The sequence below is a fragment of the Suncus etruscus genome, chromosome 6 (assembly GCF_024139225.1).
Source record: "Suncus etruscus isolate mSunEtr1 chromosome 6, mSunEtr1.pri.cur, whole genome shotgun sequence".
In the NCBI taxonomy this organism is placed as follows: Eukaryota; Metazoa; Chordata; class Mammalia; order Eulipotyphla; family Soricidae; genus Suncus; species Suncus etruscus.
Genome location: NC_064853.1, coordinates 68967311 through 69039399, shown reverse-complemented (window position 1 = coordinate 69039399; position 72089 = coordinate 68967311).

The window sequence follows — 72089 nt, the reverse complement described above, 5'->3', positions numbered from 1 at the left end:
TGGTATGGCAAGGCTTTGTGGTTTTTTGTTTTATTTATTTATTTATTTGCATAGGTACAATAAGTACCAGGGAAGTTAGAAAAGGAATTCCCTTGGCCTAGGAGATAGAGTTTCTCCATCCTTGAAGCATACTGTCATGGGAGCAACTACAGTCTCCTTACACACTCATTATTGAACCCCAAAGTTTATTTATGGGGCCAGGAAACTTTCTACTCAGTTGTGGATAACAAAATCAGTCCTCTGTAGCTAGAGATCTTGGTATTTTAACGGGTCATAGGACAAAGTCTAGGATAAGTTTTCCATTATGGTTCTAGAAGATCTGTTCCATCATGTTTGTTGTAATCAGTCTTCTGTAATTAGTGATCTTGATTTTTGCACAGATCCTATGCCAAAGCCTAGGATAGAGTCTTTCTTATGGCTCTAGGTGTTCTGCTCAGTCTCGGTTGTCAAAGTCAAAACTCTGGGAAAAAAATGTCTTGCTTTTTGTACAAGTCCTAGGCCCAAGCCTAGGCTAGGATCTTTCTTATTTGTCCCAGGAAAAGTTCTGCCCAGTTGCAGTTGTCAAAGTCCATCTTCTGTAATTAGTGATCTTGATTTTTTTCACAGGTCAAAGGATGGAGTGTCTTCTGATTTCATCTTACCATTAGGTGATGAGATAGGACAACCTATTCTTGGATCAAGTTTTTTGCTGTTTCCTCATTGTCAGGTAGTTGTACCAACCTATCGCAAGTTAGTGCTAGAATGGTATTAGAGATTCCCCAGGGGAAGTTTGGTTCCTGGTGCTGTTGGAGAGATCTGTAATCAGATCTTTATTTGAGAACTGGGTTCAGGGTTGGATGGAATCAGGTGGGAGGTGCCCTTGTATTATAAAATGTAAGGACTCTTATCCCTAATAGATAAGAGTTTGTTTCTATATATAAGATTTCCCCCTTTTTTAGTATGCCTATACAAAAAGAAATGATGCCATACTACATTGTTGGTGCATTTGGGGGGTAAGAATGGCAGGCTATACAGTCTCTGTGCCCTGTTTTTGACCTTAGCTTTTATCCCAAGCAGGACTTTTTTTTTCTCTAAAATTTTACACCAAGCAGAACCAAAACAAGTGAAATGAACATATATATATTTACATATATATGTATATATATATTAAAAGATAAAAAAATAAAAACTGAATAAGTAAAAAAAGATGAAGAAAGCTACCTATTCCTTTGAACATAAACACACTAAAAAGTATAACAATTAAGGCATTAAACATAAAAGGAAACTTTAAATAACCCTATTAAGTTTTTTAGATATTCTTGCTGGGGGGAGGGGAGTTCCAGAGCACATTTCATCCCACACCGTCGTCTTGTTGAGTTTGAGAAGTGGTTTGCAGCAGTAAGGGATCAATAAGTGACCCCCTTGGACTGGGTGTTCTTCTGGAGCTGAATCCGGTAGCATGCATCAGTCCACATTAAGGATAATGTTGGCTATGGGCTTTTTATATATAGCCGGGACTATCTTTTTATTTATTTATTTATTTTATTTTGAATTATGAGAACAAAAGATGCAAAGAAAGAGGACAAGGTAAAGTTACAGTGGAAGGCCAATCAGCCATGACATAATTCTCAGAAGAAGTCCCCTTGCTGATATCTTAACTTTGAACTTTCAGCCAAAGAACATTAAGATAAATAAAACAGAATCCATGTACAATTACTTTGTCCCTCAAGTCCCCAGATTGTAGCACATTATAATATTTCTTAACAGCACACAAGGCGATCTAAAGCCATAAAACTTACTTAACTCCTTAAACATTAGAGGCATAGTATTTTTTACATTTCCATGTACATGCATATTAGCTTAAGTTAACCTCAAATTTTAAGTGGGTGCATTTAACCTCAAATTTTAAGTGGGTGCATTTAACCTCAAATTTTAAGTGGGTGCATTTTAAAGATTAGAGTCAAAGGAGCACAGTAAAAACGGTGTTAGAGTGGCAATTGTTGTTTGCATAGGCCCACCAAAATATGAGAGGCATGGAAAGGAATAACCTTGGCCTAAATACAAAGAGATCCTACCCCTAAAGTTTCCTGGCATAAGACCAACTCTAGGCTTCAGGCAAGTTATCGTCCAATCCAAGACATTGTCCCTAGTGCCAACACACTTTTCACAGTCTCTGTTGTTGGTATCATGTTTCTGTATTAAAGATTCTGGAATCTGCATATCCTAAATTGAAGTCATGATGTGGAGTGTCTTCTCGTTTCACCTCACCATGAAAGGGCAATGCAGGAAGCCCTGTCCTGTAAGCAGGTAGTTGTTAAGTCTTCTCATTGTTAAGGGAAGTCTCTTTTCAGCAGGAAGATGTCTGAGCAGTGGTAGGGTCTTCCGTGGTAGAGGATGGCTTCCAGGTGATGTTATAGACAAACCTCACAATTAAGGGGCAATACAGCATGCACATTTCATCCCACACTGTAGTCTTGTTGAGTTTGAGAAGTGGTTTGCAGCAGTAAGGGATCAATAAGTGATCCCCTTGGACTGGGGGTTCTTCTGGAGCTGAATCCGGTAGCATGCATCAGTCCACATTAAGGATAATGTTGGCTATGGGCTTTTTATATATACCTGGGACTATCTTGAGGAAGGTTCCTTCCAACTCTGTTTTGCTGAGTGTTTTCATCATGAATTGGTGTTGGATTTTATCAAATGCCTTCTCTGCATTGATTGATATAATCATGTGATTTTTGTCTTTCTTATTATTGATGTGGTGTATGTTATTGATGGATTTGCATATGTTGAACCATCCTTGCATCTCTGGGATGAAACCCACTTGGTATTGGTGTATAATCTTTTTGATGTATTGTTGGATTCGGTTTGCTAAGATTTTGCTGAGGACTTTTGCATCTATGTTCATTAGTGAGATTGGTCTGTAGTTTTCTTTCTTAGTGGTGTGTTTGCCAGCTTTGAGAATAAGTGTGATATTAGCCTCATAAAAGGAGTTAGGGAAGATTTCTATTTTTTCAATGTTTGGAAGAGCCTGAGGACCAAAGGTAGTAATTCTTCTCTGGGTGTTTGATAGAATTCACCAGTAAAACTATCTGAATCTGGACTTTTGTTATTGGGAAGTTTCTTAATTACTGTTTTAATTTCCTTGATGTGATGGCTTTCTACATCCCCCTTTTTAAGTCTCGGAAGGTAATTTTATTTTTTTTACTTGTCAATTTGTTCTAGGTTCTCTAACTTAACTGAGTACAGTTGCTCATAGTAAGCCCTCATAATATCTTGAATTTCTTGAAGTTCTGTTGTACTCCCTCTTCTTTTATTTGTGATCCTAATTATTTGGGTGTTCTCTCTTTTTACTTTGTGAGTCTTGCCAGTGGTTTATCTATCTTGTTTATTCTTTTGAAGAACCAGCTCCTGATCTCATTGATTTTTTGTATTGCTTTCTTTGTTTTATGTTGTTTATTTCTGCTCTTATTTTTTATTATTCTTGTCTTCTACCTGTGTTTGGGTTTCTTTGCTGCTGTTTTTCCAGATCCTTAAAGTGTTTCTTCAAACTATTGATTTTGTCACTTTCTCTTTCCTAACATAGGCCTGAATTGCTATTAACTACTGTTTTTGCTGTGTTCCACAGATTTTGACTATTTGTTTATTATTGTCACTTGTCTAAAGGAATATTTTTATTTCTTCCTTGATTTCCTCTTTGATCAAGCTGTTATTGAGTAGCACATTGTTTAATCTCCAGTTGTTGAATTTTCTCCAACTATTTGTTTTTTACATTTTTTTAAAAAAATTATCTTTATTTAAACACCATGATTACAAATATAATTGTAGTTGTATGATTACAGTCATGTAAAGAAACCCCCCTTCACCAGTGCAGGATTCCCACCACCAATTTCCCAGATCTATCTACTCCCCACCCCACCCACACCTGTACTCGAGACAAGCTTTTTCCTTCATTCATTCACATTGTTATGATAGTTTTCAGTGTAGTTCTCTAACTGCACTTATCACTCTATCAGGGGTCCTCAAACTTTTTAAACAGGGGGTCAGTTCATTGTCCCTCAGACCATTGGAGGGCCTGACTATAGTAAAAACAAAACTTATGAATGAATTCTTATGCACACTGCATATAACTTATTTTGCAATGAAGAAACAAAACAGATACAAATACAATATGTGGCCCGCGGGCCATAGTTTGAGGACCACTGCTTGTGGTGAGCTTCATGTCATTAGCTGTACCTACATAGGAAGATGGGGGAAAGTAAGGGTTGGGACTGAGGCGGCAGTAAAATATTAGAAATGAGCTTTGTAGGGCAGTATCAAGGTCACAATACAAGATGGATATTATGGATATATAGAATATATGCATACAATACTATCAATATGAAAACAAGGAGAAAAAATTTCCACTGACTGTCCCAACATAAACCAGTGCTAGAATGTCCTGTCTTCCTCCCACAGCGCATTCCCATTAGTGTAGGGAGAGGTAGGGGGAAAGCCTGTTGACCCCTATAGAGTCCACCTAGACCGGCGCCCAGGGAAGGCCTGAAGTCTAGGGGAGAAAAACCTTATACCTGGCAAGGGCTGGTCTCCAGAATCAAGGAGGAAACCGGAAGCCAGATGTCTGCCCACCCTCCTCCCCATGAACCTCCCCCCTGGAGTACGGAGGGAGGGGGGACACCTGAGGACCACTGAGTCCACCTGAACCCACTTCTGGCCATCTGAGCTGGCACCCAGGGAAGGCCTTCTCCAAATATTTTTACAGTCAATCTTACTCTCTGTTGCATTGTGATCTGATAGGATGCTTCTTATAATCCTTATATTTGTGACTTTGTGCAAATTAGATTTATACCCCAGAGGGCATGGTCTATTCTAGAGAAGATTCCAAGTGCACTTGAGAAGAATGTGCATTCTGCTTTCCCAGGGTGGAGTGCCCTGTATATATTTATTAGTCTTAATTCTTATAGTTTCTCATTTAAGGTTCTTATTCTTTGCTAGATTTCTGCCTAGTGGATCTGTCTAGTAGTGAGAATGGTGTGTTGAAGTCTCTTACTATTATTACATTTTCTTCCATATGTTTCTCTAGGTTTGTGAGCAAGCACCTTACGTATTTTGGTGGCTCTGCATTTGGTGAATAAATGTTGATCAGAGTTAGCACTTCTTGTTCTAATTTGTCCCTGATCAATAGGTAGTGACTCTTTGTCTCTGAGCACTTCCTTGATGTTGAATGCAATTTGGTTTGCTATAAGTATGGCTTTCCCAGCTTTTTTTTTTTTTTTGGTTTCTATTGGTTTAGATAATTGATTTCCATCCTTTTTGTCAAAGCCTTTGTTTACCTTGTTTTTTTAAGTGTGTTTTTGCAGGCAACAGATATCCAATTTTTTTTTTTTTTTTTTTTTTTGGTTTTTGGGTCACACCCGGCAGTGCTCAGGGGTTATTCCTGGCTCCAGGCTCAGAAATTGCTCCTGGCAGGCACAGGGGACCATATGGGATGCCGGGATTCAAACCGATGACCTCCTGCATGAAAGGCAAACGCCTTACCTCCATGCTATCTCTCCGGCCCCAGATATCCAATTTTTATTTTCTGATCCAACCCTCTACTCTGTGTCTTTTAATGGTGGAGTTTATTCTTTTAACAGTTAAGGAGATTATTGACAGAGAGGGTTGTTGTGCAATTATGTTGTTTAGCATTGTTGTTACAATTGGGTGTTTGGGTTGTGTAAATCATCTCTGAGTAGTTCATTTAGGATCGGCTTGGGTAGTACAAATAGTGCGAGTTTTTTTTTTGTCTGAGAATGTTTTTAATCCTCCCTCCCATGTGAATGAGAGTTTTGCTGGGTAGTCGACTCTAGGTTGGAAGTTTATTTTATTCAGTAATTTAAATATATTGTTCCACTGTCTTCTTGAATTGTTTCAAAAGGGAGGTCTGGTTTGATTCTTATGGTCCTTCCTTTTTACTTGAGTTTTGTTCTTTCTAATTGCTTTAAAGACGTCATCTTTTCCTTTGTTTTGTTTTTATTTTCCATTTGAATTACTATATGTCTTGTGTTGGTCTATTAGGGTCTTTTATTTGGAACTTGTTTTGCCTCTTGGATTTCCACAGGTGCCTCTTTCCAGAGGGTAGGAAAAAATTTCTGCTATTATTTCCCTCTACTGGTTCTTTTGCTTTTCCTTTTTCCTCCCCTTCTACTATTACTACAATTCATGGATTATTTATTTTGTCTTTGTTCATTAAGTGCCTTACTTTCTCTTCTAATGTTTTGTCTTTCATTTCTTTGTTGTTTCTGGTTTGTATTTTGTCTTCAAGTTCATTCATACGATTCTCTATATGTATAATTATGCTTATGGCTTGCTAGCATGTTCTTTAGTTCCCTTAGTTCTGTTTGTATGAACTCTCTCATCTTCAGATAGAACTCTTCTTTGAGTTGAATGAATTGTTTGTCTATGGATTTCTTAATTTTTTGGTTAGTGATTCTCTGAATTCCATTACTCAAACATTAAATGATGGTTTTAGGTCTTCGTCTATTGAGTTCATGCATTTTTGGAGGGCTTTAAAATCTGTTAAAATTTCTTTTTATATCCCCAGCTTTGATGTCTTCCTTAGTCTCCCTATTTTCTTTGCATAGGGTGGGTGGAGTGTTGGAATTTTAAGGTTGTTTTTTTTTTTTTAAAGTGGTCTGTGGTGGCTGGAGACCTCCTCTTCTCTTTTGCTTCTGAGTGGAATTATGGTGTTGAAGGTTGGACCTTGTCTCAGGTTCCCTCCCTGCTAACTCACCTGTGGTGCGACGAGCCCAGAGCAGTCCCCTATCGTACAGCTTCTGACCTAGCTGGGTTATGGTCTCCTCTTATATTTTTCTTAATAAGTTTCAATAAAACTATCTTGCATCACCCACACACTATTTGTCTTTGTGTCTCAGTCTTTGGCAAATGATTCCTGACCATCAAATATTTTCTTAAGGGTTTATTTTATTTATTAAAAATTCCTCTATCTCCTCTTTAAAGCACTTGCCCCCCTACTTGATTTTGGTGCTCATTGGACAGGTGGTGCTCTTTAGTTTAAGTACTCACACATTTTCTGGTTATGCTTGCTAGGACCCACACAATTAAGTAGTGATGCTCATATACATGACTGTTGGGGCTCACACATCTTGATCAACCTTAGGACATGCTTTAAGTTGTGGTGGTTTCTGGGTATTACACTCTAACTCCTGCACCTGTGCACACTTAACTGTTCAACTGAAATTTCACACTTACTTTTGGGACAGGGGTAGGGGAAAATACCAGAAATGCGAAAATCACTTTCAATTTGGAGATTGACTTAAGGTTCATAAGTTTGGCACTTTTGATACTAAGTAAATAATCAACAGACCCCTTTTTTAGGTCTGTTTTGTTCTAATTGTATTTTTATTTACTATATTTAAAAAACCCATATCACATAATTGACCATAATATATTTGTTTCCAGATAAGTGAGAACAAAGTTGTTTTAAAAAATAATAAAAGGAAAAAGAAAAGAAAAGGAACAGAAGAAAATTTTAAAAAAAAATAAGGATTACAGTGGCAGTCAAATTAGTGAGAATTATTGTATCACCAATAAAGCCATTAACTTATTGCCAGAAGGTTTAGTAAGCTCTGTGTTAGCTGATCATTCTTTTATTTCATTTGCTTCCAAACATCAAGTGACTTCAGCCACACATTGGCATTTAAATTGGCTTGTTCTTATGGGGATGATAGCATCAAGCAAATGAAGTTGAATTCAAAGCACTATACCTGATACTGTAGCTTTTGTGGAACATGTTCTCAGCTGGCCAGTCTTCTGGAAGTAGGAGAATGCAGAGGGGAGGATGCCTGTACTCACTCCACAAAAACCCTGGTGATATAAGTTCATATACTAGAATACCTGGAGTTTGGTCAAAGTGGCGTCTTTGCAAAGAATTGTAGAGGAGTGGTGAAACAGGGCCATAGGCAAAGCTATAATTATGGGTGACAAATGCAGTAGGCATGGTTTTGACAAGACAGGGGCTTGGTCTGCCCTCTCCTTCCAAGATTGCCAATTTCCAGCTGTGTAGCTTGTGTATCCATGGTTTTTCATAAATTGGTTTAGTCGTTTTTAAAGAAAAGAGGAAGTCTATGGACATGACCTGGTGCAAACATCTCTTTTTAAGGTTTTTAATGACAAAGCTTCTCTACAAGTACAGGCAGTAAATATGTAGGAGTTTTCTTAGTTATGTGTTACAGAAGGATTACAAAGAAACAAATGTATTACTTTAAAAAGTACCATGAAAATGTGTGTCAATGGCAAAACTTCATTCAGAGGAATTTTCTTGTGTTTTAATGTTTATATTTTATTCTTCTAATATAATCTTGAGTATCTTGATGCAAAGCAGATACCATGCTTTAAAGAGAACCAGCCAATTTTCATGCAGGCTTCTGATTATTAAAAAATCTATTCCCAAAGGATACTAAATAAACACTAGTGTGGATAACATTATGTGTGTAGTGTTGTGGAGAGCAAACAATATTTTTTATATCACATTATTATTTCCATCAGTTTGCATTAGATTATTGGAAAGAATGATTATGGATTTATCCTGTTTATATAACTACATAAATTTCTTGTTTTGAAACAAAATATATTTCTCTCTTAAAATAAGTAAGAACACTAGGGTAACCAATTATCCTTCCAAGAGAGTGTTTTTAATTTTTATAGCATTTTAGGAAAATCAGATATCAAATAATATGTAGGAATGTGGAGTTTATCTGATAAAATGGAGATATGTTACTTTTGTGAATTTTATAAAGTGACGACAGTGTTTTAACATAGAAAACTTCTGCTTGGAAGAAAGTCTTCTAGTTATTAAAGAACAATGATTCAATTTAAAGTAATCATATTGCTATTATTTTTATACTTTTAAAAAGAGGGCTTAGTGTTTCAATATAGCATAATTTTGAGTTAAGAATGCCATAATTTTGTAATGATTTAATTAGAAAACATTATTAATATCTAGAGAATAAAGATTATGTGTCACAATGTTCCTACTATCAATATGAATCAAATAAGAAGGGATAAGAATTAATATACTTAAAGTCAGTATACTCAAATAACGACTCTCACTATTTTATTGGTGACTGTCCTTTGTTATGAGAAAATGTGGGGCTGTATATTCAGAGTGCTTGTGATCATGCCAGAGGTGCTCAGGAGATCATATGGATCTCTGGATTATCTGTATACAATCCATGCTAGGGATAGCACACTTTAACTGTTCATTTGTCCACCTGATTTTATTTTATATAATCTCTCTTCCCCTCTGAACCCATCTTCAGTGATCTTCAAATAAAGCCTTAAGAAATGTGAAGACTGATAAAAATTTTTATAAACAACTTTGTAATTCATGGTGATTAAATAAAAAATCTTTACTTTATTCAGAATATTTATTGCTTCTTTTAGGTTTTAATGATTGGAATTGTATGGAATTTAATGTATAGCAGTTATATAGATATATGTAGTTAATAGAGGCCGGATTAATAGTGCAGTGGTATGGCATTTGTCTTGCACGCAGCTGACCCAGGATGGACCTTGGGTCTATATGTTCCCCCAAGCCAGGACTGATTTCTGAGCGCATAGCGCATAGGTCCACTGGGTGTGGACTACCCAAAACAAACAAAAACACATATATGTAGGAACTAGAATACTAATAGGTTTCAAATCTTGAGTAGTTGTTTCAATATGCTCACATGAAACAATGCTTTGATTTGTGAAATTGTAGTTAGGAGTGACAGCTTCTTTTATCCAAGTAATTAGCTGGTATCCAAAGTTAAACAATAGAGAAGTATGAGGAATGATTATAAGTTAATCAGGACTCATTTCTATGCCCAATAAGTAAGCTTACCAGGGCTATATCTCAGTACTTCTTAAGTTATTAATTCTCTACTTACTTTTGTTTTTGGATTAATTAAGTCATACATTGTTGACTTTGGAAATTGGTAATTCTAGATTGTTTTTTTCTACATAGTCTACAGTAAACCATAAAATTTTTTGGTGAATTTTTTTCAGTATGATCAAACCACAAATTATTACCTGAATGCATACAGTATAATCTGACCAGTTTGCTTCAGTCATGGCTCCTAGAGTTTGTTTCTCAGAAATAGGGGGCATCCAGGATCACCTAACAGAGAAATGTGTTCTTGATGACTAAGTGAACAACAGATTACAATTTCTCTTCTTAAAGGAAAATAAGCAAGGAAGTAGTTTTTAAATGTAAACCTTTTTTAACTTAGTGTCTAATTTTAAATTCTGTTGGAAATAACTTAAATTACATGGAACTACTATATTCCCTGGAAGGGAGGACAGGTAGTGATAGTTCTTCTTGTCAACTATATGCTTAATTCTGATAGGGCAAAAGCTTTTATATAGGAGGTATCTATTGGTATTATTTAGTTTCAAGTTTCAAGATTAGTATGTGTCTTTGAGTAATTTATCATTTTTCTTAATTTGACATGTACATTTAGACACAATTTGTCCAATGCCATATTCAGAAGTCTTTGGTTAATGCTCTTGGCTGAGATTAGATGACCTTGAGATGTGCTTCTAATAACAGTTCCCGAGCTGTGTTCTAAACTGAAAAGAAAACCACACTGCCACTCAACTACTGAATACTATTTTTTTTTAGTTTTGGTTGGTTTTTGTCACACCTGGCAGTGCTCAGGGGTTACTCTTGGCTCTACACTCAGAAATCGCTCCTGGCAGGCTTGGGAGATTTTATGGGATGCTGATATTCGAACCACCGTCCTTTTGCATGCAAAGCAAATGCCCTACCTCCATGCTATCTATCCGGCCCTGTTTATCTTATTTTTATGTGTATTGAAATTCCTTGGTTGACTGAAATAACTTAGGTCATCAAGTCTATCACCTAGTTGTCCAAGTTAGGATAACTGAGACAGATTTTTATATGAGTTCCTGGTAAGGTTGATGTTGTTGGTCTGCGGATCACACTTTGGAAGTACTGCTCAATATTATCATCCTGTGAGAACATTTAAGTAAAAGAAAATGAGAAAAAGAATGTTGGGATTACCATATTTTTTTAACATTTTAGAACAAATGATTTGAAAACATCGTTTGGTAATTTAAAAAAATTAAAGGAAATTTAGTTTTAAATAGAATCCAAGGCTCAGGGATGAGTGTCCACTATCTGATCTGACAGGGTTATCAGGGAAAGCTCTAATGCTTCCCTGGCATCAACTTGCTCCAGCGTGTGTTCATATGACACCCTAATGACTTTGTAACAGCAACAACTTGCTCTCAGAGGAGGGTTTCATTGCCACCGAAAAGTGAGATGAAATCAGAAGACGCTCAGTGTCATCCTGACTTTGACATAGGATCTATATAAAAACCAGGATCTCTGGGGTCAGAGCAGTGGTACAAGTGGTAGAGAGTCTGCCTTGCATGCATTAATCTAAGACTGACCATGGTTTGATTCCCCAGAGTCTCATATGGTCCCCCAAGCCAGGAGCAATTTCTGATTGCATAGCCAGGAGTAACTCCTGAGCATCAGCAGGTGTGGCTCCAAAACAAAACAAAACAAAACTCCTAAAAAAAAAAACAAAAAAAAAATCCAGGATTTCTAACTACAGAAAACTGACTATGAGAACTGTGATTGTGAAGAACTTTTACTGGGACTACAGAGAAAAACTGGGTTTAGACAACTTAGTATGCCCCAAGCCTGTAGTTGATCTTATGGCAGGATGCTTCCTGGGTAGGGTCTCCCTGCCAAAGGTTTTTCCTTTTATTTCCTCATATTTTGCTGTTCCTATGCAAAAAAGCAAAAACATAAAAAAAACCCTGCCACACACTTCTAAATTTTAATTTAATTTTTTATTTCTTACTTTTTAAATTGGGACTCCAACCTTTTTCATAGACCCTTGAGACTTGGATTACTTTATTTTATCACATATTTCCACATTTTTTCCCTCATAGTTCAAATTTTTTAAATAAAACTTAGAAAAAAAGTACCATGAATGGTACCAAGACCGACAGTCATATGAACATTGAGTAGAAATAAAAAAAATGATCAGACTTAAACACCAAATACAAAGCCAACCACAACAGAATTGATACCTAATCTACAACAAACTAGACACAGAGGGGACCACTTATACTAGCAGCCCAGGAGGCAAAGGAGGGTGGTATGCGATGCATGCTGGGAACAGAGGTGGAGGGAGGACAACACTGGTGGTGGGAATGCCCTGTTTCATTGTCACTATGTACCTAAAATATTACTGTGAAAGATTTGTAATTCACTTTTATCAAAAAAAATATTTAAAAAAGAATACAACAACAAAAAAACTTAGAAGAAGGGAATAAGAGGCTGAGGGCCAGAAGCCAAGTGCTTTGGGATGCATTGGTGGGGAAAAAATAAGGACAGAACTAAATATCCAAGTCAAAGTCAATAGCAATAGAATGAAGAGACTAAACTTTAATAATCTAAACTTCAAGGGCCTGATGTCCTGGCAGGCCAGAGGGCAAAGAGTAGTGGTACAGGATGGACTCTTGGTTCATTGGTGGAGTGCGTTTGACATTGGTGGTAAGAATGTCCCTAACTCACTGTATATCTGAAATTCAACTATGAAAGACTCTCTAAATCATAATTGTCTCAATAAAACAAAATTTAAAAAAGAAATTTAATTTTAGGCATCCTAATTCAATCTTATTCATTTATTCACTCAGCACCTAGCGGGGGGTTTGAGGCCACACCCAGTATTGCACAGGGACTATTTCCAACCCTGTGCTCAGATGAGATCTTGGGCATGCTCAGAGGATGATATTGCAGTGTTTGAAATATCCTGCATTGGCAGGATGCAAGCGCTATAACTCATGCACTATCTCTCTAACTCTGACAATCCTTTACTTATAAATGAACTGTATTTACATGTTACATAAAAGATAGAGAAAAGTATGACAAGCAGGATTGACATGGTATACTTTATGCTAGGGACTGTTTATTTACATAAAATTTTGCTCCTGCTTATAATCTTGTTTTACCCCTGTGTCCTCTATATGACATTAAGTGGCTGTTGGAATACCAACCATCATGTTTATATGCTTATTGATAGGAGAGGTAAGACCAGCAAGAATGCAACCACCAGAAACAGTGAACAGTGACCAGAGATTGGATTAAGTTCTGGGTAAGTGTACGTGAACCAGACCCAGCTGCCTGTAGTTATGGGAGGAGTCTTGGGGAAAAAAAATCCCCAGCTTGAGTTTACTGGAGTGTGAGACTAGTAAAAGAGTAGCCATGCTGTGCATTTCTTCCAGTAAAGGAACTGTACCAAAACACTGAGAGTTCAGTACATCAAAGTTCACATGGGAAAACTCCACAGAACCCCACCTCACCTTATGACTGAAGTTTATTTTGAAGAACAAATCAACACCTACCACCTACATAACATTTATAATGAGGACTTTAGAGAGAAAATGTTATGAATGTTCAATGAACTTAGAGAAATGATGGAACAGACAACTCAGAAGACTCAAGTGGATATGGGAATAGAAATGAGAAAACTTCAAATAGAAATATCAGGACTGAAAAATATGGTAGATGAAATGAAAATCTCACTGGAAAGTTTCACCAGCAGAGTAACTGCCACTGAGGACAGAATCCTCAGTGATATAGAAGATGAGCTACATAACACCATCATATAATAGAAGTGACTGAAAAAACTCAAAGAAAGTGAACAGATAATAGAACTCTGGGATAAACTCAGTAGAAATAACATAAGAATTATTGGGGTCCCAGGGGCACAAGAAGAGAACCTTGATGAAGAATCAACAGTCAAGGACATTATTACTGAGAAATTCCCTAAACTAAAGAGTGCATGCAACAATATACTAAATGCCTGAAGAACACCAGCTAAAAGAGACCCAAAGAAAAGCACCTAAAGGCAAATAATAGCCACAATGATGAAAACCACAGATAAGGAAAAATCCTGAAATCAGCACAATCAAAAAGGAAAGTTACACAAAGAAGTATCCTTAAAATTTATAGCAGATTTATCCCAAGCAATTCTTAAGGTCCAAAGGCAATGGTAGTATATAGGGACAAAATACAATGAAATGAATGCTTTGCTGAGGATACTTCATCCAGCCAGTATTTCTTCTAAAAGCCAGCATAGGACAAGGTTCCCCTTCTTGCCACTTCTATTCAAAGTAGTACTGGAAGTACTTGCTATACAATTAGGCAAGAAAAAGCCATAAAGAGCATCCAAATAGGAAAGGAAGAAGTCAAGCACTCACTGTTTTCAGATGACTTTATACTTTATTTAGAAAATTCTAAAGACTCTACCAAAAGTTTCTAGAGACACAGAGAGAAAAGACTAGAGAAGGACACATTTTTCTCTTAATTTTTACATTAAAATATGTGATATAGATGCCAGATCTGGCATTACTGGCAATGGATTCTGGTTCTTGCACATGAAGGGTATGTAAACTAGCATTTAAGCTATCTTCCTAGGCAGTGAGACATGCTTATACTGACTGCACAGTAAAGATCATAATGATTAGATATGTAAATTCAAATGAAAAGCCTGCCAAATAAAAAGCCTGCCAACTTTATTTCTTTAATTCCAACTTTAGTATATTTGCTGCTGAAGTTAGCACACAACTTTGTTTCTTTCTATTTATTAATTGATTTTTAAATTTTTTTGTAATAGTTAATAAATAGCTTTCTGGAAATGCATTATGGCAATGCAAAAATTATAGGAGAAAAAGCACTCTTAAAGTTTGATGATTTAGATTTTGAGATGTTACTTTAGATTATCTTCAAATATCTAAAGTTTTCCTTTTAAATTTTTGTTACACCTGGCTGTGTGCCTAAGGATTACTTCTAGCATTGTTCACGGGATCAAATGCCATGGTAGGGATCAAATCCAGGTTGGCTGCATGCAATGCAAGCTAGTTGTCTTCTGTACTCTCTCCCACCACAATATTTAAGAAATTACATAGTACTTGGCTTTGTAATAAAATGACATTAATATTGTATTTTAGCAGTGCACCTTATATCAATATAATTTATGTAAGGCATATAATATATAAAATGTTGCAAAAGCAATATTGCTGAAGTTTAAGTGAGGGACAGGGAAGGATTGAAACTTAGAATCAAATCATTCAATCTCTAGAAACAACCATTAGAATATAAAGTCTCTTCATTACAAAATAATAAAAATGTCCAAAACCTGTGACTCATAAGTATGCAAAATAGCTTATCAAAGCTACTCTAAAAATTAAATTATTTTCCAAATAAAATGTCATATCTTATGTTTGAGTACTAATGGCTATCAATTCTGTCCAACTAAGCCACTGTAATGCTAAGGAATATACCATACTTTGGCTTAAAAAAGACTTTACAGCTAATCCTGGATCTTGTGTTAACTGTTTTTTTTTTTTTTTTTTTTTTTTTTTAATTTGGGGAAGACAGATAATCTCTCATTTGTAGATTGGGGGTCTGAGCTATGTAATCTTAGGGTATTTTTCCCTTTAATCCTTAAACTTTTTAAACTTTTATGGTTCCTCTTAAAGCTCAGTTCTCCTTACTGATGATAAAAATGTTATCGTGGGACATATTGAATAAAACAAAATCCTTTGCTTTCAACATCTGGTCTGATTTCTTTCTCCTGGGCAAATAGCCTGGCTGAGTTCCAGTTCAGGTAATTACATTCTGCCCACCACGATTTTTCTTGCATTGTCAATTGGCTATGGTATTCTTCTCTGTTTTAGCTCTGTAACTGTCCCTTGATGTTGTTGTCTTCTATTCCAAAAATGAAACTCAGTCTGTGACTTCATTTGGAAAATTTTCTTGTATTTTAGAAAATGTACCTCCACCACTACAAAGGGCTTTAGACATTTCAGTCTTTTTAGGTCTTCTAAAGGGTTTGACATAAAAATGTAAGATTTCTCTTATATCAGTCTAATTTGTATAGTGATATTAGTGAGTTCCCAAAACTGTCCAATTTGAGTGAGTACACAATAAGGGTTAATATCTATTTTCATGTTTCTAAGGGGAAGAGCCCACTGCTAATAATAATAAATAGCATGTAACTTTTAAATGTTCTTATTGTATGAATTAATATGCTATTGATTTTCAAATTTTTCAGATGAGGACACTGAGGCATAGAAGGACCCTGTCTCCTGCTTCCAGTTTATTGACTATTCTTGCCCCATAAATTTTCCTTTTGAAATCTCCTGAGAGACAGAATGGCCTATCATGATGTAGCCGTAGAATGAACCATTGAGAGAAATCTAGATCCAGCATATTTGACAATCTGTCTCAAGATTTTATAATTAAATTAAAATGGTGAATGTAAGATACTATAAAGACTATTTTATAAATAATCCCCAGACATGTATATAACTTGCATAGTTCCCTTTCTGATTGGAAACCTAAGGCAATGAGAAGAGTGCTTGTCTTTGCAGCAAAAGTTGATACTATTTAAAATTAAATTTTCTTTTTATAGTGTTTAAAGACTTTTAACCATGTGTTTGGTATGAAGCTTTAAAAAATATTTTCCAACAAACGTCACAATGGTGAGGCTACAAAGAGCCTTGTTTTTATTTTCTCTGTGATACTGCTTCAGAAGACTAGTTATGTGTTTTGTAGAACATTTTTATTTTATAAAAGGGGAACTTGGCTTAAAATTACTCGAGGCTATCTAGGTCAACTCCATTCTTTTGGGCTACTGGACTAGCTGCTGGTGGACAGGTGGTGGTGGATGGATTTGAGGTAATTGCACGAGTGTCATTACTGATGCCTTTTGTGATAATATTTTCCGGCTGAGTCATCAAAACAAAAGTTCTCCAATATATTAAAATCTCAATTTTTTTCTTTTTCTTTTTTCTTTATTTTTGGTTTGTTTTTGAGGCATACCTGGCAATACTTTTGGCTTTCCATTCAGTGATTATTCCTGGTGGTCCTTGGTTCATTGTATAGGGTACCTGGTATTGAAGCCATGGGGCAAGCACCTGCCCTCGGAACCATTGCTCTGGCCTTTTCTTTTAAATGCATTAAGAATTGAAACTTTAGGGCATAATTAGAAATTTGAGAGAAGTGAATATTAACTTTTATGTTTATTTTATGTATTTTTAATGACTTTTATTGTGATCAACGTGAATTACAAGTCTTTTACAGTATAATTAAAGTACATAGTGACATTGAATCAGGGTATTCTCACCACCAGTGTTGTCCTCCCTCCAATATTGTTCCAAGCATCCCCTTCCTTTAGGCCCCCAGACTGCTAGTATAACTGGTGCCCTCTGTGTATAGCTTAATTTATTTAAATATTTTCTTATATTTTGAAAAATTACACTTTTAAACACAGTGGCTTACAAAATTGGTCACAATCCACTTGGTTTTATTCCACAGTTACAAAGGTGTTCATGATTGAATTTCAGCCATAAGAATGTCCAATACCTGTCCCTTCAACAGTGCACATTTCCTGCCACCAAAGTCCCCAGTTTCCTTCCTGTCCTTCCCTCTACTTCTCACCTGCGTGCTTAAATAGATCATCAAAAAAGCACATGAAAAAGTGTTCCACATCATTAAACACCTGCAAGATGCAAATCAAAACAACGATGAGATACCATCTCACAACACAGAGAGACTGGTACACACCAAAAAGAATAAGAACAACTAGTGTTGGTGCAAATGCACAAAAAGACTCTCATTCTTATGGTCCAATGTTCTTGGAAAATAATAAGGATATTCCTCAAAAATCTAGAAAGTGAGCTCCCATATAATCCAACAATACCATTCTGGGAATATAATGTAGGGACCCAAAACGCAATGAAGGAAAGACATCTTCACTCCACCGTTCATCATATCACTGTTCACAATAGTTAGATTCTGGAAAGGAGCCAAGTGCCCATGAACAGATGAGTCAATAGAGAAGTGAACATTATCTCAATAGGAACTTCTTTTATGCTGACGTAGGTTGTGAGGGTGGTTTGGCACAAGGACATCAGGTGCAGGACCCTGCATTTGCTCATTGACAATCTCACCTCTTGGTCCAGAGCTATCTCAGATTCTGCTACCAATGTGTTAATGAAACAAATGACTCCGGAAAACAACTCCAGCACTTCATGGGAATTGCCATTGGTAAATGTGAGTACACACACTGCAGTCGTTATCTCTCTACGGGTTAAGTTACCCCATTCAGTATTAGCTTGTGCAGACAATGGGTGGGGGCCAGCGCCACCAGAGTAATCCTTTTACCTGCTCTATCTGAAGTGACATTGGAATGAAGGGGCACTTTGCGAGGGTATCAGTTTCCTGGGGAAGTTCTACAAACAAATCTCAGATCTTCAGCTTCGTAATTGTGCTTCCACGCCAGGCCGAAGGAAGCCAGCCCTACTTGTCACTCCTGCAAACAGATGAAAGACTTACTGCATGTCTGGTGGAATTCCATTGTTGTCGTGTTTACTTATGGTCGCCCAGCATCTCCATCTAAACATGAACTGCAAAGGGACCAGTTTTCATGCCAAGCACCACATTCTGAAAACATAAACAGAGATTAACAATTATTATAAAAATTTGATAATGCAAACGAGACTTTCTGTGACTCTTGGTGAATACATTCATCTCTCACATGCCAACACCTAGGGGTTACTCAAGATTTTGTCTTTTTTTTTAATTTCTAAAAGAAACCACTTCTTCCATTTCTTACTCAAGGAACTGTGGTGACAGACATCTAAGAATTTTATTTTGTTTATAAAGAAATTTATATAAAAAAAAGCAGGTCTACAGTGAGAAAGGTGAGGCAGAAAGATGTACAGGGAAGAGACAGAAAAAGTACATTCAAATTTCTCTACATATTCAACTTAGAATACTCAGAGACAAAATAACTCCTGGGGGAAAGTTTTGTACTGATGCCCTAGACTTGGGGAATATTAGCTTTTCTGTTTGGACTGACTTTTTCACTTTCAACAATGTTTTATGGCATTAGAACCTTCTATGAATTGGTGTCCTTCCTTCAATTATTCTTTACTCCTTACACTTCAAGTTTCAAAGCACTGATTCACAGATTGGTAGACTACATTGCTCTGCAGGCTGAAGTCGGTTCCATGAATATACCTCAGTCATTCAACGCAATTAAGTTAGTCTCTGTCATAAGCCTTTATAAGCTACACAGAATACAAACCACTAAACATATACTGGTTCTACCTTTCCATCCAGCCATTGCCTCTTGCCTCTACCTCTGGTCACTACCTCTGGTCAGTGAAAATACTGTGCAGATACCACCTTATCCCATGAATCTTTCCTCAATCATTTAGGAAATATTAATTATGGTAATGCATTCTTGAGAGATATATTAACATTAGAATTATTTTGTATGGTATTTTTAAAAATAATTTTATTGTGACCAAAGTGAATTACAAATCTTTCATAGTAATATTTGAGGTACACAAATATTATTGAATAGGGGTATTCCCATCACCAGTGTTGTCCTTCCCTCCACCTCTGTTCCCAGCATCTCCCTTTCTTGCCCCCTGGACTGCTATTATAATTGGCCCCATCTGTTTATAGCTTGTTGAAGATTGGCTATTGATTCTGTTATTGTTGACTTTGGGTTTGGTGTTTACTCTGATCCTTTTTTAATTTCTACTTAATGTTCATACTACTGTTTGGCTCTGGTACCATCCATTTTCCACCCCTCAATTTATAAGGTAGAAAAAGATTATTCAAGTTATGTGGTTCTGTTTGAAAAAAAGAAAAAGAAAAAGAAAAAAGAAAAAACAACAAAAAACAAGCAAACAAAAAACCAGAATGAGTCCATCTAGAGGTTATAAATAGCAATTTAAAAAGAAGAAAGGGAATAAAAAAAAGAAAAACATAACAAAAATAACAAAAAAAACTACAAAAATACAAAAACAAAAACTACAACAAAAACAAAATAAACTTTATTGTTTTATATAGTATTTTCATAAAAAAATTCTTGAGGACTTTAGGAAACATTTCATTGATCTCCATATCTTCATTTTCTATCAATATACTTGGTATTCTAAGGCTTTTGAAGTCAACTGTTTATCATCAATATTTTTAATGTAGAGAATTTGGGAGTAAATGATGTGACATGTTATAGTGAAAATTATTTGCATAAAAATCTATCTACATATTATTTTTTGTGATTTATACCACCAGTTGATCAGCCTTTGTACTGAAGTTGTACCCTCTTGTACTGAATAACCAGAATTAGTCACTCTTGACCTGAGTAATTAATGTATCTCTATAAAACAGAGGTGTTGACTGTAGTATATGCATTTCAAATTGCACATATTTTTCTAAAATTGTATTTATTTCATATTTGATCTATATCAAAACATTTTTAAAGTAAAAATATATGTTTAATTTGCATGCTGGCTGTACTAAATTATATTTTAGTAGTTTGGGTGTTTTTCTAATTTTATAATTAGTATAAGGGAGAGTTGATGTAAAAGGGAATTATATCAAGCACATTGAATTAAGCTGCTATTTTAACACTCCTAAAATGTCTAAAACACATGGAAATAGTTAATAATTCTTCAGTTTTGGAGTAAATTAGTTCAAATGTACCTGATATTAATAAGATTTTCAGATAGAAAGCATAAATCAGAGGGTTAAAATATAAAATTAAAAAAAATTAAAAAAAGAATATAAAATTAATAACTCAACTATGTAGGAATGTAGCTCAGTAGTAGAACACATGCTTCATGTGTATGAGGTCCAAAACTAAACAAATATTTTTCTCTTTTAAAAGGGTTCAAAAATTCTTCTTTCAAGACAAGTTATTTTACTTAAACCATAAAATAAACCTTACAAATACTAAGTCTTAATCAAACACGGGAATTTGATGCTATTACAAGTGTTTTGGGTAAGAGAAATGAAAAAATGTAGTTTACGGAAAAATAGAATTTTACAATTTAAGCTACACAGTACTGTTCAAAATCTAGTCCGGTACATTCTAATATAAAGAAGCTAACATCAGCATTGGAACCAGACATAGTGTATTATATCTTTAGCTTCTCTCAGTACCTAGTCTTCCTAGATGACTTCAGATCAATTTTCCCAAAAATGTAAGCTTTTAAAAAACAGATTGTTTTTTAAGACTTCCAATTTCCACCAGAAGCTTATCTTTCAACATGTGTTGACTCTTAATAGAAAGAAAAGAGGTTTAAAATGTACCGACAATTTCATGTTTTAAAAAATCAAGAGAATCCCTTTTATTTAATTCAGTTGTTGTTTATCATGTTCATATGACTGTTAGAAGTCAGGTTACACAGCACATTCTGAATTGTCTACATTGGTTCAATGAGAAGTATTATTTAATTGCTGAGTCCTGCTTTTTTCTTATCTGTCTGGAGCTGCTGGGGCAAGGGAGTCCTGTGAAAAACAGAGGGTACTTTTGGTTTAGTGGCAGAGTTATTCCACCCTCAGGATTTTTCCAGAACAGCTTGAGAATCATCATCTAGAAAGCAATGCCTTATAATGAGGCCCTTGTTTATCTTGCTCTGACCAGTCAAGATCACCAGCAAAGTGCTCCTTGGTCTTTATGGGCTGCTCTCAAGAGCAAGTAGGGCTGGTGTCTAAACACCTGTTTTTCTGTTTATTCTTCTTTTTTCTGCTACTCCCTCTAAACATTATTACAGTAGAAGAAATGGAGATGAAGGTGAGAGAGAATCAAAAAGAGAAGAAAAAGGTAAAACACAAATTATCATTTCTCTACAGTTATACTGGGGACAGGATTATCTTGGACTTTGTGTGGACCTGGATATTTTATTTTCTAAAAGTTATAAGATTCCAACAGAGGAAAACAATTTGCTTAGCTGTTTTGTTGAATTTCAAGAAGATAAAGGAAAAGAAAGAGATTACTAGTAAAAAAAAGAAATAAAACTAGATAAAATATCAAAACAATTGAAACTAGAAAAAAATTTAAAATAATAGAGTCGGGTAGGAATGAAAGACCATGATTGTTTTTAGAGACTGAAATCTCCACCTAATATTTCCAATTATATGAAATTCAATACAGTTGCCTACTGTGTGATGGGGTAAATTGTATGCATTTGGTTAAGTATGGTGGCTAATTGGTACACCAGATCAGCTCACTTCCTTGTCTAGTCTCTCTCTCTCTTTCTCTTTCTCTCTCTTTCTCTCTCTCTCTCTTTCTTTTATAATTTTTATTGAAACCAATGTGAATTACAAGTCTTTCACAGTTATGTTTAAGCTACATAGTGACAGTGAATTAGAGCAATTCCTACCACTTGTGTTGACCACCTCCCACCTGTTTCCAGCATTCCACCTTCCCCTGTCTCCATCCTTAACCCCCTGGACTGCTAGTGTAACACGTCCGTTTTGTTTATAGCTTGTTGTAGTTTGGGTCTCTCAATTCTATTGTCATTGAATTTGGGTTGGGCACTTAGGGCTGATCTTGTTTTATTTCCATTCAATGTTCATAAGACTTCTTGCTCCTAGTTCCATCCACTTTTTCCCCCTCAATTTATGAGGCATAACAAGCTGATTCATGTTCTATGGTTCTGTTAAAAAAAAAAAAGTGCGGATGAGCCACTGTGTAGAAGCTATTAATTTAAATTTAAAAGAAGAAAGAAAAAGAAAAAACAAGTGTGTCTTTTTTTTTTTTTTGCATAGGCACAGTAATTAGGGAAATTAGAAAGGAAATTCCCTTGACCTGAGTGATACAGGGTTTCTCCAAACTTGAGACATACTATCATGGGGTCAAATATAGGCTATGGCCACTCTCATTGTAGAACCACAAGTTTTTTTTTTTATGGTATCAGAAAATGTTCTGTTCCATTGTGGTTGTCAAGTTCAGTCTTCTGTAATTAGAGATCTTGGTTTTTGCACAGGTCAAAGGATAGAGTGTCTTCTGATTTCATCTCACTGTTAGGTGATGTGGTTGGGGAATCTGCCCTTAGAACAAGTTGTTGCTGTTTCCTTATCTTCAGATGTTGTATGCACCTAGCCTGGTGCAAGTTGGTGCTATAGTGGTATTAGGTACTCCCCTTGGGATTCCTGGTGCTAGTGCAAGGAACTGCATAATTCTAAGATTGGGATCTGGGAATTGAGTTGGACAATCAATGTCCAATCTCATGTAGTCTATTTCAAGTCCCCATGACAAGTGTTCAGGGTGTGGTATGACTCTGTATAATAAAATTTATGAGTTCTTATTCCTATAGAGCTTGTTTATATAAAAAACCCATTTTAGTGTGCCTATACAAAAAGGAATGATGCCATACTATATTGTTGGTGCATTAGTGAGTAGAAATGGCAGACAATATAGTCTCTGCTCTGGTTTTGGCCTGAGCTATTTTATCCAAGGATAGACTTTTCTTCTAGAATTTTGTAATAAGCAGAACCAGAACAAGCAAAGAAAAATAAAATAAATAAATAAATAAGAATTTTAAAAAAAGGGATGGAGGAGGCTAACTTTGCTTTGGGGAATAGAAACATTAAGAGGTGTAGCTGTTTAGGAATCAACATACACAGAAATATAGACATCCCATGAAGTCTTTTGAGACAGTCTTGTGGGGGTTGAGATCCAGGGCATATTTTCGTCTCACATTGTGGTCTTCTTGAGACTGAGAAATGATTCGCAGCAGTATAGGATCGGGAATTGTCCTCGAGCTGGGAGACGTTCTGGAACTGAGTCCGGTAGCAGTTCATATTAGGGGTGTGTGTGTGTGTGTGTGTGTGTGTGTGTGTGTGTGTGTGTGTGAAAAAGGGCATCACAGAATGAGTCAGCAGGAATGGTGGTTGCAACTTCTTGCTGGGGCGAGAGGATGGTGGCTTGTTGGGGCAGGGAGTCGTTCTTAACTCATTAGGAACTGAGATTGTAAAGCGCTTAATAGGTATATATATATATATATATATATATATATATATATATATATATATATATATATATATATGTAATGGGTCAGGATTGAGGGTGTGAGAGGATAAATGAAGTTTAAATGTGGGGGTAATACATGAGGGGCTATATACAATATAGGCATGGCTGTTTACAGTATAGATTAGGCAAACATAGTGGAGTCTACCGCATACAAACTCACTTCCACTTATAAATAAATTTTAGAGATCTATTCATAGGTTTTAGTTAGAGGCTCGGCCCTTATGGAATGTGTCAGTGCTTAAGAAATAATTGGATTAAGAAAAAAAATAAATACATTTAAAAACTGGCTTGGAGATAAAAAAAAAGAGAAAAAAAAGAAAAAGAAAGAAAAGAAAGAAAAAATGGGTTGGTATCTCAGAGGGGAAAGGTTTTCCGATTTTTTGGTTTCTTCTTGGATGGCAGAGATGAATTTTGCTAAATGAAGCTTTCAGGATTAGATTATGCATAGAGCATTTTAGGATATACAGTTTTCATGACTAGAGTAATAAGCATTATGGTAGGGGCACTATAAGAGGAGTCTACCTTAAGTTATCCACCTCATCGAAATTCCTTCCTGGAAAAAGCTGACAACATAGGCATTATGATATAATAGTACCATAGCTTGGGTTTAAAAAGAAGGATGGAGAAAAGAAAAAGAGAAAAAGAATAAAAAAGAACAATAAAAAAAGAAAAAGGAATAATAGTAATTTACAAATACAAACTCTATGAGTGGGTCCTATAACACACATCTGTGGTGTGCAGTTGTCTATTTCTGTGGTCTCAATGGTCATAAGCTTTAGGTCATAGTGGAAAAAACAATCACCCAGAAATGGGTAAATTGAGGTATTTTACCAAGACATTGTCATAATGAGCTGTATATGGAGTCTAATATGATAGATCAACGAACTGCAAAATTAGGATGTCCACCCTATATCTCCAAGAACCTCTGTGGACAAAGAAGTTGAAGAGTTATTTTATACATAGTAAAATTAAAGCTAAAAACATACTGATAGTAAATATTGCAGTGGAGTCCTGGGCTTCCAATCATGTTCTGCTACTGATTGATGATGGTGGAATGACAGTGGCTGAGGTGCAATCAGCTCTCTCTCTTATGGAGTTATGGAATTCCTGGGTCTGAGTGGTATCTCTGCTTCCCCCTCTTTTTATCTGATTAGATTCTACCTTCTGAAGCTCAAAGTACAAGTACAAGCTCTTCTTTTCAAGTAGGTCTCTCCTAAATTCTGGGCTATGTAACCTGTCCTGTCTTCAGCTGAGTATTAATCTGGGTTTTGGGAAAGTTCCCTTTGCCCTCATTGACAGAATCAATGCTCACATCAGAAGAAACTGACCATATTAGAGTTCTGTTTATATCCAAAGTTATTTATAGATGTTATACATTTTGCCTATATTGTCTTTGGAACCCAAGTGTCTTTGGAACCAATTGTTCATATAACAAAACTTTTAACTCTATCATTTATTTTAGGGACCCTAATCAAACCTCCTCACTGGCTCAAGGGGAGCTCACAGGTCCAGAAAGCTTCTTAGTTTGAATATAGTTGTTCTCTTCTTTTATATGTATGTTTGCTTGCATCAATTCTGGATGCTGAATTGTGTTTTATTAATTAATTAATTAATTAATTTTTGTGATTGAGATTCATTGGTTTACAATTCAATTCTTAGTAACTTTTTTTTCATGTGCATAATTCTAGCACTTGCCCCATCATTGAGTACCCAAGAACCTCAATGGTCCTCCCTTTCTTTCCCAATCTTTCTGACTGACTTCACTCAGCATGATATCCTCTAGTTTAAGTAAAAGGACTTTCATGATAACAGAGGAGAGTTATGACCTTCCCTTTGAAGTCATCCCCTTTTTTCCAGGCAAAAATTCTCTCTCCTTATATGAGTGTCCTATTACAATGGTAGAAGACTTTTTTGTCAACAAAATGATATTTGAAAATTAAAAATGCAATGAATTTGCATTGCAGGCATTCAACTAACAAGGAATCAAAATCTCTTTCTATGTCTTGATTCTTTAATCTTCAATCTAACTCTTGTAACTAATCACCAGTAAGTTATTTTTATGTACCCTACCACAGCTCCTTCCTTAAATTCCTTTTTTCTCTGGTAATCATGGCTGTATTATCAATGGCCACTTGTATATTGTGTGTGTGTGTGTGTGTGTGTGTGTGTGTGTAACTGGAAATTCAACTAGAGGCCTCACATATGAAATGTGAGTGCTTTAAAACTGAGCACAATCTCTGGTCCATTTATAGGGTTTTTCAATTTTGTTTGACCTATTTATTAAGTTTATGTCCTTATATTGCATGCAAAACTAAATTATGTTATTTATTACTATTTTTATTCTTTTATTATCATTGTTATTTTTCAGCCTAGTTAGTTACAAATGTAATACTTATGTATTAAAGTAGAACAACCGTAATCAGGCTGCTCTCAGCAGTACTGCCAATTCATCTTTGATAGTCCGTATATATTAAGGATGACACTCCCCTCAGCTTCACAGGGGTGCAATATTGTGATGGTAAACAAGGTAATGCCTCAGGAGAGAGCAAGATAAATATTTACCATCAGAAGTGATAAGAACAAATTGCTTCCTCTGTGGATTCAACCTCTGCTGTCAACCCATTTGGAAATCAGTCAGTGGTTCAAATGCCAATGAGTACAAGCTGCCCCTTACCTTCTTTCATTTTATTTTTATTCTCCCCATCCTAGGATAGGGAAAGGATTAGCAGAGGTCTGGAAGAGATGTTATTCATATTTAAGGTTTAACTGTGATGACTGCATTTGCCTTGAAATAAATGGATAAGGATGCCAGTTCTGTGACCTGACACCCACTAGGGTTTGGGACTGCTGCTGATTCTTCCATTTCTGAAAGTCTCAATGTGTTAAGTGTGTTAAGCATTTTCTTTCCTGTAATTAAATGTAGAATTTCTTGGATTTTCATTTCTTAATCTTTATTGTGTTAAGCAGGTTATTCACTGACAAGTTCTGAAGACCAAAAAATTGTACAATTTGGTTAGATCTTTATTTTTCAAATTGAAAAATATTAAGATATGGGAGTAATGTCCTATTGAGCTCCTAGTGTACCATATGACATAGGATAAGACAAAATAGAGCATATTTAACTATGAAAATGAAACAGTGAGGGACTGATGCTATATATTCTAGAAGTAGTGACATGCATTACTGTGCCATTGAAAGAGAATAAATTAAATGCTAAAGTTAATTCCATTGATTATAAACTAAAATACATTAAAAGTTAAATTAGAAAAAAACTGACTATAATTAAGATACTTGTCAACAATATACCATTAAATATGGAGCTGGCAATGATACACACATGGTTTTAGAATTCAGAGAGGTTGGTGATTGCAATTTTCTAGAAAGAATTAATAAACAATCTGAAAATAAGTTGAAAAATAGAGTATGGAGACAAAAAGCAGAAATCAAGCTAGTAGAAATCAATGTTCCCACTCCTGTCAAGTCATATTGAGATATAATTGACATATAAAATTATATGTTTATGGGCCTAGCAAAATTCTACTGTGTAACACTGCTATTTATAAAAATACATAATTTTAAAGAGTACAATGATATACATATACATGCTTGCAAAGTGACACATAGTAAGCTAATTAACATCTATTAGCTTACATAATTGTATTATTTCTCTTTGTGCTGGGAACATTAAGATTCTCTCTTTTCACGCACTGAGTGGGAGACACTATTCACCCAATATCCAACAGATAAGGGGCTCATATCTAAAATATACAAGACACTGACAGAACTTTACAAGAACAAAACATATAATCCCATCATAAAATGGGGAGAAGAAATGAACAGACACTTTGTCAAAGAAGAAATACAAATGGCTGAAAAGCACATGAAAAAATGCTCCACATCACTAATCGTCAGGGAGATGCAAATCAAAACAACTCTGAGGTACCATTTCAACCCACAGAGATTGGCATATATAACAAAGAATGAGAACAAGCAGTGCTGGTGGGGACTGGGAGAAAAAGGAACTCTTATTCACTGCTGGTGGCAATGCTGGCTAGTCCAACGTTTATGGAAAGTGATATGGAGATTCCTCCAAAACCTGGAAATTAAGCTCCCATATGATTCAGCTATACCACTCCTAGGGATAGACCATAGAAATACAAAAATACAATACAAAATCCCTTCCTCACACCTATATTTATTGCACTGTATTTACAATAGCCAGACTCTGGAAAAAACCAAGATGCCTTTCAACAGATGAATGGCTAAAGAAGCTGTGGTACATATACACAATGGAATAGTATGCAGTCATCAGGAGAGATAAAGTCACAAAATTTTTCTATACATGGATGTACATGGAATCTATTATGTTGAGTGAAATATGTCAGAAGGAGAGAGATAGATGCTGAATATATCACTCTTCTATGAGTTTTAAGAAAAATAAAAGACATTCTTGCAATAATTTTTGGACACAAAAGAGATGAGGGCTGGAAGGTCTAGCTCACAATATGAAGCTCACCACAAAGAGTGGTGAGTGCAGTTATAGAAATTACTATACTGACAACTGCCATAACAATGTGAATGAATGAGGGAAGTAGAAAATCTGTCTAGACACATGAAAAAATGCTCCACATCACTAATCATCAGGGAGATGCAAATCAAAACAACCATGAGGTACCACCTCACACCACAGAGATTGGCACACATCACAAAGAATGAGAACAAGCAGTGTTGGCGGGGATGTGGAGAGAAAGGAACTCTTATCCACTGCTGGTGGGAATGCCGTCTAGTTCAACCTTTATGGAAAGCAATATGGAGATTCCTCCGAAAACTGAAAATCGAGCTCCCATACGACCCAGCTATACCACTCCTAGGAATGTACCCTAGGAACACAAAAATACAATACAAAAATCCCTTCCTTACACCTATATTCATTACAGCACTATTTACCATAGCAAGACTCTGGAAACAGCCAAGATACCCTTCAACAGATGAATGGCTAAAGAAACTGTGGTACATATATACTATGGAATATTATGCAGCTGTCAGGAGAGATGAAGTCATGAAATTACATGTCATGGATGTACATGGAATCTATTATGCTGAGTGAAATAAGTCAGAGAGAGAGAGAGAGAGAAAGATGCAGAATGGTCTCACTCATCTATGGGTTTTAAGAATAATGAAAGATGTTCTTGCAATAATAACTTTCAGACACAAAAGAGAAAAGAGCTGGAAGTTACAGCTCATGAAGCTCACCACAAACAGGGATGAGTTTAGTTAGAGAAATAACTAAGTTTCGAACTATCCTAAAATGAGAATTACGAGGGAAATAGAAAGCCTATCTAGAGTACGGGTGGGGGTTAGGTGGGGAGGAGGGAGTTTTGGGACATTGGTGATGGGAGTGTTGCACTGGTGATGGGTGGTGTTCTTTACATGACTGAAATCCAAACACAATCATGTATGTAATAAATTTGTTTAAATAAAAAAATAAAAAAGAAATCTGTTCCTGGCAATATTTATAATAAAGTTATATTAAAAAAAAAAGAAAATCTGTCTAGAGTACAGGTGAGAATGGGGGTGGGGAGGAGGAAGATTTGGGACACTGGTGATGGAAATGTTGCACTGGTGAAGGGATGGTGTTCTTTACATGACTGAAACCCAACTACAATCATATTTGCAATCCAGGTGTTTAAATAAAGATATTAATAAGATAAAAGATTTGCCCTCTTAGCAACTTTTTAATTTTTTAATTTTATTTATCATTTTTAATAATTTATATTTATTTAAATAACTTATTTACAAAGTTATTCATAGTTTAATTTTAGACCCATAATATTTCAACATTAATTCCACTACCATTGTCAACTTCCTCCCAGCAGTGTTCCCATACTTGTCTTCCTGGACCCCCTTACCCCAACTAGTACCCCACCTCTACTTGCCACCTTGACTGGTGCATTACAAAGTTTCAGTCGTTGCAACTAAGATCTCATACTTTTAGTGTTGTTGACTTTCTGAGTTGGTTGTAGAGCTATTCCACCCTCCTACTCCACCGCATCTCCAATATAACCAAAGCACCAACCTATGTTCCCCATTATTTTCCTTTCTCATCTTCTTCCTTCCCCACCTGATTTCCTTCCTTCTCTATCCTTTTCCTCCCTAAAATCTGGGGTCAAAAATGATTCAGGCACATCCTCTATAGTACATTAAATTTTTTAATTTTGCTTACTAAGTTTTTAGTTTGTGTCATCTGTTTGTACATAGTGACCTGTCACTATATTTTGAACTTATCCATTGCTATTTCTCACCTTTCATATCTGAACTGGTTTATTGAACAATTTCTAATTTTTCCCTCATGAGTCTAGTTAAAAGTTTATCTATGAAATAAAGCTTTGGTTCTTTGTTTATGCTTTCAAAGAAACAAATGATTTTTATTGATTATTTGAATTGCTTTCTTGATTTTTATGTTGGGTTCTGCTCTAAGTTTTTCTACTTCTCACCTCCTACATTTTGGGTTTGTTTGCTGCTCCTCCAGTTTTTTGAGATGTGTGCTTTGGTTGCTTACTTGTTCTTCTTATTTCTTAATGTAGGTCTGCTATGCTATCAATTTCTACTCTACTACATTTTTTGGCCTTTTTTTTTTGGGGGGGGGTCACACCTGGCAGTGCTCAGGGGTTAATCCTGGCTCTATGCTCAGAAATCACTCCTAGCAGGCTCGGGGACCATAGGGGATACTGGGATTTGAACCACCGTCCTTCTGCATGAAAGGCAAACACCTTCCCTCCAGGCTATCTCTTCAGCCCCTCCCTGGACATTTTTTAATTAAATATTTTGAATATGTCATTTCACACTTTTCTGGCTTGTAAATATGATCTGGATAGTCTATTGTGATTATGTTATTTTTCTTATACTTGAGGCTTTTTTCTATTGCTGTATTAAGAAAACTGTCTTTGTCTTATGATTTTACCATTTTATTTACTGTGTGCCTTTGTGTTGTTTTGTTTGAGTTTATTTTATTTGACAATTATCTGGGCAGGACTCTCTCTCGAGATATCAGGAAGGTTTTTGGTGATTATATCTTCTGCCATCTATTCTTCCCGATTTGCCTTTTTTCTTCCCTTCTGGTATTCCTATTTGAAGATTATTCCTCTTAATATAATATCTCACAAATATTACCTTCTCTTCTTTTCATTTATCTTTTCTTTATTTTGTCACTTAATTCTTAGTGCGGGTCACCATTTTGCCTTCAATATCACTAATGCAGTCTTCTGCATGGTGTTCTGGATAAATTTTGTTGTTATGGCTTGCCATTATATTTTTAAACTCCTTTAATTTCATATATATAGATGTTTGATGCTTTAGATAATTTAATTTTTTCAGTTGGTTGAATTGTTTTCTGATGATTTCCTAGTTTCAATGGCTATTGTAGGGAGTATTGCTTTAAGCTCCTCACTGATGAGGGTTGAGGCTTTGAGCTTGATGATTTAACAGGACTAGTGTCTTTGTAAAGTGGACTATTTTAATTCCTTTGTTTCTTCCTTGATTTAAAAAATTTGTGGATGCTGTGATTTGAGATTCAGGTTCCCAATTGTGTGATATCTAAACTGTTTATCTATATTTTAGCACTATGTTATTTCTATAATTAATTCTACATTAACTGTTAGTGCCCTACATGCTATTTCAGTGTTTTGTTTTGTTTTTGGGTCACACCCAGCAGCATTTAGGGGTTACTCCTGGCTCTGCACTCATAAATCGCTCCAGGCTGGGTCGGGGGACAACATGGGGTGCCCGGGTTTTAACCGCAGTCCGTTATGGGTCAGTTGCATGCAAGACAAACGCCCTACCACTGTGCCATCTCTCCAGCCCCTATTTCAGTAACATAACTCATGATCCTGTTTGCCTAGAGGTCAATTGTGGAGATATTTGAGGCAAAATATCAAAACCAGAAACATTTGACATTAATTGGGTGGAAAGGGTTATGTCATGCTGACTTACTAAATTCTATGTTGTTTTGGGTTCGAAAAGTTGGCTAAGGTCCTAGGCTTCTCAGTGCAGGGCATCCAGGGAGAAGTGTAGATTGTGTGGAGACTGTGGGATAGATGGATGGATTGATGGATGGATCAGAGCCTTGGAAACACCTAACTGACAAAAAAGGCTGGTGCCTGCATTAGAGATCCTGGAAATCTTGTGTCTGCAGGCAGAGCCTAAGGAAAAGTTCCAGGTTCTGGGCAGTCAAGGAGAAGTGGCACATATAGGGCCTGATAGCAGATTATTGAAGATGACTTTGAGGCTCCGATCTTAGAATGTTTTACTTGGCAGCTTTTCAATATTTGACACATTATGGTTAACTGCTCTTGCTATATTTTATATAACATTCTCAGTACCTATTTATTTTAAATTTGAAAGTTTAGGGGCCGGAGCGGTGGCACAGGGTGTAAGGCATCTGCCTTGTGCGCGCCAGCCTAGGAGAGACCACAGTTTGATCCCCAGCATCCCATATGGTACCCCAAGCCAGGGGCGATTTCTGAGCATATAGCCAGGAGTACCCCCTGAGCATAACTGGGTGTGTCCCAAAAACCAAAATAAATAGAATAAAATAGGAAGTTTACACCGTTTTTGACAACCATCACCTAATTCACAACCAGTGGCAACCACAACCTGATGTCAATTTTGAATAGTCTATTTTAATAGTTTTCATATATATATATATATATACATATATATGATACCATACAGTATTTGTATTTGTCTGTTTCACTAAACAAAATTCCCTATGATCTAGCCATATTATGGACAATGGCAAGATTTCCTCCTTTTCTTGAGACTGAATAATATTTCATTACTTATATAATCACACATCAATAATATATTTGGTCAGACTTGTGCTGAATATGCACCAGTGGTTCCAGAAGGCCTAATTATATAGCTTATTTGTATAGTGAGAAATAGAATATATATTCTTGTATAACTTAAATTTTAATCAATGAATTATATAATCATAATGTGCTGTATTTTGTCTTAAATATTATAAAAATTCATTACAGAATATGGGACATGTTTCTTTGATAATATATTTCCAGAAGCAGGACCTCAGGTTTTTAATTTTTTCCAGAATCTTTGTATTGTTTTCCATAGTCCCACCAGAAACTCATCTTTGAAATATTAAAATCTTTTTCAAGTTTTGAGAAAATATCAAAACTTTTTTTTTTAGGATATTATTTTTTTATTATCATTGTCACATTACAAATGTTTTTCTTTGATTTATCTATGCAGTAGCATTATCATTTTCTTTTTTTTTAATTTTTATTTTGATCATAGTGGCTTACATATTGTTGACAATAATATTTTAGGTACATATTTACATAAAATCAGGGGGGATTCCCATCACCAAATTGTCCTCCCTACACCTCCATTTCTGTCCTACCTCCCATTTCCTTTTCCCTCACCCCAGGGATGCTAGAATATGTAGTCCCCTCTGTATCCAACCCACTACTTAGTAGTCTTGCACCTGTTTGGTCTTGATGCCTCCCTTATTTCCCCCTCTAACTGGAGGCAGGACTAGCTAGTTCAAGATGCGTGGTTTTGTTTGAAAAAGAGAAAAGTGATAAACTGGGGTAAGAGTCTAATACCCCGAAAATGGGCGGAGTCCTTCTAAAGGCTCTTATCATCAATTTGGGAGATGGAGAGAAAAAGAAGGTGAAACACTTCACTAGTACCAAAAGAAGTATCAAATATCCAGTGAGGGCTCCAGCTATATCGATAAGCACCTCAAAGAACAGACAAAACAAACAAACCAACAAAAACAAAAACAAAAACAAAAACAGACAAACAAAAATCACGCCATGGTCTTGAATTGAGAAACATGGCATAGCACATAACGAAAGAGAAGAAAAGAAGAGAGAAAAAAAAGTAAGTATAATTGGGGACAACACTTTCAATAATCGCACCCAAACAGAGAAATCGACCAAAATAGATAGGTAAATCAAAAATAATAATAACAATAATAAATAAAGGTAATATATATATATTTATATAAAAAATAACCAAGGTTTTGTGCTTTTTTGTATTTGTTTTTTTCCCTCCTGCCCTGGCACAGTAAATATTGGGGTCATTCGAAAAGGAATTCACTTGGCCTAAGTGATATGGGGTTTCTCCGTCCTTGGAGCATACTGTCATGGGATCAACTCTAGACTTTGTTCAGGATCAGGGTCCTTTACTTTCCCGGTGGTGTTTTTTTTTTTTTTTTTTTTTTTTTGGTGTGTGGAAGACTTCTGCTCTGCGTTCAGAGGTCTCAGTATCTGCACAGATCCTGAGGTGGGACTTATGATGAAGTCAGTCTTTGTGGTTCTAGAGGTTCTGTTACCTCAGTGTCATTTTAATCCATCTTCTGTGGTTGATGATCTTGGTCTTTGCACTGAACCTAGGGTGGCACCTAGGATAGCGTCTTTCTTTGTGCTTCCAAAAGCTCCATTCCATTACCATTGTCTCTGCCAGACCTTTGGGACTGGGGATCATGATTATTGTGCAGGTCATAGTTCAAACCCTAAACTAGGGCTCTTTTATTGGTCCCAAGATGTATACAGTCTGGTCGTGGTTCTAGCAGCCAGTCATCTGCAAATCCCGATCTTGGTTTTTGGACCTACCAAAGGGTGCCAAGACTTCTGGTTTTGTCTTGTCGTTAGTTGGTAAGGTAGGCTAATCTGCTCTAAGGTCAAGATGTTCGCATTTTCCTCGTTGTCAGGATATCATGTTAGAGCTGGGCCTTGTTGTTGGTCCCGACGTATCAAGGCTGTCCCGGATGGAGTTTGTTTCCTGCAGCTGTTGTGAAGAGCTGTGCCGTTTCTATGTCGGGAATCAAGGGTTCAAGGCTGGATGAATGGTATCTAATCACCTGAGGTCTAAGTTGATTCCACATGACATATTTTCTAGGCAGGAGATATCCCCATATTGTAAACAACTATGAGTTCCTATCTCTAGTAGATAGGAGCTCTTTTTTTTATAAGTAAGATTTCCCCTTTACTTAGTGTGCCTTTGCAGGGGGAAGTGGTGCTACATTATAATTTCTGTGTATTTGTGGGTGGACTAATGGGATAACCGAAAGAGGTCACATACCCAAAAACGAGGAGAAAAAAAAGAAAAGAAAAAAAAGGGAATTAAAAATGTATGTGCTCACAAATATATATGTAGGACAATCATTTAAAAAAGATAAATAAATAAATTAAAAAAAAAAGATAAAAAATGAGTTAGCGAAGTTTTTAAGGGACCAAAGTGGTGCAGAGGACTACCTTACATTTGGGGGAGAGCAGGTAAAGAGGTGGTGTATTACAGGTTTTATGCCTATGTTGGATGTATAGTTTTTCCCATTGTCTTTTGGATTTTTCTTGTGGTGTGTGGGTTCCCAGGAATCTTCCTAACCCACCCCCTGACCTTCTTCAGATTGGTAAAAATTTGCAGCAGGGAGGTCTTGGAAGAGTTCTTGCGTTGGGGATACTTTTGAACCTAGGCCCGGTTTCAAGGAACAGTCCGTGGTAGGGGGAGTTGGTAGGGAGGGCCTCGCAGCATGAGTCCACCGGGGAGTTGGTTGTCTTTTCTTGCAGGAGACGAGGTGTGGGTTTATCTGGGTGTCCCCTCGCCTGGGTGGTGGGTACTGGTTCGCTGGGTAAGAGGTCGATCTTGATGCCTAATAGAATAAGGACTGAGGGTGAAGAGTTTTAATATGGTGGGAGATCTGGATGGGATTGAGGGGTAAAGGGATAGTTGGATTTCCGGAGGGGAGAAAGGGGAAGGTATATGGGAAGGGTATGAAGGGAGAGAAAAGAGAAAATACCTTAGAGAGAAAAGGGGAAGAGAAAGGTAAAAAAGTAATGAGCAGAATAGAAAAAAAAAAAAAGAAGTAGGGAGAAGAGAGGAGAGAATAGCAAAGGAATGCTGGTTTGATTGAAAGTGTTCGAAGAATAGAGCCTGTAGTTTAATTCTGTATGTCTCAGGTACTGCTTCGGTGGTCTGACTGGTCACGTGCTTCAATTCCTAAATGAAGGTATTACCTAGAGATAAAGTGTATGTTAAAGAGTTTTAAAATTTTTTTAAAAAAATTTTAGTTAAAAAGTTTATAGTTAAGAAAATTTAGGCCATTTTCAGGGAGGGACTACAGAGCATGAAAACCGGCAAGGCTTTGCAAAAGCCGGCTCCCTGTGTGTGACACCAGGCGGGGAAAATCCGCGAAAGTACACCGGCCCAGTGGGGCCCAACTGTGAAAAACTGTGAGTGTGACCTGTCTATGTCTGTCTACTGTCCTCTTGCGTGAAACTCTTGCGAGTGGGGCAAAAAGAGGCTCCAGAAAACTCACTCGCCCAGAGGCCATTTTCAGGGAGGGACTACAGAGCATGAAAACCGGCAAGACTTTGCAAAAGCTGGCTCCCTGTATGTGACACCAGGCGGGGAAAATCCAGGAAAGTACACCGGCCCAGTGGGGCCCAACTGTGAAAAACTGTGAGTTTGACCTGTATATGTCTGTCTAATGTCCTCTTGCGTGAAACTCTTGCGAGTGGGGCAAAAAGAGGCTCAGAGGAGCACGGCCGCATAGCGAAGCGGAGCAGCCGTGCACTCTTTCTAAGGAAAGAACACCATTGCAACAAGAAGGAAAAATTACACTAAGAATGGTGCTATATCACAGAAGCAAACATTTCTCTCCGGACTGTCTTCTCTGTTGCATGGTTGGGCCTAAGATTTGACCCAGTGTGAGGCTTCATCCAAGGAGGACTCCCCTCCCTTAGAGGCAAGTCAGCCCATCCAGAAAGGGAGGAGCCAGAGGAGTGTGCTGCCTGCATCATATAGCCAATGAATACCACCACAACACGTAGAAAAACCCACAATACAAGTGTGACAATGGGGAAACAACGCAGGCCAGCATTAGACATAGAGAATGAAGATGACAATTCTGAGGACCAGATAATGACCAACCACCTAATCAACCTCTCAGATAAGGACTTTAGACTAGCAATATGGAAGATGCTCAACGGACTCCAAGAAAACATGGATCGAGTTGAACAGAACACTAATAAGAACCAAGAAAATATGAAGACAGAAATCACAAAACTCCAAACTGAAATAATATGTCAACTAACAGGACTGAAAAAAGTCAGTAAACGAAGTGAATGACAAAATGGATAAGCTCTGGGACAGGGTATCAGAAGCTGAGAATAGACTTGGTGCTGTGGAAGATGAGATACATAACAATTCCATACAGCAGGAGAGATTGGACAAAAAACTTAAAGCAAATGAGCAGACAATGGAAAAATTAATCAAAGAATGGGAACAGACGAAAATAGAAGTCTATGATAAGATCAACAGAAACAACTTAAGAATCATTGGAGTCCCAGAGACCCAGGAAGAAAATTTCCAGGAAGAATCAACGGTCAAGAACATCATTAAAGAGAAACTTCCAGAGCTAAAGAATATATGTGATCAAATCCTGCATGCCCGAAGAGTACCAACCAAAAGAGACCCCAGAAAAACCACCCCAAGACACATCCTAGTCACAATGACAAATCCCACAGATAGAGACAGAATTCTGAAAACAGCAAGATCAAAAGGGGAAATCACATTCAAGCAAGCTTCCCTGAGATTATACAGCAGACCTGTCACCAGAAACACTCAATGCCAGAAAGCAGTGGTGGGATATTGTGACAAGACTGAATGAAATAAATGCTTCAACCAGAATACTATACCCAGCAAAAGTCACTTTCCGGTTTGACGGAAGAATACATGGTTTCACAGACAAAAAACAGCTCAGAAACTTCACAGACACAAAACCAGTCTTAAGAGAAAAACTGAAAGACCTAATCTAAGACAAGACTACCCAAAAGACACACCAAATTTCGAAATAAAGATGGCGTTAAATCCCAGGACAATTCTTTCTCTCAACGTCAGTGGACTAAATGCACCAGTTAAGAGACACAGAGTGGCTAAATGGATCAAAAAACTCAATCCAACCTTCTGCTGCCTACAAGAAACGCACCTGAATAGTCAGAACAAACATAGACTCAAAATAAAAGGCTGGAGAAAAATTATCCAAGCAAACAACACCCATAAAAAAGCTGGAGTGGCCATATTAATATCAGATCATGCAAACTTTATACTCAGGAAGGTTGTAAGGGACAATGATGGACATTTTATATTAATCAAGGGGTACGTAGAGCAGGAAGAATTCACTCTCCTAAACATATATGCACCGAATGAGGGGCCAGCAAAATATTTAATACAACTGTTGACAAATCTGAAAAATAATATCAACAACAACACAATAATTATGGGGGACCTTAACACGGCTTTGACAACACTGGATAGGTCAACCAGACTGAAACCCAACAAGAATATACTAGACCTGAGGAGAGAAATGGAAGAAAGAGGCCTAGTGGATATATATAGGACACTCCATCCCCAGAAAGCTGGATACACATTCTTCTCCAATGTACATGGGACATTCTCCAGGATAGACTACATGCTGGCACATAAAACATACCTCCATAAGATCAAGAGGATAGAAATTTTGCAGACTACCTTTGCTGACCACAAGGCTCTGAAATTATTTGTGAACTCCAAAGGGACTCAGAAGAAACACTTTAACACCTGGAAGTTAAACAGCCTCATGCTCAATAACCAGTGGGTCCGAGATGAAATCAAGGAGGAAATCAAAAGGTTCCTGGAAACAAATGACAATAAAGACACAAACTATCAGAACTTATGGGACACAGCAAAAGCAGTACTGAGAGGAAAATTTATAGCTTTGCAAGCACACATCAGGAAGGAAGAAGGAGCTTACCTGAGTAGCTTAGTGACACAGCTAATAGAACTAGAAAAATGCTCAACAAAAGGACCCAAGACTAGGAAGACAGAAGGAAATAACAAAGCTGAGAGCAGAAATCAATGAAGTGGAAACCCAAAAAAACAATCCGAAAGATCAATGAAAGCAGAAGTTGGTTCTTTGAAAAAATAAACAAGATTGATAGACCACTGGCAAACCTAACAAAGAAAGAGAGAGAGAGAAACTTGATAACTCGTATCAGGAATGAAAAAGGAGAGATCACTACTGATATGACAGAGATTCAAAGGGTAATCAGAAACTACTTTGAAAAACTCTACACCACTAAAAATGAAAACCTGGAAGAAATGGATAAATTCTTGGACTCTTATAATCTTCCACGGTTGAAGGAAGAGGATGTAGCATATCTAAACACCCCCATCACCATTGATGAAATTAAAACAGTAATCAAATGTCTGCCGAAAAACAAAAGCCCAGGCCCAGATGGATTCACTAATGAATTCTATCAAACTTTCCAAGAGGAACTACTGCCAATATTGGCAAGACTCTTTCATGAAATTGAACAAGCAGAAACACTTCCAAATAGCTTTTATGAAGCCAACATCACCTTGATACCTAAACCAGACAGAGATGCTACGAAAAAAGAAAATTACAGACCTATATCGCTGATGAATGCAGATGCAAAGATCCTCAACAAAATCCTGGCAAATAGGATTCAATGCCTCGTTAAGAAGATCATCCACTACGATCAAGTAGGTTTCATCCCAGGAATGCAAGGCTGGTTTAACATCCGTAAATCTATCAACATAATACACAACATCAATAACAAGAAAAATAAAAACCACATGATCATATCAATAGATGCAGAGAAAGCATTTGATAAGGTCCAACACCCAATCTTGATCAAAACTCTCAGCAAGATGGGAATGGAGGGAACCTTTCTCAATATAGTGAAAGCCATCTACCACAAGCCAGTGGCAAATATTATCCTCAATGTAGAAAAACTAAATGCCTTCCCTCTAAATTCTGGCACAAGACAAGGCTGTCCTCTCTCACCACTCCTATTCAACATAGCACTGGAAGTACTTGCTACAGTGATTAGGCAAGAAAAGGATATCAAGGGAATCCAGATAGAAAAGGAAGAAGTTAAGCTCTCAGTGTTTGCAGATGAAATGATACTCTACTTAGAAAACCCTAAAGACTCTATCAAAAAGCTTCTAGAAACAATAGACTCATATAGCAAGGTGGCAGGCTACAAAATTAACACACAAAAATCAATGGCCTTTCTATACACCAATAGTAATAAGGATGAAATGGACATTAAGAAAACAACCCCATTCACAATAGTTCCACACAAACTCAAATATCTTGGAATCAACTTGACTAAATATGTGAAGGACCTATACAAGGAAAACTATAAAACTCTGCTCCAAGAAATAAGAGAGGACACACGGAAATGGAAACACATACCCTGCTCATGGATTGGCAGGATTAACATCATCATAATGGCAATACTCCCCAAGGCATTATACAGATTTAATGCCATCCCTCTAAAGATACCCATGACATTCTTCAAAGAAGTGGATCAGACACTTTTGAAATTCATTTGGAACAATAAACACCCTCGAATAGCTAAAGCAATCATTGGGAAAAAGAATATGGGAGGAATTACTTTCCCCAACTTTAAACTGTACTACAAAGCAATAGTTATCAAAACAGCATGGTATTGGAATAAAGGCAGACCCTCAGATCAGTGAAATAGGGTTGAGTTTTCAGACAATGTTCCCCAGACATACAATCACCTAATTTTTGACAAAGGAGCAAAAAATCCTAAGTGGAGCAGGGAAAACCTCTTCAACAAGTGGTGCTGACAGAACTGGTTAGCCACTTGCAAAAATGCGAACATAGACCACCAGTTAACATCATGTACGAAGGTAAAATCCAAATGGATTAAAGACCTTGATATCAGACCTGATACCATAAGGTATATAGAACAACACGTAGGTAAAACAATCCAGGACATTACAGGCATCTTCTAGGAGGAAACTGCACTCTCCAAGCAAGTGAAAGCAGAGATTAACAGATGGGCATATATTAAGCTGAGAAGCTTCTGCACCTCAAAGGAAATAGTGCCCAGGATACAAGAGCCCCCCACTGAGTGGGAGAAACTATTCACCCAATACCCATCAGATAAGGGGCTAATCTCCAAAATATACAAGGCACTGACAGAACTTTACAAGAAAAAAACATCTAACCCCATCAAAAAATGGGGAGAAGAAATGAACAGACACTTTGACAAAGAAGAAATACACATGGCCAAAAGACACATGAAAAAATGTTCCACATCACTAATCATCAGGGAGATGCAAATCAAAACAACGATGAGATACCACCTCACACCCCAGAGAATGGCACACATCACAAAGAATGAGAATAAACAGTGTTGGCGGGGATGTGGAGAGAAAGGAACTCTTATCCACTGCTGGTGGGAATGCCGTCTAGTTCAACCTTTATGGAAAGCGATATGGAGATTCCTCCAAAAACTGAAAATCGAGCTCCCATACGATCCAGCTATATCACTCCTAGGAATATACCCTAGGAACACAAAAATACAATACAAAAATCCCTTCCTTACACCTATATTCATTGCAGCACTATTTACCATAGCAAGACTCTGGAAACAACCAAGATGCCCTTCAACAGAAGAATGGCTAAAGAAACTGTGGTACATATACACAATGGAATATTATGCAGCTGTCAGGAGAGATGAAGTCATGAAATTTTCCTATACATGGATGTACATGGAATCTATTATGCTGAGTGAAATAAGTCAGAGAGAGAGAGAAAAACGCAGAATGGTCTCACTCATCTATGGGTTTTAAGAAAATTGAAAGACACCCTTGTAATAATAATTTTCAGACACAAAAGAGAAAAGAGCTGGAAGTTCCAGCTCACCTCAGGAAGCTCACCACAAATAGTGATGAGTTTAGTTAGGGAAATAACTACATTTTGAACTGTCCCAATAACGAGAATGTATGAGGAAAATGCAGAGCCTCTCTAGAGTACAGGCGGGGGTTGGGTGGGGAGGAGGGAGATTTGGGACATTGGTGATGGGAATGTTGCACTGGTGATCGGTGGTGTTCTTTATATGACTGAAACCCAAACACAATAATGTATGTAATTAAGGTGTTTAAATAAATTAAAAAAATAAAAATAAAAAAATAGGAAAAAAACAATTTAGAATAATAGTGTTCTTTTCTTTTTTTTTTGTTTTGGGTTCTACATGATGATGCTCAGGAGCTATTCCTGGCTCTGTGCTCAGGATGACCCCTGGAAGTGCTCAGTAGACCATATGTGGTGCTATGGACTTGAACCAAAATTTATCAGACAAAAGGCCAAAATATATTACTTTCTGTACTATCTTTCAAGTCCATATGTCTATATTAAAGTTAAAACAGCTTTAAGTATGCATAAAGTTGAAAACATACAGTAAAAAATTCTTGTATCCAATTCACTGATGTTAACATTTTCCATTGCTATTGCACATATTTGAGAACTAATGTGCCAATATTAATATAGGCATACTTTATTTTATGAACTTTACTTTGAATTTAGAAAGATTATGGTTTTAAAAAATAGAAGGTTTGTATCAATTCCATATCCAGCAAGCCAGTTGCCACTTTTCAACAGCTCAGATGAAGATTAGTTGATTAGAATAATTTTAAACTATATCAAATACATTTTTGATATAATTTATTCTTTTCAGATTGATGTAACATGCTGGCATAATTTAATGTATGCTGAGACTAAAATGTATGATCATTTATGGTCATATTTAGTTTATTGTACTCAACTGGAATAGAATTTGAAATATCAAGGTGTACCTTTACATTATTAGTCAATATTTCAATTCCATCCTTTATGTCCTGTTTCTAAGATTCAGTATGAGGAACCCAATTACTTTTAGTTTTCATGTGCTTTATGATCTGTGAGAATTCTCATATTTTCCATGTGATTGCATTTCCATTGTGATTTGACAATAGAAGAGTTTTAAACAAGTAGTTTGCAGTCTTATGGTCATGTTTGAGCAATGGGTTCCAGGAGGAACATCATGGTGCTGAGTGATATTTTCATCACTATGATTACATGTATATGCTATCAACCTGACATTGAGACTGGTAACCTGTTAATGCTGTTGTTTTCCAGCTATCTCTACCATGCAGTTACTTTTGTTCTTGTTTATTCTGCCTTCTAAAACTATTTCTCAAAGGAATTTCTCACCCAAGTGTTATTTGACTCTAAATTTCCATGATGCCTCTTTTAATGAATTCTCTAGAATCCCAATTTCAGTGAGTTCCTTATGCAACAGAAATGATTTTTAAAAGTTATCTTGATCACATTCCAACCTTCGAGTGAGTCTGTCATGTTATCTGTACTCTATGGCACCTGAACATGCCAACCTAAATATGTCACTACTTTCCTTACATGGACAGCTCCACCCAGGTCTTATTGCCTGCTCTTTGCTGTCTTTAATCACCTTTAACATTTGAAAAAGTCTGTGTATTAGTTTGAGTTTTTCCAGAATCAGGTTTGGGTAGAAAATTTTGATACTTGTAGCTTATTTAAAGCAGGCCTCAGGAAACACTGAGGGAGAGATATATAGAGAGGCAGGACAGATGGGTATCACTGATGCATTGACAAGCAGGCAATGCTGGTGGTGGATGCCTGGATCCATTATCATTTGGGACTTTCTGAGAGTTTGTGTGGAACAGACCTCATATTTGGCCTATCTGAAAAATAATCAAGAAACATACAATATTTATTCTGCAACTTCAGTCTGTCATCAAGTGAAAATAATCTTGGGATAGTAAGTCCTCAAAATGTTCAGCATATGATAATACCTTGGTGATCAGTAAAAGCTCTCAGCAAATGGGATTTATAAATTTTCAATCAAAATCAAGCTGTAGGAGCAATAGCATAGTGGTAGGGCATTACCTTGCACACTGCAATCAGAGATGAACCCAGGTTCAATCCCTGGCATTCCATATGTTCTCCCAAGCCTTCCAGGATCAATGTCTGAGAGCAGAGCCAGGAGTAACCCCTGAGCACTGCTGGGTGTGCCCCACCCCTAAAAAAATTAGGCTGTATATTTAGGCTGCATGTTTAGGATGATGAGAGGATGTAATAGATCACTAAACACATCTAGACATGTCCTTGGTAATAAAATCAGGATCTTGGTTTAGTAGAAGTCAGTCTTTATTACCAATTTAAGACTTCATACTACAAAATACTTGCCCTTTTAGAAAAATTTTATCTTTAGATATCCATTGAAGTATAGTAGTAACAATAATAAATAGTGAAATACCTACATAAATATAGTTACTTTGTGGTAATAAAAGCTTTTATATGCTATTAAAAATCATTTGTATTTCACAAAAACCTTATGAGGTATTTAGCATTGATGTTATTCCCATTTTCTAGATGAGATTATCAAGACACAAAGTTACCTAGTAAGTGAGAGAGCCAAAAGTGGTTACCAATGTTCCTGATCCAAGACTGCTATGGAGGAGCTAAAAGATTATTAGAATTTTTCTGCCCATCTTGGGAAATAAGTTTGTGGCTCAAATATTATTTATTCCATTCCTGGCAATGGAGCCAAACCAAAACAGCCCTGCCAATTTCTAAGATAAATACAGTCTTTTTTTTTATTTCTAGATGTTTTTTGAAAAATACTGCAAAATGAGAGAATGGAAGTTATCTATATATAGAATATAGAACATTCTAGAGCAGCCAGATAAATTTCCTTTTATTAATCAGGTCTAATGGTGAAACAAACAAGAAAATGTGTACTTTATTCTAGAAATCAGCAGAGTAAAAATATAGTTGTGTACCTATTAAAACTAACAATGCAAAATAAAAATTTCTAGAACATTTTAGAAGTTTTGTTTTAAAATATAATATTAAAAATTTAAAGTTCATGGGCCTAGAGCAGTGGTGCAGGGCATAAGGTGTTTGCCTTGCGTGTGCTAGCCTAGTATGGAACACGGTTCGATCCTCCAGTGTCCCATATGATCCCCCAAGCCAGGGGCGATTTCTGAGCATCACTGGCCCAAAAACCAAAAAAAAAAATTTTAAGCTAAATATGCAACATTTCATCATCGTTTCAGCGATCCAGGAACAGCACTTTTTATTATCTCTTCCAAGCACAAAAAGCATTAATTTAAAAGAATATATGTACACCTATGTACAATGATGCACTTAACACAATAATCAAGATAAAGAAATAACCAAAACCCAACTACACATGAGTGGATCAAATGTATGGACTATTGTGCAGCTCTGAGAAAGGACAAAATTATGCAGTCACAAAATTTGCAACAACATGGGTGGATCTCAAGGATATCATACTTATTTAAGTTAATCAGAAGGAAAGGGACAGATATAGAATTATCTTTCTCACATGTGGGACTTAATGATACACAGGAAGTGACCAGCAAAGGTTCAAAGGCAGCATAATGAGAAAACGAGTTTGCAAAATTGATTTGGGAAGGAGATGTGTTAGGACCCTTGGGGTAGGAAGATGGTTACAAAGGATATCGCTGTAGTTCTGGGATTACATGCATTAGAAACCACAATTATCAAAATGTCTGCTCATTTCTTCTCCCTATTTTTTGATGGGATTAGATGTTTTTTTTCTTGTAAAGTTCTGTCAGTGCCCTGAATATTTTGGATATTAGCCCCTTATCTGATGGGTATTGGTTGAATAGTTTCTCCCACATGGTGGGTGGCTCTTGTATCCTGGGCACTATTTGTTTTGAAGTGCAGAAGCTTCTCAGCTTAATGGATTCCCCTTTGTTAATCTCTGCTTCCACTTGTTTGGAAAGTGCAATTTCCTCCTTGAAGATGCCTTTAGTCTCAATGTCATGGATTGTTTTACCTACGTGTTGTTCTATATACCTTATGGTATCAGGTCTGATATCAAGGTCTTTAATCCATTTGGATTTTACCTTCATACATGATGTTAACTGGGGGTCTATGTTCGCATTTTTGCAAGTGGCTAACCAGTTCTGTCAGCACCACTTGTTGAAGAGGTTTTCCCTGCTCCACTTAGGATTTTTTGCTCCTTTGTCAAAAATTAGGTGATTGTATGTCTGGGGAACATTGTCCGAGAACTCAACCCTATTTCACTGATCTGAGGGTCTGCCTTTATTCCAATACCATGCTGTTTTGATAACTATTGCTTTGTAGTACAGTTTAAAGTTGGGGAAAATAATGCCTCCCATTTTCCTTTTTCCTAGGAGTGCTTTAGCTATTCGAGGGTGTTTATTGTTCCAGATGAACTTCATAAGTGTTTGATCCACTTCTTTGCAGAATGTCATGGGTATCTTTAGAGTTTAGAGGGATTGCATTAAATCTGTATAATGCTTTGGGGAGTATTGCTATTTTTTGTTTTATTTTTTTGTGGGGTGCCACACCCGTTTGATGCTCAGCGGTTACTCCTGGCTAAGTGCTCAGAAATTGCCCCAGGCTTGGGGGAACCATATGGGATGCTGGGGGATGGAAACGCGGTCCTTCCTTGGCTAGCACTTGCAAGGCAGGAACCTTACCTCTAGCGCCAACTCACCGGCACCAAGTATTGCCATTTTAGTGATGTTAATCCTGCCAATCCATGAGCAGGAATATGTGTTTCCATTTCCGTGTGTCCTCTTTTATTTCTTGGAGCAGGGCTTTATAGTTTTCTTTGCATAGGTCCTTCACGTCTTTGGTCAAGTTGACTCCAAGATATTTGAATTTGTGTGGCACTAATATGAATGGGATTGCCTTCTTGATGTCCATCTCTTCCCTATCATTATTGGTGTATAAAAAGGCCATTGATTTCTGTGTGTTAATTTTGTAGCCTGTCACCTTGCTACATGAGTCTATTGTTTCTAGAAGCTTTCTGGTAGAGTCTTTAGGGTTTTCTAAGTAGAGTATCATGTTTGCAGACACAAACAGCGAGAGCTTGACTTCTTCCTTTCCTATCTGGATTCCCTTGATATCTTTTTCTTGCCTGATCACTATAGCAAGTACATCCAGTATTATGTTGAAGAGAAGTGGTGAAAGCAGACAACCTTGTCTTGTACCATAATTTAGAGGAAAGGCTTTTAGTTTTTCTCCATTGAGGATAATATTTGCCATTGGCTTGTGGTAGGTGGCTTTAACTAGATTGAGAAAGGCTCCTTTCATTCCCATCTTGCTGAGAGTTTTGATCAAGAATGGGTGTTGGACATTACCAAATTCTTTCTCTTTGTCTATTGATATGATCATGCCAAAAGACACATAAAAAATTGCTACTCATCACTATTCATCAGGGAAATGCAAATAAAAACAACGATGAGATACCATCTCACACCACAGAGATTGGCACACATCACAAAGAATGAGAACAATCAGTGCTGGCGGGGATGTGGAGAGAAAGGAACTCTTATCCACTGCTGGTGGGAATGCTGTCTAGTCCAACCTCTATGGAAGGCAATATGGAGATTCCTCCAAGAACTGGAAATTGAGATCCCATTCGACCCAGCTATTTCACTCTTAGGGATATAGCCTAAGAACACAAGAATAAAATACAAAAAACCCTTCCTCACACCTGTATTTATTGCAGCACTATTCACAATAGCCAGGCTCTGGAAACAACCAAGATGCCCTTCAACAGACGAATGGCTAAAAAAACTATGGTACATATACAGAATGGAATACTATGCAGCCATCAGCAGAGATGAAGTCATGAAATTTTCCTATACATGATGTACATGGAATCTATTATGCTGAGTGAAATAATTCAGAGGGAGAGAAAGAGATGCAGAATAGTTTCACTCATCTATGGTTTCTAAGAAAAATAAAAGTCATTTTTGCAACAATCCTCAGAGACAATAAGAGGAGGGCTGTAGCTTCCAGCTCACTTCATGAAGCTCACCACAAAGAGTGGTGAGTACAGTTATAGAAATAACTACACTGAGAACTACCATAATCATGTGAATGAATGAGGGAACTGGAAAGCCTGTTTAGAGTATAGGTGGGGTGGGGTGGGATGGAGGGAGATTTGGGACATTGGTGGTGGGAATGTTGCACTGATGAAGGGGGTGTTCCTTACATGACTGAAACCTAATCACATCATATTTGTAATCAAGATATTTAAATAAAGAAAAAAATCTCACTACATTTTTTGTACCTATTAATTTTAGGGTGTATCATAAATTCAAATAAAAAAGAATATAGCTTTGAAAAAAAAAGAAACCACAATTAACAGTACTATAAACCACACAATCTCAATTAAAATTAAAAATAAATAAACTAAAAGGCATCTGCATTTTATCACCATATCTGTCCAGAGATTATCATAAAGGGTAAAATATCTCCTGAAATAAACATGGAACAGTTCTACTGAACTATAGAAAAGTTGTGTATGATGTGGTGTGAGATCTCTGAATAGGCCCTCATAGCATTCATTAATGTTATATTCAATATTTTAAAAAAAACATTGTTTTTCTGAAATTTCTATTAAGAACTCCAAGTGTTTCAATTATTGCTTTGTAAGTCTTCTTCTGGTATTATTTCTGTGTTATTCCCTGCTAATTTAAACTAAGAATCCTACCATTTCCATGCCTTGGCACTTAATGCCTGGAAACATCAAAATGTAAAGAGCCTACCCTACCAAAGGGTTCTGGTTTCTGTCTTCATATACAAAAAAACAAACAACTCTTATGTAAAAGTACTATTTCAAACTTTAGCAAAATCAGGATCACTGGAGAACTGGCTAAAACACAACTAATGCAGACATATTACCTAGAAATCTTGAGTTCCTCAGATTAAGATGTCCTTCATATATTTACATATCCAATAGCTTTCCAATGACTGCTGATAGTTTATTTCTACACTTTGTATTAATTGGTGTTAAAACTGAGTTTATGTTGGGACAATCTATAATAAAATCTAGATAAAATATGGTGACTCTTCAGTATTAAAGGAATTTCCGGGAAGATGGATTATTAATCAGTTATTTATTTTTTGGTTTCTATCCATAGCCAGTGATGCTCAGGAGCTATTCCTGCCTCTGCATTCAGGAATTACTCCTGGTGGTGTTCAGGAGACAATATGGGAAGCTGAGGATTAAACCCAGGTTGGCCTGTGCAAGGTCCCAAATTTACCCATGTATTATTATTCCACCCTTTGGAATAATGAATTTTATATCAATTGTATCCCTTTATTTTGTATTTGGTAATTTAGACATAATATACATACCCCAGATTAATTTAAAGGTAATAAAACTGATAGAAATGGAGGATTCCCAAACTTTGAATTCATAGCTGTGGATTTAAGACCTCATTATGTACTTTCCCCTTTTGACTATGTGACCTCAGGCCAATGACCTAAATTTTTTTAGACATAGTATCCTCCCTGGACAAGTGATAATAACACAAGCAACCCTGATCAATGCTCTTGACTTAAGAGTTGTCTAAATAAAATTGAGTCCACATCTGGATGTGTAAGGTTAACTGGGAGCAACTGCTCCTGAGTAGAGATGGGGGTGCTGCCATCTGAACACAGGCTCTGTTTCCTCCACCCCCTGCCTGATGGGATGCCATATGGTGCCTCACCTTGTTCCCTTTCAAGATGAACTCTCATTCCCTGGAAAATATTTCTCAGCCTTAAAGTCACAAATTCAAAAATGCAGTGGGGACCACATTTAAAAGGTCTGGCAAATTTTTGGTTGATTTAATTTTTCAAACTGCACTTTTAAAACAAACCCAAATATAGAGATGAAAGCCAAGAATTAAAATATACATACAAAATAAAAAACATTAATATTTTCAAGTACAGGGCATTGAATAATCATCATAAGGAAACAATAAAACGTGAAATGACTCAGACCAGATGATTGCTGTTAGTCTCCACGATGTTGGAACATGTGGTAGTCTGTGCAGAAGATGAGGGTCAGGCTAACCTAGTGTAGTCTTCCACTTTTCATATTGCATTTACTCTTAAATATAAGTCCTATTAACAAATTCCTCCCTGACAAGTAGCCTGTTGGTTAATTAAGCATATTATAACTCTAATTGGTAGAAGGCAAGTAGGGAGAGGATAGAAAAAAGTCTGTTAAAATTACTTAGATAAATTCTGTAATCAGAACACCCTACATTATGTCATCTCCTGCCCACAGTTCTTTGATTTTATTGTAATGTGACTGCCAACTTATTCTAACATCTCTTGCAGCTGACCTGGTGTTTCCTACCATAGAAAGCTAGTTAAGGTGGTGAGGTCTGATGTATCTGTAGTGTATAAGTAAAGTAACTGGAAGATATGATGAATGGGATAATTGCCCATGTTTCCTGACTCCTCACCTGCTTTACTAGTTCAGAGTTCTCTCTTGCTGTTTTCATCAGTCTGCAGCACTTTTTACTATTAAAAGTTTTCACACATCAACATCGAGAAATTTATCAAGAAACAAGAAAGGTGTGAACTGAGATCAAAGGATTAGGACTAAATAGTAAAGTTTCTTTGATGACATCTTCGATTATATCCCTGTCCTGCAGAAACAAAGTTTTAAGGAATCCGAAATAACTTCCAGCAGGGAATGGACTCTGTGGGCTTGAGGGAGAAGCCAAGGAGACCGGTGAGTGACCCTACCGCTGCCACACACACACAAATAATGGATCAAGATTATTTGAAAGATGGAGTATTTCATCTGTTTCTCTAGTGAGAGCTCCTTAGAATAAAAACATTCAAAACGTTCTTCTATAAAGCAAATACCTATTTTGTTTAAGGGGCCATACCCAGTAATATTCAGGGTTACTTCTGACCGTTCTTTGGAATTATTCCTGGTGGGCTCCTGGGACCATATGGGGTGATAGGGGATTGTACCTGGTGGACAGCATGCAAGGCAAATACCTTCTCTTGATTTAGCCCTATATATAGTTATTTTCAAATTTTAATGTTTTGGAATTTTTAGTTATATCTCACATTTCTTTCATGTCTGTGCTGTTTGGAGACAGACATCAATCCCTGTGGTGCTGGGGATGGGAATCTGGCCTGGGTGCATTCAAGAAAAGTGCCTTAACCTCTGTACTATCTCTCTGATACTATTGCTAAAGTAAATAAACCTTTTGTTTAGTACTTTCTTGTTCAGACAGGAAAATCTGTCTGAATTGTTCAGACACTGTTCTTAAACAGTACTTGTCTTTTATTGGGCTTCTGTGATCAATACTTATTAAAAAGAGGAAGTTACCTTTATCTCAGTTTCCCTGAAAGCTGATCCTGAGATGAGGTTTTTTGGGAAAATTATCCAATTTAGGAGTGGTGTAATGTGAGGCAGGGAAGGAAGCAGGTGGTGCATGATTGTGTTGGCAGCTTTGTAATTGATTGGCATGTACTTCTTGGGAGGAGCAACCCTGTAAAATGGTTGTAAAACACATGCCACGCATAGAGTTCTTCGGTAAAGAGGCGATGGGACTGGAGAAGATAAAGCATCTTCCAAAGCATTATTGATGGGAGGAGGTTAGTTCCTGGAAATTCAAAAAGAGGGTAGAATCAGGAGGGGTTATTGACAGTGGGACCTCAGAAGTCTCTGCTTCTGTTCAGAAAAGGACTGCAACACAGTTATTTCTCCTTGCCTGGCTAAAAGTAAAAAATTCTTACCCTTCAATTGAAAATGTCAAAAAGTCCACTCCTATCTCACCCCTCCTTCTTATTCACAAGCAATTTTTTCAGCCCACAAATAACAAATAACAATTCTGCTAGTGCAGAATCCTTCTACTAGCTTTGCCTATTTGTGAGTCACACACAGTTACACTTCAACTTGTGCATGTTGAAAGTCCTGTTACTTATTCAAAGAAAACCTGCTGAACTGAACTGACAAATGGATGATGGAGCTTCTGCAAGTTAGAAATCTCATTTGCTTCAGAAGGAAGATGGGAATGATGCTAGAACAGGTGTAGACAATGTCAGCTGATCTCACAGTACATGGAATAGGAGCCACTGCAGAAACCATTTGCTCAACTCCTTCCTTTTCACATTGAGGAAAAGAAAATGAAAGAGCTCCATGACTTGTTTAAAGGCTCATAACTAGTTGGTAATGTTTGCTTTGGTTTAAAGTTAACTTACTTCTCCAAGGACAAAAGTTATTTGCAATAGGTTATAGTTCATCTCTTCCAATTTAGCTAGGGGACAAAGCACTTTTATCTAAGAGGATAGGATAAATTCCCAGACATAAGAATCACTATAGTAGAACTTGAAGGAGATGGTGACAATGTTGTGTGACATTGTAAAATGGCCACATGCATGAAAGGTCAAATTAAATGTAACTTGGATTCAGTTTAGACTGCAATATTAAGTTATTTGAACACTGTACAGCATACAATAGATATTCACAAAGTATAAGTGAAGCCATAGAATGTGTTTAGTGAACTTAATCATAAACAAATAAGAATGTATTGATTATGCTTTTATGAAAAGGCTGAGAACAGGCAGAAGGAATCTAAAGTGATACATGTCATAATAGTAAATGTTTCTAGATGTTTAAGTGGAGTTTAACTGGTTAATGAGAATGTTAACTACTTTGTGGAAATGCTGTTATTTTTAACTAGAGGAAATATTTGCGATCACAGAAATAGTCATGAACCTGCCTATATAATTTTGGGCCACTTTATCCTTTTGTGACATGACATAGCTCAGTTAAGAAAAATAGTGGGGGAGGAGAGATAGTACAGTAGGTGTGATGCTTGCCTTGTATGTGGCTGACCTGGTTTGGATACCCGGCATCCCATATGGTCCCCTGAATACCACCAGAAGTGATTCCTGAGTGCAAAGCCAGGAGTAACCAACCCCTAAGCTGGGTATGGCTCCAAAACAAAGCAAACAAAAAAGAAAAAGGGAAATCAAAACATATTTAACTCTATAGTCCATGACATTATAATGGCACTTAAAATAAAATGGTTTCTCACATTCACACATGTATTGATTCAACAAGTATCTATGGAGGCAGTTGCTATCTGATCCATATTTCCTTGGCATTCACCATTCTCTTACAAGTGGACAGGGATTTTCTGCTGCTGAGTGCATGTCTATTCTTACACAGAGAAAGAAAACTAGACAGAATGGGAGTGATGCAAGGAGAAAGTATCTTTGAATTAATGATGTGGGGAAGGTGAATAGTGGATATACTTGCATTGGAGAGATTATACAGTGATAAGACTTGCACACTCCTGGCTTGGGTTCTATATCCAGAAATCTCTCTTTCCCCAGGACTGATCCCTGATTACAAAGCTAGGAGTAAGTCCAGGACTCTGCTGACTATAACCCCCCCCCCAACAAAACACACACACACAATAATTAACATTCTGTTTTCCCATTTTTGAATGGAATGACTGAGGCATGTTCTGAACTGGGTCTTTGTTTCCTATGTCATATTGAGTGCTCATTTTGTATCAATCACCTTCTTTCCTCTTTGTTTTCCCTGTCTTTCTTTCTCTGATTCTGGAATCATCTTTAAAATAAACCCTTGCATTTGGTCTTGTCCTCGGGTCTGCTTTTGGGAATAATCAAATTCAGCTTCTACCTTTCCTTTTAGATAGTTATTGACAGAATGAAGCCCCAGTACTTTATAAATAATTTTTATTGAGACCAATGTAAATTACAAGTCTTTCACAGTTATATTTAAGATACATAGTGACAGTGAAGTAGGGCCATTCCCATCACCAGTGTTGACTTCCCTCCACACTGTTCCCAGCATATATTCCATACCTCCATCTTTAGCCTCCTGAACTGCTAGTATAACAGTTCCCTTTTGTGTATAGTTGTAGTTTGGGTCTCTTGATATTGCCATTGACTTTGGGTTGAAGGCCCAGTTTTTTAAGTCTCATAAATATCCTATGTATTGAAGTGAAAAAAAAACAATTGACAAATATTAAGGTGGGACAATTTGAAGGTAGACAGCATTCTTAGGTAGAGACATTGAGATTGGAGGGAAAACTTCTCAGGCCCGAATATGGCTTAGGCATAGAGTCAACAGTATTCACAGTTCTACTTTCTTCCTTTTCCCAAACTTCTACCTTCCTTTATTTCTTTTCTTCTTTCCCATTTTTGTGACCAGAAATAAAAAGATACCAATTTATTTGGGACATTACTAAGATCCCCAAATATTAGTAAGTATATTGAATTTACCACCCATATATATTATTGTACTGCTTCCTTTTATATCATAGAATCAAGACTTAATTTTTGTTTAGAATTGCCTCCGGATATATGGAAGCTATTTTTTAAACATATTTTCAATTTTGCTTTCCATCTGTGTGACATACACATCCTAGCAAAATCCAGCACATATTTCTCAGACCTACGGGGAGATGCCTTTCAGGGAGTTCAGAACTACCTACCAATCAGCAGCTGGTGGAAATGTGTACCAAGAACTATTGTCTGCAAATGGGCAGCTGATTCCCGTTGTTGGAGCTGTCATCCCTACTCTAGCAGTCTTTATGGGTGAAAAATTCTTCAAAGCACATGTATTCAAGGCTAGGGTTTTTTTTTTTTTTTCATTTCTATGTTTCTCACCAAAGTGGATGGGTCGTAGAGCTCTTTAATTTAGAATTCGGTAGAACATCAGATGGAATGCAAGCTGTGGTTTAAACATCCTTTCCGGATAGACTGTAGTGACATTTCAACAGGGATTTATGAATTTAAAATATGAGATGCTATGCAATTCTGAACTGGCATGCCCTGAAAAGGAAGTTCATCTAGAAACAGGAGAACCATTTCTATGGGATGACTATTTGAAATAGTTCTTTACTGCCTCTGGGTGGTATCAGTTTTATAGAAATGCTACACTTCACTTTATATTATAAGCTTAGAAAATTGCACCCAAAACAATGTCTACTTTTATTTTTATCTTACATGTTTCAAAAACATATGCCCTTTTAAAGACTAGGGATTCTATTAAATAAAAATGTTAATGTAAACTCTATAGAAAACTACATTCAAATTAGATTAAATTTTTTTACAGCAGTAACTTTTTATTTGGTTAGAAAGCAATGTTGTTGAGGACAGGGAGATACTTTTAGATGTTAACTATTTGTTCTTTAATTAATTGAGCAAATATTTTAATTGCTGCTTGAATTATTAACATAATTTGAGGTTAAAATCACACCTATTTATTATCTCACAATTCTTGCTGGGCAAATTTCTAGATGTGGGGTGACTGTTTTCTATTTAGGATCTTACATGATTACATCAAAGTGGTCACTGTAGAAACTCTTTTAATCTATAGTCAAGACTTTCATTCTAGGGGCTGGAGAGATCGCACAGCGGTAGGGCATTTGCCTTGTATGTGGCAGACCCAGGATGAACCCGGGTTCGATTTCTGGCATCCTATATGGTCCCCTGAGCCTGCCAGGAGTGATTTTTAAGTGCAGAGCCAGAATAACTCCTGAGCACTGCTGGATATAGCCCAGAAACAAACAAACAAAACAAAACAAAACAAACAAAAGAGTTTCTTTTTACTCCTTCAGGTCCTGGCTGAATTCATATACTTATGATTATCAGATTGATAGTTTGCCCATCAGCCAGGGGGATTTCTCTTAACTTTTAAAGGCCTTTCCATTTCTTGCCACATGGCATTTCTTTTTTAAGTCAGCAGCTAAGGATCTTTCAAATATTTTTCCAATAAGAGGCCAGTCCCTTTAAAGTCTCACCTGATTAGCTTATGTAATTGACTGCCTTTGATATGGGATCTTATCAATGTCTACAAAAGCCTATCATATCAGCTTGTTCCTTTAATAAGCTTGAATACTTAGTAGAAGCTGTGTCTACATCAGAGAATTCTGAGTTCATGCCAGAATTCTTGTCCATGACTGACCTATTTGATAAATATTGATTCAATTTTTTTCAGAGAAATGACCAACCATAACATAAAATGTCTCACCTTCTTCACTCTTAAATGTAATGTAATGATAGAACTGTAAGACAAGAAATGAATCAGTGATCTCAGTGGCTCATTGTAAACAATCACAGCCTAGCTGAGTGATATCATGTGATAATGTTCAACAGTACCAGATATTGTAGTTTTTTATAAGGGTAGTCTCTCCAAAAAGAAAATAGGGGTGGGTCTGAGGTCTAATATTGTTGATGTTCAGACCAGGTGATTCAGTTTTCAGTTTGGTTGAACCTCACCCACTTCAGGGAGGGCAACCTACTTTATCCAATATGCCAATTACAGCACTATATCTCTGTAAAAAAATAAATACACAATTCTCCTGTGCCTTTTTTTTTGAGGGGGCACACCCCTTGATGCTCAGGGGTTACTCCTGGCTATGCGCTCAGAAATCGCTCTTGGCCTGGGGGGGACCATTTGGGTCACCGGGAAATCGAACCGAGGTCTGTCCTAGGCTAGTGCTTGCAAGGCAGATGCCTTATCTTTAGCGCCCCTTCCTGTGTCTTCTTATGATCTTTGTGTTGGGGGAGGTTCATAGATTTCCTTATTTCTATTGACAGTAGATTTTCAATAGTCTCTACTTACTCAAGATTAAGTCCCGTTAAAATGCCATGGAGATTTCCTGCATAATAATTTTCATCCTGTAATTCTTTAAAAAACATGCCAACATGAGAAATAGAATGAAATATATTTTGTTGCTCTTTGTCTCCATGATTTTTCAGGCATCATGTTATTTCCTTATTTCTAACTAGAGAATAGCAAATATAATGCATATCTATTTCTGTGTTATGATCCAACAAAGATGATAATTTGCATTTTAGTGATTATTCATATTGGTTTGTAATATTAATTATTTATGTTTATTTATATTTACATGAATTATAGTCCTGCAGAATTACCTGAATTTAGCAAAACAGTTATGTGTATCTGTCAATAAAGATTATTAAATTATTGCTAAATATATCTAAAATAATTTTAAATATAAATGCATGCTCTGTCTTCATTTTCTCTACTTTTAAAGGGCAGTGATCCTGTTTTCTGGGACTCAGGTTAGGATTTGTAGGACAGAAAGATGAATCAACTTGAATATAGACTTTGTTGGAAAGTTTTCTGGCTGACTAAAATAAAATTTGAGATGAAGGCATGGGGAAAAGGCAGAGATCCATAAGTGCCTAAAAAGTGGTTCTGGCCTCCTCTTGGGAGATCTTCGGAAGGGAGCAGAATCATGTGTGAACATACACAAGGACCTAGACACTAGATTTTATTTTTTAAGATGAGAAAGAAAGACTAGAAACCATATTCTCAGGGCATATCATCCTAATTTGTGTGGGAAGATGACCAAAGACAGACTTCTAATGATTTTCTCTCTACTCAAAGTTTTGATTTAGACATTGATCTAAAACAAAGCATTGATTTAGGCCTGAGGATGTGTGAATGTAACTCCAAGAACCCTTGAGATTAAATATGCTACATATCAGATGGACTGCAGGACACGAGGGTCAGAAATTAGCTGCTGGAAAGTAAAAGAGAGAATGGGGCTGGAGCAATAGATCAATGGTAGGACGTTTTCCTTGCATGTGTCAGACCCAGGACAGACCCTGGTTCAATTCCTGTCATCTCATATGGTCCCCCGAGCCTACTAGGAATGATTTCTGAGCACAGATTTAGGAGTAACCCTTGAGCATTGCCTGGGTGTGGGCCCCAAACAAAACAAAACAACAGCAACAAAAAAAAAAAAAAAAAGGAAAAGAAAGTAAAAGAGAGGTTAATCAGAGATCATGAACAGAGATAAATGAACGTCTGAAATAGTAGGAAAACATCCTTGACCTCTAAAATCCTTATCAGGATAATTTGAAGAAATTTTTCTGGTATTCACATAATTTTGGGGAAAAACCTAATGAAAGGAAGTGTGATTTTTGAGGATGGTAGATTTAATAATACATTGATATAATTTGTGTTATGTCAAGTATTGACTTGGAAGACAGTTTTCAAGTCACATGTAAGTGTGAATGGCTTGAATGCTGAATTTGGTAGAGAGCTGGCTAGTTGTGGATAAGCTGGAGAAACTAGCAGTCATGTTGCACTAAATTAAAACAGGGCTCTAAAATAAAATAGGTGATAGTATACCAAAAGTCAGTAAATCAGGCAGTATCAGAATATAAATGTAATTGAATCTTATAATTACTTTTAAGTATACCTGCAAAAAATAATGCAAGAGGAAGATTCAGGAAAAAATCTCTAAAGACTAGAAAACAGCACAAACATTGATATAGACAACTTTTTTTCTGTTTCGCTTTGAAGCTGGAACTGGTGGAACAGGAGTTGGGGGAGGACATTTCATGGTACAGGTGTATTCTGGGAAGAGAATGAATCTGGCTGCAAAGCTTGAGGCTAGCAACTGGGCTCATTTTCCAGTTGGAAATGAAGCAAGAGAGGTGGAATTATAGGATGACTGTTACAAGGAACATGGGACCTCTATCTATTTGCCAAGAGGGGAAAGGATTGAGTTAGCAGTTCAGACAGTATTCTAGATATTACCCTCAGTCATGGGCCAGATAAAGTAGCATGTTTACAGAAGCAGAAGAACAGGAATAGGAAGAACAGGAGATGTAAAGGATGAGAAGTGAGCTGATCAGGATGTCATGTCGGAATTTGTGTGCATGTGTGCTAGCGCACACATGTGCACGTGTTTGTGTGGTGATGGACATACTGGGAAACTAGCCTGGAAAGATTTGGCTCTATTCATGTCCAGAAAATTTTGGAACAGGCATCTTATCTTGGCCAGAAGGTAGGAGAAAAATCAAGCAGGAGAGACTACTTCCAAAATCCATTTCGAAAAGGTACAATTTTGGGGAAAATATAACAAATAATTTAAAAACCTTGGACTAGTCAAAGTGTTATGTAGAATAGGTTATATATAATTTGACTTTGTTCACTAGAATTCCGTCTCACTATAGTTAAATTGCCTTTTCTTCTGGTGTTTACCATACATTGTTGGGATTGTTGGATAGGTCAGAAATGCATGAAACAAAACTTAAAAATAACTATTTATAGTCTTCAAAAGTGAGATTCTTCATAAATCTTGCCCTATTTCAAGACTCAGAGATTTATACAGTTTACAGTTCTACAAAATAATAACATCAATCATAGATTGCTGTGCTTTGAAATCTCAGTGGAAGAGGTATGTAAGGTATTATAGAAGTTGTTTCAAAATGTGCACAAATGGATTAAGGAGCACAAAATCAAGTAAAAGAATGGTTTGAATAGTGACATATTGATAACAGATAATACAAACTGTTTTGATTAAGCTTCAGAAGAGTCTGAATAGAGTATGCGTTGTTTGGAATGTGTATGTTTTGGTCTCAATAAAAATATCCGGTTGCAGAAATATTTCATGTGGTTTGATCTAACAGGCAAAAAATTAAAAATTCATTGGGATACGCTAATATATGTAATTGTATAGTTTGGAGGTAAGTATAATGACATAGGTTTGCTGTAATGGAACTGATTGGAAAATGATCTCTTGGAGAAAATTTATTGCTGGTCATAATATTTCTTTGGTTTAGAAAAATGCTGGGTTTAGTAAATATCCATAGCACCAAATGAAAGTCTGCTTTAATAAAACATGGATCTGAGAATTGTGGTTTTTAGTAAGCAGGCATTTGATCCATTAAAATGTATTGGTTTATTCTTCATGTTGGCTTTTCCTGAAATCCATCAATTTGATGCATGAAGTAAGCACTTGCCAGATATTGCACCAATAATGAAAGAAAGACCCTTGATAATAGTTAAAACAAGTCATATTAATCAGCAGTGACTTTTTCCTTTGTAAGGATCTCATGACCGAAACACCAACAGCTTATTATGCTTTTGTTGAAGATGTGAAACAGTCATTTTATTGTCAGAGAATCCACCCTACATCACAAAACTGAGATGGAAAATATCTGCAGAATTAGATCATTGAGCTGGCTGGGACGGCATGCACCCTCATTTTACATACAGGGCTCCCCAGCATTTTGTCTGGGTGATTCTGGGATGATCCCTACAGTGACTCTGCCACTCTTCTTGGAACTAGATCCCATAGTCTAATTGAACTTATTGTTAGGAAATTGTTCATAAAATTAGGAAACTCAGAATAAACAGAGAGCTCAGGCCGAACTCCTCCTTGTAGAGGGTAATGTACATATGGAACGAGTTACCAAGAAAGTGGTTGAGGCGAAGTGCACAAATGAATTCAAGAGACTCCCAGGTTTATTTATGGACTTGAGGGAGAAGAGAGAAAGAGGCTAGTAAGAAGGCTGGTTTAAGATGAGTTTTGGAAGGACAGGCGTGTAAAAAATATGACCTAGCCTTCACATTTCTTTTCAAGTTTGGAGAGCATTTCCAGAGAAGGCTACTGTAATATATGTTCTTATATATTTAGGTTATATTTTGAGCAACAGTATTTATGCTGTTACTTTTTTTTTAGGGACCTAGTCTCCAGGTAGTGCTGTGGTGATATCTTACCTGAATCTGAGCAGAACAGATCAGTGGGAAGAGTGAGGGATAAGTGTCTTTCATGTTTACAAATTTTATAATGCTCTTGAGGCCATTGCTTTTAACTCTGGATTTTCTTCTTGTATTAAGACAGAAAATAGCTCTGAGAATTGTTTACCAGTCTAGTGGGAGATTTGTCATAGTTAAATACAGCACCACATTTCCACAGAGTATTTCCAATGTCAAATCCATGGGTATATTAGTTTGTTTGGGCTGTGATAATAACATATCATAACTGAGCAGCTTAAAATATTAGTGGAGGATGGAAAGATAGCAGACCGGTCAAGGTGCTTGCCTTATATACAGCCAACCTTGTTACTTCCCAACACCCCAGCATCCCCTGAGTATCACACTCTGCATTTGGCTGAGAGCTATTGGGAGGGCTTTTGGGTCTCTTAAGCACATCATAGAAATTCCCCTGTCCAATTAAAATAATCAGAAATATATCTTTTCAATTTTGGAAGCTAGAAATCTGAATGTCTGTTTGGTTGGTTTCTCTGAGAACCCTTTTCTTAATAATCAGAGTCATCACAGGGTCTTCTTATTGGTCTGTATTAATTTGTAGATAAGACTCCCCAAATGCAGTTGCATTTTGAACTAGTGGATGCCATGATTTCAATATAAAGAGTTGAGGTACACAGAGTTCAGTCACAAACAGAAGTATGGAAGAATAATCTAGAATTGAAAAACAATTGTCAAGGCACTAAAGAGAAATCGGGAAAGAGGCAGGGGTTATGTGGTAATCTCAGATGAGATTATATAGGTAATATACTATTACTTACCCTTTTTTCTTTATTCTCTCTCATTTCATTTTGAGAATGAAAGATTTTCCTTTTCTCTTTAATTGTCTATTTACTTACTATTTTATAATAATTTTTATTTTGACCAAAGTGGTTTACATATCTTTCACAGTAATATTTTAAATACATATTGATATTGAATCAGAGAAATTCCCACCACCAAAGTTGTCCTCCCACCACCTCCAATTTTTGCATGTAAAGCAAGATCTTGTTGACAATAATATTTTAGGTACATGTTAACTTAATATCAGGGGGATTCCCATCACGGAATTGTTCTCCCTACACCTCTGTTCCCATCCTACCTCCCGTATCTTCCTCCCTCACCCCCGGGGCTGCAAGAATACATGGTCTCCTCTGTGCCTAACTTGCTACTTAGTGGTCTTTACACCTGTTTGGTCTTGGTAGCTCCATTATTTCCTCCTGTAACTGGGAGGCGGGACTAGATAGATCAAGTTACATGGTTTTGTTTGAAGAAGAGAAAAGTAATAAACTGGAGTAAAAATCAAATATGCCAGAAATGGGCGGAGTCCTTCTAGAGGTTCTCATCATTGGTTTGAGAGACGAAGGGGAAAAAGGTGAATCACCCCAACAGTACAAAAAGAAGTGTTAAATAAAACATCCAAGTGAGCACTCCAACAATAAAGGTAAGCACCACATAAAAGCCATGATCTTGAGATAAAAACATGGCAAAGCACATAAAGAAAGAAAAGAAAGGAAGAAAATAAATATATAAATATAAATGGAGACAAAATCTTCAATAACCACACCAAAACATAAATATCGACAAAAACTAGATAGACAAATAAAAAGAGAAAAATAGTTTTGTGCTTTTTAATTTTTTTATTCGCTCCTGCACAGGCACAGTAAATATTGGGGTCATTTGAAATTGAATTTTCTTGGCCTAAGAGCTACTTTTGTTTTCTGGGCTACACATTGTAGTGCACAGAGACTAAATTTAGGATCCCTTTCAAAACACACACTCTAGTTCTTGGAGATACCTCCCAGGATTCTCTCTGGGAGAACCTGCATTGACATATTCTTGCAACCAGTTCTAATACATTTTGAATTTGGTAATGCCTGAAAGTCAAAGATTCCTTTGCTTTGCATACAAGGTACTTTTTAATGCTATAAAACAGTCTGCATCAGTGACAGAAAAGCAAGAATAAAGCTTTTATTAAAAATAAAGTTTAATTTTGAAAAAAAAAAGTCTTGTTTGGTATTGTTTCTTTGTTTATTTGTGGGTCCATGCTAACTGGTTCTCAGGGCTTATTAGAGATATAGCTTCAGGGACTATACCAGAATCAGTCAGAAACAAGTTCACTGTCCTGTTCTTATTTCCTCGTTGTCAGGATATCAATTTAGAACTGGCGCATGTTGGTGTCAGAGCAGCATTATGGATGCCCTGGAGGGGATTTGGTTCCTGGAGCTGTTGTGGAGAACTGTGTCATTTCTATGTCTGGGATCCAGGAATCAAGGCCGGACAGTAGGTGCCTAATTCCCTGGGGTCTAAGTTGTTCCACATGACATATGTTCAAGGTGGAAGATGCCCCTGTGTTGAAAAAGTATGAGTTCTTATCCCTAGTAGATAAGAGCTTGTTTTTATATGTAAGATTTCCTCTATTTTTAATATGCCTTTGCAGGAAGAAGTGATGCTACATTATACTGCTGGTGGATTTGGAAGTGGAGAGAGAAGAAAACAGACATACGACAAAAACTAAAAAATATATATGCTCACACATATCTAAAGAAAAAATGATTACATATATGATTGTGATTAGGTTTTGGTCATGTAAAGAACACCCCAATCACCAGTGCAACATTCCCACCACCAATATCCCAAATCTCCCTCCATCCCACCACACCCCCACTTGTACTCCAGACAGGCTTTCCAGTTCCCTCATTCATTCACATGATTATGGTAGTTCTCAGTGTAGTTATTTCTATAACTGCACTCACCACTCTTTGTGGTGAGCTTCATAAAGTCAGCTGAAGTTCCAGCCCTCCTCTCATTGTCTCTGAGGATTGTTGCAAAAATGACTTTTATTTTTCTTAAAACCCATAGATGAGTGAGACTATTCTGCATCTCTCTCTCTCCCTCTGACTTATTTCACTCAGCATGATAGATTCCATGTACATCTATGTATAGAAAAATTTCATGACTTCATCTCTCCTGACGGCTGCATAATATTCCATTGTGTATATGTAACAGAGTTTTTTTAGGCATTCATCTGTTAAAGGGCATCTTGGTTGTTTCCAGAGCCTGGCTATTGTGAATAGTGCTGCAATAAATATAGGTGTGAGAAAGGGGTTTTTGTATTGTGTTCTTGTGTTCTTAGGGTATATCCCTAGGAGTGGAATAGCTGGGTCGAATGGGAGCTCAATTTCCAGATTTTGGAGGAATCTCCATATCGCTTTCCATAGAGCTTGGACTGGACAGCATTCCCACCAGCAGTGGATAAGAGTACCTTTCTCTCCACATCCCTGCCAGCACTGATTGTTATCATTCTTTGTGATGTGTGCCAATCTCTGTGGTGTGAGGTGGTATCTCATTGTTGTTTTGATTTGCATCTCCCTGATGATTAGTTATGAGGAGCATTTTTTCATGTGCCTTTTGGCCATTTGTATTTTGTTTTTTATCAAAGTGTCTGTTCATTTCTTCTCCCCTTTTTTGATGGGATTAGAAGTTTTTTTTTTTTTTGTAAAGTTCTGTCAGTGCCTTGTATATTTTGGATATTAGACCCTTATCTGCTGAGTGTTGGGTGAATAGTTTCTCCCACTCAGTTGTTGAATCTTGTATCATGGGCACTATTTCTTTTGAGGTGCAGAAGATTCACAGTTTAATGTATTCCCATCTGTTCTCTGCTTCCACTTGTTTGGAAAGTGCAGTTTTCTCCTTGAAGATTCCTTTAGTCTCAATGTCATGGAGTGTTTTACCAACGTGTTGTTCTATATATCTTATGGTATCAGGTCTGATATTAAGGTCTTTAATCCATTTGGATTTTACCTTTGTACTTGATATTAACTGGGGGTCTATGTTCGCTTTTTTACAAGTGGCTAACCAGTTTTGCCAGCATCACTTGTTGAAGAGATTTTCCCTGCTCCACTTAGGATTTCTTGCTCCTTTGTCAAAAATTAGGTAATTGTATGTCTGGTGAATGTTCTCTGAGAATTCAAGCCTATTCCACTGATCTGAGGGCCTGTCTTTATTCCAATACCATGCTGTTTTCATCACTATTGCTTTGTAGTACAGTTTAAAGTTGGGGAAAGTAATGCCTCCCATTTTCCTTTTCCCTAGGAGTGCTTTAGCTATTTGAGGGTGTTTAATGTTCCAGATAAACTTCATAGGTGTTTGATCCACTTCTTTGAAGAATGTCATGGGTGTTTTTAAGGGGATCGCATTAAATCTGTACAATGCTTTGGGGAGTATTGCCATTTTAATGATGTTAATCCTGCCAATCCATGAGCAGGGTATGTGTTTTCATTTCCGCGTGTCCTCTCTTATTTCTTGAAGCAGGGTTTTATAGTTTTCTTTGTATAGCTCCTTCACGTCTTTGGTCAAGTTGACTCCAAGATATTTGAGTTTGTTTGGCACTATTGTGAAAGGGATTGCCTTCTTTCCCTTATCACTATTGGTGTATAAAAAGACCATTGATTTCTGTAGGTTGATTTTGTAGCCTGCCACCTTGCTATATGAGTCTATTTTTTTCTAGAAGCTTTTTGGTAGAATCTTTAGGGCTTTCTAAGTAGAGTATAATGTCATCTGCAAATGATGAGAGCTTGACTTCTTCCTTTTCTATCTGGATTCCCTTGATATCTTTTTCTTGCCTGATCGCTATAGCAAGAAATTCCAGTACTATGTTGAAAAGGAGTGGTGAGAGTGGACAGCCTTGTCTTGTACCAGAATTTAGAGGAAAGGCTTTTAGTTTTTCTCCATTGAGGATAATATTTGTCATTGGCTTGTGGTAGATGGCTTCAACTAGATTGAGAAAGGTTCCTTCCATTCCCATCTTGCTGAGAGTTTTGATCAAGAATGGGTGTTGGACCTTATCAAATGCTTACTCTGTGTCTATTGATATGATCATGTGATTTTTATTTTTCTTCTTGTTGATGTGTGTATGATGTTGATAGATTTACGGACGTTAAACCATCCTTGCATTCCTGGGATGAAACCTACTTGGTCGTATTGTATGATCTTATTGATGATGCATTGGATCCTATTTGCCAGGATTTTGTTGAAATTTTTTGCATCAGCATTCATCAGGGATATTGGTCTGTAATTTTCTTTTTTGACAGCATCTGTGTCTGTTTTTGGTATCAAGGTGATGTTGGCTTCATCAAAGCTGTTTGAGAGTGTTCACGTTTTTTCAATTTCATGGAAGAGCCTGGCTAGAATTGGTAGTAGCTCCTCTTGAAAGATTTGAAAAAATTCATTAGGAAATCCATCTGAGCCAGGGCTTTTCTTTTTGGGCAGATGTTTGAATAGAGTTTCAATTTCCTTAGTAGTGACTAGGGTGTTTAGATATGCTACATCCTCCTTACTTAAATGTGGAAGGTTATAAGTGTCCAAGAATTTTTCCATTTCTTCTAGGTTCTCATGTTTAGTAGCATAAAGTTTCTCAAATAGTCTCTGATTACCCTTTGGATCTCTGCAGTATCTGCCATGATCTCCCCTTTTTCATTTCTAATACAGGTTATCAGATTTCTCTCTCTTTCTTTGTGAGTTTTGCCTATGGTCTATCAATCTTGTTTATTTTTTCAAAGAACCAACTTCTGCTTTTGTTGATCTTTCAGATTGTTTTTTGGTTTTCCACTTCATTGAGTTCTGATTTTAGCTTTGTTATTTCCTTCTGTCTCCCTATTTTTGATTTCTTTCGTTGGTCATTTTCTAATTTATTTTAGCTGTGTCATTAAGTTATTCAAGTATGCCCCTTCTTCATTCCTGATGTGTGCTTCTTGAGCTATAAATTTTCCTCTCAGGACCACTTTTGCTGTGTCCCATAGATACTGGCATTTTGTGTCTTCATTATCATTTTTTCCAGGAAAGTTTTGATTTCCTTTTTGATTTCATCTCGAACCCACTGGTTGTTCAGTAGCAGGCTGTTTAATTTCCAATTGTTAACGTTTTTCTCCTGTGTGCCTTTGTAATTCACATCTAATTTCAGAGCCTTGTGGTCAGCAAAGGTAGCCTACAAGATTTCTATCCTCTTGATTTTATGGAGGTATGTTATATGTGTCAGCATGTAGTCTATCATGGAGAATGACCCATGTACATTGGAGAAGAATGTGTATCCAGGTTTCTTTGGGATGGAGTGTCCTATATATATCTACTAGTCCTCTTTCCTCCATTACTCTTTTCAGGGCTAGTATGTTTTTGTTGGATTTCAGTCTGGTTGACCTATCAAGTATTGATAGGGCTGCGTTGAGGTCTCCGACAATTATTGTGTTATTATTGATTTCTTCTTTTAGATTTGTCGGTAATTGTATTAGATAATTTGCTGGTCTCTCATTGGGTGCATATATGTTTAATAATCTAATTTTTTCCTGTTGCACACATCCCTTGATTAGTACATAGTGTCCATCTTTGTCCCTTACCACTTTTCTGAGTATAAAGTTGGTGTCATCAGATATTAATATGGCCACCCCAGCTTTTTTGAGAGTGTTGTTTGCTTGGATGATTTTCCTCCAGCCTTTAATTTTGAATCTATGTTCGTTCTGACTATTCAGATGTGTTTCTTGTAGGCAGCAGAAGGTTGCATTAATCTTTTTGACCCATTTTGCCACTCTGTGTCTTTTATTTGGTGAATTTAGTTTATTGACATTGAGGGAGATGATTGTCATAGGATTTAATGTCATCTTTGTAGATAAGTTTGCTGTGATTATTAGTCTCTCTTGTCTTAGAGTAGACCTGTCAGTTTTTCCTTTAAGGCTGGTTTATCATATGTGAAGTTTCTGAGCTTTTGTTTATCCATTTAAAAAAATCTCAGCATCACACATGATCCTCTGTGCCTGCCAGGGGCAACCTTTGTGCACAGAGCCAGGAGAAACCTCAGAGTGCTGCCAGGTGTGACCCAAAAGAAGCAAAAACAAATCAAAGCAAAAAACAAAAACAAAAACAAAAAATAAACAAAACAAACCAGACAAACAATAAACAAAGAATAGTGGAGAAAGTGATGCAGGAGATTACATTTGGGGAAAAATAGGATAAGAGGTAGTGTTATATAGGTCTTACACTTATGATGAAAGTATAGGCTCCATTCCTTGAGCTGTACAGACACCAAGAATCTAGATACAGAGGCCTGATTTTACCATTCATGACAAAACAGAAGTCTACCATACACCACAAAAGCATAGAGGATAGAGTAAATGATCATGGAAGGAGTCTATAGTCAATCCCATGACAATATACTTCAAGGGTGGAGAAACCCTTTATCTCCTAGGCCAAAGGAATTCCCTCTATAATATCCCCAATAGTTACTGTGCCTATACAGGGGGATAAAGGAAAAAAAAGCACAAAATAATCCTTTTATCCACATATATATTTATTTATTGATTAATTTTTTTGACTTCTTTATTTTGGTGTAGATATTAAAGTTGATGTCTCCAATTTTATTTTATTTTATCTTTCCTTTCCTTTTGCACTCCAGCATGGTTTGATTTCAGGACTGAGACTATTGTGTGGTGCTTGTCTTTATTTTTGTAGTGCTCATTGGATATTTTTTTTTGATTTTCCTTTCTGTATTGTTGTTGCGGTTTTTCAATTACCTTTCTCCTGTCCTTTTGCAAACTGAGGTTGAAAGCATAGAAGGACTCTGCCCATTTTCAGTGTATTTTATTTTTTACCCCATTCTATTGCTTTTCTTTCCTTCAAACAAAAGCACATAGCTCGAACTATCTAACTCTGCCTCTCAAATAGAGGGGGAAACAAGGGAGGGTACCAGGACCAAACAGATATATGATCACTAGCAGTAAGCTAGACACAGAGGGGACCACTTACTCTAGCAACCTGGGGGGTGATGGTGGGGGAGATGGGTTGCAGAAAGGGAATGGAGGTGTGGAGAGGACAAATTTGGTGATGGGTATTTCCCTGATTCAATGTTAATATGTACCTAAAATACTACTGTGAAAGATATGTAAGCCAATATCGTCAAAATTAAAAAAAGAATAATACACTACACAATATTATAATGCCCTATACTATTTTGTGAAAAGAAGAAAACAAACTCAAAAAATATTATCTACATAATAGATTCTAATTATATGATTTGATCATAAGGTTAAATACTTCTTATAGTATGAATTTTATAAAAGTGATCTCATTACACTTCTTAAAAATATAACATTTAAAGCACAACATAATCATAAATGAACAACTGAAGAGGAATGGCAGCAAATTTCAGCTGAAAGCATTTCAGCGAATAAAAATAAAGGTTTTTTTTAAGACAGAAAAAAAAAAGAAAAATATTTAAGAGAGGAGAAGGAAGAAAAATATCTGCCACAGAGGCAGGCAGTGGAGAGGGCGGGATGAGTATTGAGAGGAAATCTAGATATATTGGTGGCAAGAAACATGCACTAGTGAAGGAATAGGTGTTGTATATTGTATAACTGAAATTCAATTATTAACAACTTTGTAACTTCATTTTATGGTGATTTATTTAAAGAATTTTATTTTTATTCAAGAAAGAAACACCACTGTCCAAGTAAGTGTAAACAGATAATAAACAAATGGGACTACATTAAACTGAGAAGCTTCTGTACCTCAAGGGAAGTAGTCACTAGGATACAAAGGCCACCCATGAAATGGGAGAAACTAACTATTCACCTAATACCCATCAGATAAGGGGCTAATATCTAAGATATACAAGGTACATTCAGAACTTAAGAAAAAAAATCTAACCCATCAAAAAATGGGGAGAAGAAATGAACAGATACTTCCTCAATGAAGAAATATATATGGCCAAAAAGCACATAAAAAATGCTCCGCATCACTAATCATCAGAAAGATGCAAATTAAAACAACAATGAGGTATCATCTCATGCCACAGAGACTGGCACACATCAAAAAGAACAAGAACAATCAGTGCTAGCAGGGATATGGGGAGAAAGAAACTTTCATTCACTGCAGATGGAAAAACTACTATCCTTTCTGGAAAACAATATGAATATTCCTTAAAAAACTGGACATTGAGCTCCCATATGATTTAGCAATAACACTCCTAAGAATATAGCCTAGGTAGGACCACAAAAACACAATATAATAATACCCTCTATACTCCTATGTTCACTGCAGCACTATTTACAATAGCTGAAATCGAAAAACAACCCAGGTGCCTAACAACAGATGAGTGGCTAAAGAAACTGTGTGGTACATCTAAACAATGGAATACTATGCAGCTGTTAGAAAAAAATGAACTCAAGAAATTTGCCTATACATGGATGGAAATAAAGACTATTATGCTGAATGAAATAAGTCAGAGAGAGAGAGATAAAAACACAGAATAGTCTCATTCATCTCTCGGATTTTAAAGACAGTATCAAAATAATACCCAGTAACAATAGAGATTAGGGCTGGAAAAACCAGCCCATCATATGAAGCTTACTACAAATAGTTTTAGTGCAGTTAGAGAAATAACTATATTAACAACTATCACGACAATGGTAGTGAGTGAGAGAAATGGAATGCCTGTCTCAAATACAGGCAGGGGATGGGGGAGGACAGAGATAGAGGACATTAGTGGCAGGAAGGGGTGTACTTTCTATAAAGAAATATAACTACAAACATGTTTGTAAACATGGTGCTTACATAAAGGTATTATTAAAATGTATATTTTAAAAATAATAATTTATTTTAAAAATATATAAAAGTAAAGGTATAAAATTGTGTGTTCTATTCTATTAAGTAATCCTAACATTGATTTGTTTGGCTGGCCTGGACTCCAGTTGATTCTGATCAGCTATAATGTTACCTCCAGTGCTTGGGCTAATTTATTCATGGAGTTCTCATTGAATAGATTGCCATTGGTCTTTGGAGCTGTTCAGCTGAGACTAAAGAACTTTTAACAAGAGCTAGATTCTTTCCATAACTTTCTCTCATTCCATAAAACAATGGACACATATGAAAGTATCTTGAATGCAGGTGTCCCTAGAAGAGTTCATTTATTTTCCAATTTTCCAGCTGAGTTATCAGAGACTGTGAGTTTTCACCTGATATTGATCAATTAATTATATGTACTAGGAAAGGAGAAAGAAACAAGGTAGCTGCTTAATTAAACAGTTGAGATGTTAGAGTAAGGTGTCCCAGTCTGAGGTGATTATCTCAAATAAAAATCAAGCAGAAAGTTAATTTGGGTGTTAATAGAAGGTGAAATTGTTCATGGTTTTTGCATACACTTTGTGAGTAACTCATGGTGACAGTTATGTAGGATAAGTGCCTGACATTAAATTTTTAACATGCAGGAATTCATTTCGAAGACCATATTTTTAAGTAAACACATTGTTAGCTATGCAACTAGTTAAGAGCCATGGATACCACTCATAAAGTTTCCCTTTGAAAAGTTTTAGGTGGGGCCGGGCGGTGGCGCTGGAGGTAAGGTGCCTGCCTTGCCTGCGCTAGCCTAGGACGGACCGCGGTTCGATCCCCCGGCGTCCCATATGGTCCCCCAAGAAGCCAGGAGCAACTTCTGAGCACATAGCCAGGAGTAACCCCTGAGCGTCACAGGGTGTGGCCCAAAAACCAAAAAAAAAAAAAAAAAAAAGAAAAGTTTTAGGTGACTTTAAAACTTATTTATGTGAGCCTCATTTTTCTGTGTTTTGACTCTTGCAGAGAGCATGATTTTAAACATTCCCCTCAAATAATAAAGCCTTCAAAATGTACCAGGTACTCTCCTCCTTTAAGACTCCCTCTCTCCTGGCTTTGTGGTAGCCCAGGCATGTCAGGCATTTTCCAGGGCCTGTGAGTGGTTAACCTGGATATTCAAAATTCCTTTATGGATGTTCTGAAGTTCATCTTTTAAATATACTAAGAACCAACAGTTTTGATCCAACCACCACAATGGGTCCAATAGGGAAGTGGGAAATGGAGCCTGGGGGTTGCTCTACTAATAAATGGTACGACATGTTTGGACCCTAAGCAACAGCTTAGCAGGTAGGGTATTTGCCTTGCATTTGGCTGACTCAGTTTCAAACTCTGGCATCTCATGTGGTCCGCTGAGCCTGCCAGTAGTGATTTCTGAGCACAAAACCAGGAGTAACTCCTGAACACAGCTGGTTGTGGCTCCAATACCCCTTCTCCAAATAATATGACTTATTGGGGCTTATGAGCTGTAATGACTACTCAGACTGTGATGGTCACAAAACAATGTGGTAAGTTTTATTTATGCTACTAAAGTATCACTGTTGTTATTATTGTCATTATCATATCTTAAATTTTATTAAAAAGGCTTTTAACAGGATGAGTAGCCATATCAGAATACTTGAATACTGAACCTTTAGTGACCCTTTCAGAAGATATGAGCACTTACCTCTTTAATATGATAGAAGTAGATATTCAGAGAATGGGGTTTGGGTCTTTTTTTTTAATCTGAAATGCAGGAAGTAGATAAAACATATAAATTTCTGTTTATTTGAGATTTTTATTGTTTTATGAACCATAGTTCAATATAAATTAATCATAGAAATATAATGAAATGTTTTTCTAAGTGTTATTAGACTATTTTGTAACTAAATTTTTTTTTTCAAAAAATGTCATTTATTATTGAGACATACGCTCCTTAGCTAACTTGTAGGAATTTATCTAGTTTCTGAAATGAACATTTGGAAAGCAGAGTTCATACATAAATGAATTTTCTAAAGGAAGGAAGTTATTCTTCAGCTTTTAATGTTTCACCAATTTATAATTTATAGACAGTATGGAAGAGTTAGATATTTAGTAAATTATTTCAAAAGAAACTTGCACTGGGATGGTAGAACATTGGATATAATCAGTGATATTCACTTGTCTGTCCTATTACAATTAAATATAACAATAGACCTTCATGGATTAAGGTAGAAATCAAAAGTGCTTCTCCTTTAGCATCATA